Raw genomic sequence first — 72,089 nt, forward strand, 5'->3', positions numbered from 1 at the left:
GAGAGCCACTTATGGATTGCCTACCAAAGATGGCAATACCTAGATCTATCCTTGCTTTTTATGCCTAGCTAGGGGCGTTAAACGATAGTGCTTGTTGGGAGGCAACCCAATTTTATTTGTATTCCTTGATTTTTTTCTCCTGTTTAGTAATAAATAATTTACCTAGCCTATGTTTTGGTTGTGTTTTTTGTGTTTAATTAGTGTTTGTGCCAAGTAGAACCGTTGGGAAGACTTGGGGAAAGTCGTGATATCTTGCTGTAAAAAACAGAAACTTTAGCGCTCACGAGAACTGCTGCCATTTTTATTTGGAAAGTTCTATTTAGTTAATTATTTTCTCAGATGATTAATAGATAAATTCCTCACTTCCAGAAATTTATTTTAGAATTTTTGGGGTTCCAGATCTTGCGCTAGCTACAGATTACTACAGACTGTTCTGTTTTTGACAGATTCTGTTTTTTCGTGTGTTGTTTGCTTATTTTGATGAATCTATGGCTAGTAAAATAGTTTATAAACCATAGAGAAGTTGGAATACAGTAGGTTTAACACCAATATAAATAAAAAATGAGTTCATTACAGTACCTTGAAGTGGTCTTTTGTTTTCTTTCGCTAACGGAGCTCACGAGATTTTCTACTTTAAGTTTTGTGTTGTGAAGTTTTCAAGTTTTGGGTAAAGATTTGATGGATTATGAAATGAGGAGTGGCAAGAGCCTAAGCTTGGGGATGCCCATGGCACCCCCAAGATAATCAAAGGACACCTAAAAGCCAAAGCTTGGGGATGCCCCGGAAGGCATCCCCTCTTTCGTCTACTTCTATAGGTAACTTTACTTGGAGCTATATTTTTATTCACCACAAGATATGTGTTTTGTTTGGAGCGTCTTGTATGATTTGAGTCTTTGATTTTTAGTTTACCACAACCATTCTTGTTGTACACACCTTTTGAGAGATCCATACATGATTTGGAATTTGTTAGAATACTCTATGTACTTCACTTATATCTTTTGAGTTATATAGTTTTTCTCTAGTACTTCACTTATATCTTTTAGAGCACGGTGGTGGATTTGTTTTATAGAAACTATTGATCTCTCATGTTTCACTTAGATTATTTTGAGAGTCTTAAATAGCATGGTAATTTTCTTAAATAATCCTAATATGCTAGGTATTCAAGAGTAAAAAATTTCTTATGAGTGTTTTGAATACTAAGAGAAGTTTGATGCTTGATGATTGTTTTGAGATATGAAGGTAATAATATCAAAGTCGTGCTAGTTGAGTAGTTGTGAATTTTAGAAATGCTTGTGTTGAAGTTTGCAAGTCCCGTAGCATGCACGTATGGTAAACGTTATGTAACAAATTTGAAACATGAGGTGTTCTTTAATTGTCCTCCTTATGAGTGGCGGTCGGGGATGAGCGATGGTCTTTTCCTACCAATCTATCCCCCTAGGAGCATGCGCATAGAGCTTGGTTTTTGATTACTTGTAGATTGTTGCAATAAGTATGTGAGTTCTTTATGACTAATGTTGAGTCCATGGATTATACGCACTCTCACCCTTCCATCATTGCTAGCCTCTTCGGTACCGTGCATTGCCCTTTCTCACATTGAGAGATGGTGCAAACTTCGCCGGTGCATCCAAACCCCGTGATATGATACGCTCTTTCACACATAAACCTCCTTATATCTTCCTCAAAATAGCCACCATACCTACCTATTATGGCATTTCCATAGCCATTCCGAGATTTATTGCCATGTAACTTTCCATCATTCCGTTTATCATGACACATTCATCATTTTCATATTGCTTAGCATGATCATGTAGTTGACATAGTATTTGTGGCAAAGCCACCATTCATAATTCTTTCATACATGTCACTCTTGGTTCATTGCATATCCCGGTACACCGCCGGAGGCATTCATATAGAGTCATCTTTTGTTCTAGCATCGAGTTGTAATCATTGATTTGTAAATAAATAGAAGTGTGATAATCATCATTTTCTGAGCATTGTCCCAAGTGAGGAATTAAAAAAAGGGGGGGAGAGAAAGGCCAAAAAAAGAGAAGGCCCAAAAAAGAGAGAGAAAGAGAGAAGGGGCAATGCTACTATCCTTTGCCACACTTGTGCTTCAAAGTAGCACCATAATCTTCATGATAGAGAGTCTCTTGTTTTGTAACTTTCATATACTAGTGGGAATTTTTCATTATAGAACTTGGCTTGTATATTCCAACAATGGGCCTCCTCAAGTGCCCTAGGTCTTCGTGAGCAAGCAAGTTGGATGCACACCCACTTAGTTTCTTTTGTTGAGCTTTCATACATTTATAGCTCTAGTGCATCCGTTGCATGGAAATCCCTACTCCTTGCATTAACATCAATCGATGGGCATCTCCATAGCCCATTGATTAGCCTCGTTGATGTGAGACTTTTCTTTTTTTGTCTTCTCCACATAACCCCCATCATCATATTCTATTCCACCCATAGTGCTATGTCCATGCCTCGTGCTCATATATTGCGTAAAAGTTTATAGGTTTGAGATTACTAAAGTATGAAACAATTGCTTGGCTTGTCATCGGGGTTGTGCATGATGAGAGCATTCTTGTGTGATGAAAATGGAGCATGACTAAACTATATGATTTTGTAGGGACGAACTTTCTTTGGCCATGTTATTTTGAGAAGACATAATTGCTTAGTTAGTATGCTTGAAGTATTATTACTTTTATGTCAATATGAACTTTTATCTTGAATCTTTCAGATCTGAATATTCATACCACAATTAAGAAGAATTACATTAAAATTATGACAAGTAGCACTCCGCATCAAAATTATCTTTTTTATCATTTACCTACTCGAGGACGAGCAGGAATTAAGCTTGGGGATGCTCGATACGTCTCCAACGTATCTATAATTTTTGATTGCTCCATGCTATATTATCTACTGTTTTGGACATTATTGGGCTTTATTATCCACTTTTATATTATTTTTAGGACTAACCTATTAACCGGAGGCCCAGCCCAGAATTGCTGTTTTTTGCCTATTTCAGAATTTCGCAGAAAAGGAATATCAAACGGAGTCCAAACGGAATGAAACCTTCGGGAATGTGATTTTCGGAACGAACATGATCCAGGAGACTTGGACCCTACGTTAAGAAATAAAGGAGGAAGCCACGAGGTAGGGGGCGCGCCTACCCCCCCCCCCCCAGGCGCGCCCTCCACCCTCGTGGGCCCCCTGTTGCTCCACCGACGTTCTCCTTCCTCCTATATATACCTACGTACCCCCAAACGATCAAATACAGAGCCCAAACCCTAATTCCATCGCCGTAACTTTCTGTATCCACGAGATCCCATCTTGGGACCTGTTCCGGAGCTCCGCCGGAGGGGGCATCCATCACGGAGGGCTTCTACATCAAGTGTGAGTAGTTTACCTCAGACCTTCGGGTCCATAGTTATTAGCTAGATGGCTTCTTCTCTCTTTTTGGATCTCAATACAATATTCTCCCCCTCTCTTGTGGAGATCTATTCGATGTGATCTTCTTTTTGTGGTGTGTTTGTTGAGACCGATGAATTGTGGGTTTATGATCAAAGTTATCTATGAACAATATTTGAATCTTCTCTGAATTCTTTTATGTATGATTGGTTATCTTTGCAAGTCTATTCGAATTATCAGTTTGGTTTGGCCTACTAGATTGATCTTTCTTGCAATGGGAGAAGTGCTTAGCTTTGGGTTCAACCTTGCGGCGTCCTTTCCCAGTGACAGTAGGGGCAGCAAGGCACGTATTGTATTGTTGCCATCGAGGATAACAAGATGGGGTTTTTATCATATTGCATGAATTTATCCCTCTACATCATGTCATCTTGCTTAAGGCGTTAATCTGTTTTCATGAACTTAATACTCTAGATGCATGCTGGATAGCGGTCGATGAGTAGAGTAATAGTAGTAGATGCAGGCAGGAGTCGGTCTACTTGTCTCGGACGTGATGCCTATATACATGATCATACCTAGATATTCTCATAACTATGCTCAATTCTGTCAATTGCTCAACAGTAATTCATTCACCCACCGTAAAATATTTATGCTCTTGAGAGAAGCCACTAGTGAAACCTATGGCCCCCGGGTCTATCTTCATCATATTAATCTTCCAATACTTAGTTATTTCCTTTGCTTTTTACTTTGTTTTTATTTTACTTTGCATCTCTATCACAAAAATACCAAAAATATTATCCTATCATATCTATCAGATCTCACTCTCGTATGTGACCGTGAAGAGATTGACAACCCCTTATTGCGTTGGTTGTGAGGAGTTATTTGTTTTGTGCAGGTACGAGGGACTCGCGCGTAGCCTCCTACTGGATTGATACCTTGGTTCTCAAAAACTGAGGGAAATACTTACGCTACTTTGCTGCATCATCCTTTCCTCTTCAAGGAAATCCAACGCAGTGCTCAAGAGGTAGCACACGTCCATAGTTAGAATAACAAGGAAAAACTTCATATGAATTGTTTCCTGTGCATCAGTCCGGTGCCTTTTGGCCAGGCATCAGGAACCATGTAATTAAGAAACCTCTTGTGTAACTCAAGTACTCCATGCAACTAATTGTATCACGGACAATTTAAAACCTGGAACTAAACAGTACTCTATTAGACATGATTTGAGAAATCTTGAGAAATTTTCATCATGTTAAATGCCACATATATGGGGAACATATTAATAGTGCAGGCATTATTGTACCTTATCTGTATGGTGAAAGGAAGAACGGTTTGATATAATAAGAAATTTAGCATATTTTTTGAAAAGGAGGATTACCCCCTTCCAACTAAAGAAATTTAGCATATGTTCAAAGCAACAATGTAAGATACAACATTATGTCTGTGTACATAAAAATATAAACAAACTCGGCTTGTTTCCATGGTCAAAGTGGCTTGTCTCTCGCGTACAGAGTAGCGCTCATAGATTTACACATGTACACATCGGCTTTTTGTTCAAACAATAGGGATTGATCATTGGACCAAGCTGGTTGGGTGTTCATGAGAGAAATACGACGGCTAGAGAAAAGTCTTGCACCACTGCTCCAGTTTCTTTAGTTGGAAGTCTCAGCGGGCGGCTGATCCGCTTAAATCATGAGATTAATTTACTAATTGACATGAAAAAGGATGTTATATTGCAGCTTGCAGGGTGGTTGGAAATTAAAATCGGAAGATATTAAAAGATTGGGGAAGAGAGTGATTGATGAGAGGCAAGATTAAATCGTGGCCTTTTTCAGATTGATTGTAGTTTGAGTGAAACTTTGACGTACATGATGGCTACCTCTACAAAATCCACAAATGAACTGAGTCCCCAAATCAAACAAAAATGTTTCTCATCTGTTTAATAAATATCACACATTACATATAATATAATTAAGTGGAAATATCACAGTAAAAAAAGTTCTGGGAATTTGATCCGCAGCCCATATTGTAAGGAATGAATCACATCCTCCACTTTATATGTGAAGTCTTTGACGGATATTCAAAGGTTGTCTGACAATCATCACACACTTTTTAACAATATATGTAGTCCTATTTAAGACGTTATATGCTGAAGAAACAACAACCTGAATAAAATTTGGCTAGCGGGATTAACCAAACACCCGATCCTTCATTGAATTTATGGATCCCGTTCAGGGATAAAAAGAAAGCCCGGGGGGTGAAGGGATGGGTACCGGTGTCACTGGCGGTGGCGGGGACGGTGTAGCCGCGACAGAGGAGCTTCACGAGCCATGCCGTGATGTTGCCCGAGGCGCCAATGACGCGGACCACCTTCGCCACCCCGAGTGCGATGTGCAGCCTCGTCGCCCATGCCATCGGAACGAACGTGTAGATGAGCATGCGGACGATGCAGTGGCTGACGAGGGGCACGAGGTGGCGTGTCGAATGTGCCTGTTAGCAGCCCCCGTCGGTGCCATTCTGCCATTGCAGCTGCGACCGCACCGAATCCGCAGCAGCCTGGACATGGGAGCACGCATCCTCTTGCTGTCTAGGTAGGCCGCGGAGGGAGAGGGTTGGGGGCTTGGGGTGTTAGGCGGGGGAGAGGGAGGGGCAGCGACTGAGGAGGAGGAGAGAAATGAGTTGGAGGAAGGTGCGGCGCCGGCGTCGGGTGTCGTCGGTGGGGGCGGCGCACGGCGGAGGGGCGGAGCCTGCGGTGGCAGCGCGCGGCGGAGGGGCGGGGGCGGATGTTGCCAGAAGATTTGTTGGATGGGCTGAGGCCCATGCTAGCCGGTTGAGGCATATTGGGCTTCGTTGGGACAGCGATGGATGAATTTTTCTCCAACGACTTACGAAAACTTCCACAAGGATGTGCGGAAGTCAAATTAGTACCACCTTGTTTATATTACGATTTTGTCCATACAAATTATAAAAGCGTATTATTACATGAGAAGAAAGCATAGGTGACGGTAAACCCGATAAAGTCAATCCGTGCTTTATTATACGTAGGTGAAATCCTACGGGTTTAGCGGGTATGGGGCCATTGCCGTCACTACATGCCCTCGACACATGAGAAATCCAGTGTTTAAAGCGAAATAGAATCATGTCTAACTTTTTGTAATATAGTGTAACGAGAAAACTAATTTCCGACTGATCAGAATTTTGCAACATATCCGAACACCCTCATCACCGTCCATCTGACATCCTGCACTCGCGTGTGGTCCTCGCTGTCCTGTTTGACTTCACGATTTAATCGACGTGGAATCAACCATTGTAAGTTGCTGTCTAATTAATGGTAACATGATATTTCAATCTTCTTCACCACTGTAGCAGCAAAAGAAATATTTTTCTTGGAATTTCATGTTGTATCACGTGTTGTTGTTTTCATAAACACTCTCATGGTCATTGCTATTTACTCCCTCCGTTTTTATTTAATTTGCATATTAGAGTTGACTGAAGTCAAATTTCATAAAATTTGACCAAGTTTATAAAAAAATTATAAACATTTATCATAAGAAATCTATATGATGTGAAAGTACATTCAATAATAAATCTAATTGTGTTGATTTGTTATTGCTTATGTTAATATTTTTTATAAAATTGGTCAAAGTTTATAAAGATTGACTTTTAACAAAGCTAATACACGGACTAAATAGAAACGGAGGGAGTATGTGGTAGAGGAAGATCGGTGACCGTGAGGCATGACTCTTTGATGACGTTGCATTTCAAGTAGTGAAGGTGAACTCATGTCTTCGTACACGCTTTGATTTTTTGCGAGAATAATATTGATAACTTCTATGTAAATAACATGATATTTTACAGATTGTAGACCTAATAACTTTCATATAAACATTGTGGTAAGTCTGACCCAAGTAACTTTTTTGAAACATACCTCCAATAACTTATATGTAAAAGACAGATCATAGGAATCTTCTGATGGAGTCAATGAGATTAGGTTCTTTGTTGCCTCATCTGCTTTGCTTATAGAACTAGTAATAATGTATGTGCACGTTTATAGTAGGTAGGATATTAGTTGCACGTTATATTAGGTAAGATATATTTGTTGCACGTTGGTATTTGGTAAGATATCAATTACTTTTTCACGGGAATTGTAGGATATTAATTACATGGCAGATTTCAAGGGATAGCATTGAGTCAAAACATATTTATAACCAATGGCAGTGGTGGGTAATTAGAGTGTTAAACGTGTTTGGTGCTCAACATTGGAGCGATTTGAACCGCTAGATAACATGATTTGACGGTCGAGATGGTTTGGATATGTCCATTTGAATCTTTTTATATCTTTCCCTAATAATAATAATAATAATAATAATAATAATAATAATAATAATAATAATAATAATAATATAATAATCTATCCCTAATAATAAAGCACGGATTGACTCCGTGGGTTCACCGTCATAATACGCTTCTTCCCGTGATTTTACGCTTTCAGTTTGAATTTAAAACATATTCGAGGTGGTACTAAATTTTCGTTATATCTGTTTAGATGCGTCTGGTTTTTGTTTTCCCGTACTGGGCCTCGGCTGATTCGCTAAACTGGGCCTCGGCTGGGCCTGCATGCTGAATTGTGTCCGTCGTAGGCTGGTTCACCGTCGTTTTCTATATCTGGCTGTATGTGCGTGTGTTTGAATTAAAAGAAATTAGAGAAAAAATGGTGGCAGCGTTGGGATTTGATCCCTGGTCTCCCATGTTGGTTGCAGCGCAGCAGACGACTTAGGCTAGGCTCCTAAGCTTGCTAATTAGGGCGTCTGGAACCTTAAGAATAAAGACAGGCGTACTCGGGCCGAGATAAATGGGCACGGTCTTGACGGACAAGGGACCAGGCTGGAAGTTTTTTTCATATTTTTTTACTTATCAAATAGTCCCACCTTGCTATTTAACATTAATTTTTACCAGTTTATATACGTTTTTAGGTTGTCAGGCATCGAGAAGCTGCTTTGGAAATTAAGCAAAGAAATAAAGAAAGGAAATAGACATTCTTTGCATAAGAAATAAAGAAGGAAGATGGTAATTATGTAGAGCCGGCAAGAAAGGTAATATGTATTGAATAAGAAATAAAGAAGGAAGAAAATTGATGGTAATTATCTGGGCGCCATATTAATCGCAGGAGTAATTAGCAGGCCTAGCAAAAAAGGAAAAAAAATAATTGCATGACAAAGAAGGAAGAAAATTGATGGTAATTATCTGGGCGCCATATTAATCACACGAGTAATTAGTAGGCCTAGCAAAAAAGAAAAAAAAATAATTGCATGAGAAATAAAGAAGGAAGGAGAAAGAGAGAGGAAGGAAATGGACGATAATTATGTGGGCATCATGATATAAGAAAAGAAAGAGAAAGAAAAACTAATTAATAGGAGGTGCAGGGGAATCAATGGTAGGTTGCCATGCTTATGAGTAAAAATGATGTGGCATTTTTTAATCTTCACTAAATTCATGTCATTTTTTTCTTCCGTTATGTTTTCTTTGCTCTTATAATCTTTACTGAATTTGCGCCAAATTTGTAGCACATTGAACATGATGTTTGAACATACAATCCTCACTAAATTTATGTCAATTCTTTCTACCGTTCTAACACACAGGCATATATACTATTTTTAATATATAAATGGAGGTATAATATTATTGGTCCTCCCATTTCGTATGTCCATGGTGTTTCCTCATATTGAGCTAGGCTATTCTACCAATCGTCTGTCTTGGGCCACTTGGCCTCTACCACGTTCGCCCGCGTAACGTTCGCCCACGGTGCCCTCCTAACATGTCTGGCGATATCTCACGGAAATTGCCCCAAAAGTTACAAAATATTACCCACCAATACAACCTACTCCCCCGTTCCTATATATAATAAGTCTTTTTAGAAATTCCACCACAAACTACATACGGATGTATATATATGTATTTTAAAATGTAGATTAAATTATTTTACTTCATACGTAGTCTATATTGCAATCTCCAAAAAGACTTATATTTAGAAACGGATGGAGCATAAGTGATAAAAGAAGGTTTTACACAAGGGAATCCCCTGCCTATGCCGGCCCATGCAGTAAGGACCACGTATACTGCGCTCTGTGCGCTGGAAGAAGACGCCGCACGCCTGTATGGGCCGCCTATGTCCAGGCGGCCTGTTTTTTAAAGTTTGTTTTTATTTATTTATTTTATTTTATTGTTTTCAATTTTTCTACTTTTAATAATTTGGGATAGCAAAAAAATCTGGAAATTTTAGAAAACGAGAATTTAGCAATAATCTTTTAATAAATCATAAATTGTTTGTAGATTAAAAAATGTTTGTGATTTGGTAAAAAAAATGTTTGCTAAAAAGTTCGTGTATTAGAAAATGTTAATGAAATTGAACAAAAAACGTTCATGACTTCAAAAACAATTTATTCATTCATAAAATGTTCACTGATTCAAAAATGATCATGAATTTCAAAATATGTTCGTTAAATCAAAAAAATGTCCATGAATTTCGAAAAATATTTCACAAATTTCCTAAAAATGTTCTTCGATTATAGAAATGTTCGTCGATTAAAGAAAATTGTTTTAAAACATGCTCACAAATTATTATTATTTTGCAAATAGCATAAAATCTTCAAGAATTCAAAAAATGTTCTTTATTTTAGAAAAAGTACAAAAATTTGTATAATTGTCTAAAAATTTGAAAAATGTTCACGAGTTTAGAAAAAATGTTCATCATTTCATAAAACTGAGAGTGATAATGTATCTTGGTGATGCAGCAAAATGTGGTCATGGCCATTGAAGATTATAGTTTTTTTGCCGTTGCAACGCACGGGCCCTTTTGCTATAATAATAAAGCACGAATTGACTCCGTGGGTTCACTGTCACAATACGCTTCTTGCCGTGATTTTACACTTTCAATTTGAATTTAAAACATATTCAAAGTGGTACTAAATTTTCGTCTGTTCACCTCGCTCCTTAATTTTCGTCCGGTCGTACGTAATAATTCGCGAGCAAGTCTGGGCCTCAGCCCACTGTTATATGGGTCGGCTGCCGTGGCAGCTCAGGAAATACATGCGACCCGAGACAAAAAAAATACGCTGCCATAAAGGATGGAACTCCCGACCAACATCAAATTTTGAAGCTTATGGTGAACCAAGCCACCTAATGATTGTGTGTATAAGATAGGATTCATCCATCTATTAATTAGTCCCACCTCGCTTTCTTGCAACTAACCCCACCAATTTATATTCATCTATGAATTGAAATTAGTAAGCCTCCTCAAGAATCAAAGCATAGGTCCCGATTGCGCTCAAATATGAGAAGAAGGAAAAATCTGGCGGCCCGAAGGAAGGAAAGCAACAATTAAGGGAAATAAAAATTCGTGTGTCTGCCTAAGGAAGGAAAAGATGTGCCTAGGAAAGAAATATGAGAAGAGAGAAAAATCTAGCGGCCCGAAGGAAGGAAAGGAGCAATTAATGAAAATAAAAAATCTGAAAGGAAAGCAATTAACAGAAATAACAATCTGACGTGTGCCTAAGAAAGGAATGAAATTAAGAGGAATAATATCAGGCCTGCCTAAGGAAGGAAATGAATTAAGAAATAGAATAACACTCTTATGTCGGGAAGGAAAGAAATTAAGCGAAAGATTCTTGCTAGGATGGAAAGGAGTATACGATTAGAATTAATATTTTCATACGTTTTTGTGTTATGTGTTATTTAAAATGTTTTGCCTTTTGAAAAATGTTGTGTAATTTTTAGAAATCGTTCATGCATTTTAATTTATTTTGTGAATTGTAGCAGGCGGACGTCACGTCCAACTCACCGAGATTAGTTTTAAAACAATTAGAAATTCACTTGTGGTGGTGTGGTTCAGTCGCAAGTGTAAGTGGGTTTTATTTGCAAAAGAAAAGTGTGAGTGGGTTTATGGTTTAGGCAGTGGCGGAGATCGTCAGCTTGGGATTGGCCATATTCGGACGCAATGTGATCAGATGGACACCACGATCATGGTTGATGAAGGCATGAAAGAGAATAAGCAATAACATGGATGAGGCGCTATGTTAAAATAGATAACGTGCATTTATGAAGGGGTTTTGAGTCGTGTTTATTCTTCCGTAGCAACGCACGGACATGTTCACTAATTGGTATAGATATAGATATAGATAGATTACATGGTTTTTGGGTATTTACTGACGTATTCCTGAGCGACCGTTGCCGATAAGGCCCCAGCGGCCCTCGCCGTACGGGGCCACCCGCAAACAGCCCCCGATCACACACGCGGCGCAGCGTTCCCCGCCATGGCCGCCACCTCCCTCGCCGCCGCTTCGCACTGCCACCGCCACCACATCCTCCTCCCCGCTCGCCCCAGCCCCGGCTGCTTCAACCTCAGAACCCCCAACCGAGGACGCATCTGCCCCGCCTTCCCGTCCGTTCTCTGCTCCTCCTCCTCTGCTTCTCCCCAGCCCACCGCCGGCGGCGAGGAGGAGGCGGAGGATGGGGAGGAGGGGCGCGGGAGGAGGCTTTCGAAGCAGTCCTCGTGGGAGGCCACGGATGGTCAGGGCGACGACTACCTCTACCGCCTCGGGAAGGAGGCCGACAACATGAACATCGCCGTCGGCGCCCGCAGCGGCATCGTCGACGACCTCTTCGTCGGCAAATTCCTCGGAAGAGACTGTATGCTCCCCAGTGCCCCATTGCTCCACCATCCAGTCAAGCCATTTGAGAAAATGTACCACGTACTCCCTCCGTTCCAACAAATTACTCGTCGCAGAAATGGATGTATCTAAAACTAAAATATATCTAGATACATCCATACCTGCGACAAGTAATTCGGAATGGAGGGAGTACTAGTTATGCATCCGTTTAGATAGGCTCTCTGTGATCTGCTCACTTGTCATAATTCAGAACAGTACATTTCTGTGTAGTTCAGCAGTCAGCAAAATAACGACTGGAATTGAAGAGCCTGATAATTTCAGTTCTTTTTTTAACTGAAGAGCCAGATTTTCTAATTCTATGTTCTGACAAATTCCTCGTGGAATGTGGCTGCAGCCGATATCGTGTTCGATTACCGCCAGAAGGCGACGAGGAAATTTGAGTATCTGCAGGGAGATTACTACATCGCGCCTGCCTTCCTCGTGAGTTTGTTTTTAATTCATATACAGCTGCTCTGGTTTGCTTAATTCATCTTCGTCTGTGCTGTTATGTCAGTATCTGATTGGCGGAGATTTGACACTGCAGATTCGTTGTATTACAGGATAAAGTTGGTAAGCATTTAATGTACAAGGAAGTCAGCATTCTTATAATCAGGTATTACAACCTCAACATTTCACAGAATGCATTTCATTTGAATCTGAATCTACATATACATTGTGTATTGGAGTATCCTTATAGTAGACGTAAAACTCAACAGTTCAAAGCTGTCAATGGTCTGGTTACTAACTTCTTTTTCGGGGGAGAGAGGTTACCAACTTTACACAGCCTTTTCAGTATGCTCTTATGCAAGGGTGTGGCAATAACCGAATGTACCTTTATTGGTATCTATGAATGATCAACATACAGTAATCAACTCACTAGGCTGATGCGTTTTAGTTGAACTGTAAAATAATGGCATACAATGTGCACAGCGGATGAAATATCACCAAATCGTACATGCACAGTAGTAGTGACTCTGCTAACCTCATCCTACTTAATATCTAGGCTCCTGAGAGCTAAATGTTTAGAAGTCCCAAAACAATGAAACATCCATTTTTGACTTCTGCATGATATTTCAAGAGTCGAGCGACAGTATTTCGTACAACTTCAGAAGTGGCCGACATGTGCTTAACACTTCTTTTTTATCCTTTTCTCCAGGCACATGTTCTAAAGGAGTGTTTATTGTTTGCAGCGGTCCACATTGTAAAGAACTTCCTTGCAAATAATCTTAATATCAAGATTCCGCTTATACTTGGTAGAATACTCTACTTCTTTTGTTTCTGTGTGCGTGGGTGTAATATGAAAAAATAAACGTGTAGTGTGATTCAGTGTCATGCTTTACCATTTAATGATCTTGAGCAATATTGTGCCATGCAGGTGTCTGGGGTGGCAAGGGGCAAGGGAAAACATTCCAGACTGAACTTATATTTAAAGCAATGGGTGTTGAGCCTGTTATTATGTCTGCTGGAGAACTCGAATCTGAGAGAGCAGGTCAAGAAACAGCGGAACTATTTTATGCTTGTATGCTTTATTTACTCTGACATATGTTTATGTTTCCCAGATTGCTAGTGTTCAGATTAAAAACTGCGACCCACCTTAGTGCTTGGGGCACTTTTCTAGTGCTGAAAGCCAGCCTGGGACGAATTTGCAATCGAGTTTCTTGCTTATTTTCAGAAAAAAAAACTAGCATGTCTGTTCAGATTGGTTAAGTTTTACCTTGCTCAATGAAAGGTCTGCTTATATTAGTTATGAAAGGAATTATCAGTTCCTAAAGTCTGCTCCAAAGTCAAGTCGCTACTATGTTCTGCCAGATCTAGTCCATAGACAAAATAGGAATTGCTTGCTCTTTTGCAGTTATGATAGTTATGATAGGGGATGGTTAGTTGCTCAGATTTTTTTTCTGCTCGTATTGCAGGAGAACCTGGAAGGCTTATACGTGATCGATACAGAACGGCCTCTCAAGTAGTTCAAAACCAAGTAAGAAGGTGTATTCAGCTACTCAATTTCATAACCTGCTTTCAGATTCAGTTTTCTGAGAAGTGACTAGTGAGCATGCAAGAGAATAGTATTTTTAATAATTTGTAAACTTATGCATCAACATACAGTAGTTGATCATTTACATATGTTGACGTTTAGTCCAAACTAGAAAAAATAAGAGGCCCAGGGGCACTAGCACCCCCAATATATTCTTATGAGGAAGGTGGGATTCAGTCCTGGGTTGCTTGGTAGCACCATCATGTGTCCTACTATTGAGCTACCCAGTGATTCCCCGATTGAAATAATAAAAACTATTTAGATAAAAACTGCTAGCCCAAGATTGTTGTGATAGTGAGAAGGCCCTGAACTACCAAAGATGGTACTTGTTACTCTTTTATAATCTTAATAATAAAGTGTTCCATCGTCTACTTCAATGTGTTTATATCTTGCGATGATAAAAATGTTTCCATGGCTTGAGGCTTACTTCTGCTGAGAATCTCACGTGCTCCGTAGTGATTTACTCTTCTGTACCACTACTGAATTATTACGCTAATGTTGCCAATGATTCCTGTGATATTTTTTTCCTTACAAGATCATGTTTCACAAGTTTTTGATGGTATAGGGGAAAATGAGCTGTTTGATGATCAATGACCTAGATGCTGGTCTTGGAAGATTTGGTAAGCCATTTATTGAGCATACTTTGATGGGATTGTTGATTATGCCGAATCTGGATGTCTATTTTTATGATTATGATTTTTCATCAGGAGCTATGATACTTGATTTATTCTTTGTGTGCAAAGTTTTTTTTTGCAAAAAAAAACCTTATTTGTACGTGATTGATTAATATTAGAGTTTATCTTTCAAACATATCAACATATATAGTAGGAAAAACCTTACTTACTATATGTTACTGTTGTTGCCAGGACACACACAAATGACGGTCAATAATCAAATCGTGGTTGGAACATTGATGAACTTGGCAGATAATCCTAACAGGGTTAGTATCGGTCAGAAATGGAGAGAATCTGATATAACACATAGAATTCCAATAATAGCAACTGGAAATGATTTTTCAACACTATATGCTCCTTTGATTCGTGATGGGAGGATGGAAAAGTTCTACTGGTATGTTTGTCCCTGCGTCTGAAGCAATCTTGTTGACAAACTGAAAATTTTGAACTGCGCTATTTCATTTTCGTTATAACTTTGTGTACTATCGTCCACGTAGGCTATGTTCTTCTTGGCATTACTTAACACTACAAAAAGTAAATTGTTTCTTTATTCAACTCTCTATTTCAGAGATTGTCTTGGTTTGAAGATTACCACCGATTTGATATTCTTTCAGTCTTTTCTGTTAATTATATGTAGTTTCATGCTACTTCCATACACCAACTAGGGATATTTTGAACCTTGGTACTTGATGTGTGACCATTTATGCTTAACAGGCAGCCCACCCGTGAAGATATAATTAACATTGTTCACCGTATGTATACAAAGGATGGGTTATCTTTTGAAGAAGTTTCAAGCATTGTAGATACATTTCCAAATCAAGGTACTCGTTTCACCAAAACTGTAACTTCTAGTTTGCAGCATATGAGGCTTATCTGGTAGTGGAATATGCAGTGCTAAGGTCACCCACGTTATTTTGTGCTTCAAATATTTGCCTTGCTGTTTGCTAACATATAAGTTAGGGCTTGATAAACGATTTTTTTTTTCACATAGACATAAGAATGATCAGTCTTCGGTTCTTTAATGCATTAATAACCGTAGCAATATTTTTTGTTGTTTTAAAAAATTGGACGTCTTTGGGAAAAATGATTATTTTCGTATGTTCTCATAGCCATGGGATGTGAGCATACAAGGGAAGGAGAAAGATTTTGGTACTTATGAATCATGTAATTCGCTTATATCACAAAAAATAGGTTGCAGAGTGGCCCTGGTAGTCAGTCTAGAATCTGTACAGCGAGCAATTAGGTTTTGTTATGATGATCCACTAGTCTTTAGATTATAGCGGAACTATTATTGTGTGAAAAAATACCCCCTTCTCCTTTTTAAGTTCTGTTATGTTGTGTGAGTTGTGTAGTTATTGGTTGAAATTGCGTTTTACCTAGCTTCATTATTCTTTCTTTCTGTGGGAAGTTCATACATATTTTCGCTTCTACATTTGAAAAACTTATTCAAGTACGACTTAAACTTGTTGCAGCTCTCGACTTTTATGGAGCTTTGAGATCCAGGACATATGACCAGGCTATCTTGCAGGTACTTAATTTGATTTATGGCATCTGTTATGAGTTCTCATAATATGAAGAGATCCATTGTAATATTCTTATAGTCGATTTTAGAAAATGTTTCCACCTCCTGTTGTCTGTGTGCAAAAGGGTTGTCTTTATAAAGTTTCAGGCTGCAGAACATGCTCCCATTTATTAGAGTTGATGCACATACTTGTTTTTCATTGAAGTAGACGAGAGTCATGTTGGGTATGCAACAACTCAAGTGCTCCCTCCGTCTCATAATATAAGAGCGTTTTGTGTAGTGTCAAAAACGCTCTTATATTATGGGACAGAGGGAGTATTTCGAGATGGCATCTCCAAATGTGCCTTTGGTGTATCTTCTGAAAATATTCTTCAGAAACTACCTAATTAAATGATGTATCATGCTTTGAAACTGTTCTCTAGAAATGGCTAAATAATATTTTTCATTTTCCCCATTGTGTTGCAGTGGGTAAATGACATTGGTGGTTATGAGCAACTAGGTGAAAAGCTTCTCAAGCGGAAGAACAGAGAGAAGCTTCCAACATTTGTCCCTCCGAAGGTATTTACATTTCATTTCAAGCAATGCACCAACAGGATTTTTTTGTGCCATTCTCGTGTCAGTTCTTTCAATATCACCGTGGTTGGATTGGCTGTTCCTTCCTCCGTTAAGAAACCAATCTCTGTCTAACACCCTGATGCGATTTATGTTTTCATCAGCCAACACTGGATGCATTGATTCAGTCAGGGAACTCTCTGGTAGAAGAGCAAGCATTCGTAATGAATTCGAACTTGTCGAAAGAATATATGAAGAACTTAGATGACTAGTTCGAAGCGCAGAAGACAGTACAAAAAGCTACTCTAGTAGCCTACATCAGCCCAAGCCAAGTATTCTTGTTACTTTCAATTTTCTGTAAATTATGCTGGCCCTCCCACATTTTGCCCGTGTCTCTCTGCGGATGAGCTGCATGTGCAACTATATACTCCCTCCGTTAGTAAATGTCACCTCAGTTTCTTCTATTTGTTTCGCTTTGCTGCTAAAACCACGACACTTATTTTGAAAAGGAGGGAGTAACATATTGTAAAAAAGCATATGAAAATATAATACAGTTGCAAATGTCATCTCAGTTTTTTTTTTCTTTCCCTTTGCTGCTGTTGGTTGAACTGTGCCGAAGTCTATGCAGTGCTTCAGAGTTCAGATATGCGAGTACGACTGATGAAAGAAGGGATATCACCGACGTCATTGCTTGCGTCACTGCCCAAAGCCATCCAGTTTTTTTTTTTTTGAGGCAACCCAAAGTCATCCAGTTGACTTGGTAGGCTCGTGCGGGCTGACGCAGAAAACGAGCCCCACGTATTCAGAGCAAGCGTCCAAAGAACAATCATAAATGCCTCTAGGCTTTTGACCAAAATTTTAATCCCTGCGTCCCAAAATAAAGCTAACTCCACCGCCATGACTCCAAACAGACGTCCGTTTTGGCCGGATTCTGTCCGTTTAGATAAAGCAATGGGGTCGTGTCCGGGCCGTTTCTGGGATGTGGTGGCCGTGCGCCTAACGCGCGGACGTATCCTGGCCGCGTACTTTTTTCTTTGCAAGTCCTTAATATTTTTTCATCATCCATTTTTGATACATAGGAATACATTATCAAATTTTGACTAGAAAAGTAAGATCAAATAAAACAAGAACCACAAGAATACATTTTAGAAGATATCCAACTTCCATAACTACTCCTGTAAGTTGGATTAGTGCCTTCTCGATGCATTCATTGTTTATTTATCTGCGGAGGAGGCTCGATCTTGTGTGCTTCTTTTTTCTTCGAGTCTAAAGAAGTAGAAGTTGTTTCCTCGCATCTAGTCTCGTGTCTAGTCTCTGATCTAGCAACAAGTGCACTAGTCTCATCTCTAGCCTCTATACTAGCTAAAAGAGCATGAACATCTACTAAATTGCATTCTATCAATATATCGATGTACTCTTCTTCCCAATACCAAAACTTGCATCCATGCTACATAATAAAATTTGAAGTTAGCACAATTAGTCAAATCTAAGAGCACAAACCGAAGCTAAAAAGAGCACATACCCCATCGTTTAAGCACTTGATGAACACCCATCCGAAATGTTCCGACGTTGTAGATACGCGGCGCACGACCTTCTTTGGACAGTGGTCGCACTTAATGAGTGACAATGATGCGCCGACGAGCTTTTGGGCTAGCACTGAGCCTGGCCGACCGTCATTCGTGTATCTGTCGACGGACCACTGACGGTGTAGATCCGAGCGGCTAGAGGAGGAGCCACTGCCTGCATGTGGCCTTGCGGCCCTGGCAGGGCCTTCCGGCTCGGTGCGCGGCCAGTCCATGGCGCGGCACGGCCTCCCATAGCCGGGCGAGCTCAAGACCGACGGGATCCGCCTCAAATCCGCCCGGCGGGTGCGCAAATCAGGTGGCCGTGGTTGGGTAGCTCGGGAACGCCGAGGGGAAGGAGCTGGGCGAGCGCGCGTCCGAGCTACACAGCTGCAATGGCAGCGGCAGCGGCGGCGAGAGGAAGAGTGGAGAAGAGTGGAGGGGGTGCGGCCGGAGGGAGGGAGGGGCGGATAGAAAAAGGCGTCCATGTGCCACCGATGGGTGGACCAGGGGAGGACACGTGCAGACGGCCCGCCCGTCCGCGTGCTGTCCGTTCCACCCGAAAAGCAGCGCAAACTTGGGCCGGGGATGGGTCAAAAACGGACAATAAACGGACAAAAGTCCATTTGCGTCCGCGCACTAGGCCGTCTGGTTCGTCCGTTTTACCCCAAACGGACACACGCAGATAGAATGGGTTCGCGCGGTGGAGTTGGCCTAAGTGACTCAAAATTGCACTAACTTTGTAAGTACTAAACTTAGTATAAAGTTGAGTCATTTATTTTGGGACAGAGGGAGTATATGATATTGAAAACATGAGGGCCTTTTGAAACATATTACAGATGAATTTAATTATGTGGGAATGAAATACTGGGATAAAGTTGGTTCACATATATCCTCGTCAACTCCGTGCTTAGTAGTAATATGGTTTTTGTGCATAACTTTTTTTGTTCTTCAAATTCCACGAGAAGTCATGTGAGATGTGACATCATAGCTTGATAGAAATAATAGACTATTCATATTAACAAGGGGCACTATTCTTCATAAGCTAATCTTCAAAGAACCTTTAGATTAAGTGTAATTGGCCTGAGATAATTTGAGGATGGTGACCGGCGCACGACCTTCTTTGGACAGTGGTCGCACTTAATGAGTGACAACGATGCGCCGACGAGCTTTTGGGCTAGCACTGAGCCCGACCGACCGTCATTCGTGTATCTGTTGATGGACTACTGATGGTGTAGATCCGAGCGGCTAGAGGGGGAGTCACTGCCTGCATGTGGCCTTGCGACCCTGGCAGGGCCTTCCGGCTCGGTGCGCGGCCAGTCCATGGCGCGGCACGGCCTCCCACAGTCGGGCAAGCTCAAGACCGACGGGATCCGCCTCAAATCCGCCCGGCGGGTGCGCAAATCAGGTGGCCGTGGTTGGGTAGCTCGGGAGGGCCGAGGGGAAGGAGTTGGGCGAGCGCGCGTCCGAGCTACACAGCTGCAATGGCAGCGGCAGCAGCGGCGAGGGAAAGAGTGGAGAAGAGTGGAGGGGGTGCGGCCGGAGGGAGGGAGGGGCGGATAGAAAAAGGCGTCCATGTGCCACCGATGGGTGGACCAGGGGAGGACACGTGCAGACGGCCCGCCCGTCCGCGTGCTGTCCGTTTCACCCGAAAAGCAGCGCAAACTTGGACCGGGGATGGGTCGAAAGCGGACAGTAAACGGACAAAAGTCCGTTTGCGCCCGCGCACTGGGCCGTCTGGTTCGTCCGTTTTACCCCAAACGGACGCGCGCAGACAGAATGGGGTCGCGCGGTGGAGTTGGCCTAAGTGACTCAAAATTGCACTAACTTTGTAAGTCTTAGTATAAAGTTGAGTCACTTATTTTGGAACAGAGAGAGTATATGATATTGAAAACATGAGGGCCTTTTGAAACATATTACAGATGAATTTAATTATGTGGGAATGAAATATTGGGATAGAGTTGGTTCACATATATCCTCGTCAACTCCGTGCTTAGTAGTAATATGGTTTTTGTGCATAATTTTTTTTGTTCTTCAAATTCCATGAGAAGTCATGATAGAAATAATAGACTATTCATATTAACAAGGTGCACTATTCTTCATAAACTAATCTTCAAAGAACCTTTAAATTAAGTGTAATTGGCTTGAGATAATTTGAGGATGGTGATCGGTGCATCGAAGAAAAAGCTAATGTTGGGCTAGTCTAGAAAAAGCCCAATTTTTGTTAACTCGGACCGAAATTGGCGCCGGTGGACCCAACCCGAACCCGGCGCGTTGGGGGCGCTCGGGGGTGTCGGGCGAATTGTTTTTGGCGCGAAAGAGCCGCGAGCCCTCCTTGCCAGTGACTCGTCTCGCTTCTCGCCGCTTCGTCGTCCTCATTGCCTCGTTTCCCGCGGCGAATCAATGCCAAAGCTGCCGCGACGGTCAGCCTCCGTCATTGATGCCTCACGGGCGGCGCAGTGAAGACGTGACAACGCGCGTCCCCGCGCATGCCACGTGTAGACGAGGCGGCCACGCGTGCTCGCGTCGCCTCCGCCTATATAAGCCGACCCCAGCGCGCCGGTGGCACGCACAGAGTCTCCACCGCCGATGCGCCCTCTCTCCCCTTCCTCCCTTTCCCCTCGCCGTCCTAGTTCAAAGAAATGGCGGAAAGATTCCCAAGCGACGGCGCGGCGGCGAACGGCTTCGGCCGCCGCCACCTTCACGAGGACGAAACTCGGCTCCTCTTCGAGGTCGAGTATCCGGTTCCGCCGGACATGCGTGTGCCCGGGGCATGGAGAATCAGCGCCGGCGGGGTCCCGGTGCCACCACCGCCCACCGGGGCAGCGCGTCGTACGGAGATCGCGCGTATCCGCGCCTCTCTGCCGCGGGCGGCGAGGAAGGGGCCGCGCTACGTCCCCGACAGCCCGCTTTGGGAGCCGTACTTCCGTCGCCGTCACGCCGAGCAGCTCGAGGCCACCAACGGCGTCGTGCCCTCCGGCAGGCTCAACTCCGAGGGGCGGCGCTAATGGTGGGGCGTGCCTGGTCGCATGCTGGAGGCCGTCCTCGAGTACATCGAGGGCGCCTACACGCCGAGGCTGGAGTACCCCTCCCCCCCGTCCTTCTCTCGTCGTTGTGGGATCTCGTGGACGCCGAGGCGCATGGACCCCGGAGCGTCCTCCTCCTCGTCCGGTCGGTCGACCGGCTCTCCCTGCCTCCGCCCCGTCAAGCCGGAGCCCCAGGACACACCCGTCAAGCCGGAGCCCCAGGACACGCCTGTCAACCGGCGCACCCGCAGCTCCGGTATCCGCATCACCGACTCCACCCCCGCTTTCGGGCGCCTCGTCCTCGTCGCGCCCAAACCGGAGCCCAGTCTCCCCCCGGAGTACGAGGAGATAGCCCGGCGCGGCTTCTCCAACGCGGGCGCCCTGCGGTGGGCGCGCGACGACTACCTCCGGACTGAGATGACCCGACAGACCCGGGCCCTGGAGGAGATCGCTGCCCGCAAGCATGGGCGCGAGGACGAGCACGGCGTCGTGATCCTCGATAGCGATGACGACGAGGACGCCGCCGGACCGTCCAACCCGCCGCGCCAACCGGGGGAGGGTTGCAGCAGGGACGGCGGCCATGACGACGACGACGACGACTACACGCGGTTCTACAGCCTCCTCGGCATGTAGAACTGCAAGGGCGGCAGCCAGCGAGGAGCGGCGAGACGAGCGAGACGGCGGGCGGGCCTAGTACTGTGTTTTTTTTTTGTAAAATACTTTAAATATGTATGAGTGAGCGTGTTTGTGTCGTGTTTGGTTGAATTTGGTTTGAAGTCGTCGAAATATGCATGAACTCGTCATGTTTGTGCCGTTCAAAAAAATCCTGTGGCCGCTGTGACTGGGTGGCATCACGCCTCAGCGCGCGTTTTGCGCCGGTGTGTCCCAGGAGGCAATTTTTTAGCGCCTCCTGGAGGCAACGACTGGAGATGCTCTAAGAAGTTGGTTGTGCGGTGGCAATTTTGATATCGACGGTGACAGTGGTGAGACCGATAGTTGACATGCACAAAGCGTCCGCAAAGATATTCCGTGAACCGCCCCCTCCCTCTCTCCAACGACGGGGGTCGAAAAGGGGTGCCACTACCACAGATCAGATTGGAGCAGTGAGGTCATCAACCTTCTTCAGGCGCTTTATTTAGTAAAGTGCTTTTGATGGATTACCAACTGCTTTAAGTGTCATCGGCTGCCATCCGTGCACTATACAGTAAACTATTTGTGTGGTCGAAACATAGGATGTGATCTGGTGCTTCTTTTCACTTGCTCCTTTCGTTCAGGTTGCCAGGCATGATCGCACGCCAATTTTCTGCTGTTCATTTACAGGGTAAAATACACACATATCGATCAAGGTATTATGCAAGCGCGAACAATCTATTAGTATACGAGTTCCTTTTGTCGACTTGCTTAGGTTGTGCAAGAGTAGATTGATCGTCGTGATGTTCACTCAATCGTTTGGTTCGGTCTCATGTATCACCATTGTTACTTTCTTCGTCTCAAAATAAATATCTCAACTTTAATATAACATTTATTTTGAGAGTGTACTAAAGTTGAAATTTTGAGACGGAGGGGGTATTGTTTTTCTAGCTTATAAGACCATCTCCAATAGCCAAGCGTCGCGCTTGAAAATTTAGTTTTTTTTGCGCGCTGGAAAATTTGGAAGGATATAATCGATGCCGACAACAAATTGGTGAGGCGCTATTTTGTGGATAATCCCGTGTACCCCGAGTCGTACTTCCGGCGCCGGTTTAGGATGAGCACCGAGTTGTTCAGGCGCATTACAGAGAAACTAGCAAGCCATGAACGGTTTTTTCAGCAAAGGAGGAATACCGCTGGAAAGCTCGGGCATAGCACCTTTCAGAAGGTGACAGCCGCTTTGCGTATGTTGGCATACATTTCGACTGATCTAGTTGATGACCACTTGGCCATGGGTGAGAGTCAAGCCATCATGTGTGTCAAGCGCTTCGCAGTCGGAATTGTGCAAGTGTTTGGCCTGGAGTATTTAAGATCTCCCAATGTTGAAGACTGTGCAAGGCTTTTGGAGATGAACAAAGCTCGCGGGTTCCCAGGTGTGCTTGGCTCAATAGATTGCATGCCTTGGAGTTGGAAAAACTGTCCTAAGGCATGACGTGGGCAATTCCACGGCCAAAAAAATGGTTTCACTATAATCCTTGAAGCGGTGGCCGATTAAGAGACTTGGATTTGGTATGTTTTTTGGAATGCCTGGATCTTTGAATGACATCAACGTTGTTAATCGGTCACCACTGATGAATAAAATTGCAAGTGGTGAACTGCCCCCGGTGCAGTTTGTAGCAAATGACCATACATACAACTATAACTACTATCTTGTGGATGGTATCTATCCGAAGTGGCAAACATTTGTGAAGACGTTGAAAAAACTGGAAGGTAAAAAAAATCTTGATTTCCACAATGCTCAGGCGGCGGCTAGGAAAGATGTGGAGAGAGCTTTGGAGATTTTGCAAGCCCAATTTGTCATTGTGAGAGGACCGGTTAGATTTTGGGATCAAAAGATGCTTTGGTATATCATGCACGCTTGTGTGATCATGCACAATATGATCATCGAGAATGAGCGTGGCCAAGATTTAGACTACTCTCCGTATGAGCTCTTGGGACATCCTGTGTGAGTGCGGCGGAGGGCTGCCAAGGTGGTTCGTTTTGTTGCCTCCTATCATTTCATTCGACGTGCCAAAACGCATGATGATCTTCAGAAGGATCTCATCGAGGAGTGGTGGGCATGAAATGACCGACAAAGAGCATCATGATTTTTTTGTTTGATTTTGTATTGTTGAACTATTTGTTGTATTGCAAGATAAACTATTTGTTTAAGTTGTAATAATAAAATTGAACTATTTATTGTTAATTTATTTTATTTGTGTTTGATCCTTTTGGTTGTGTTTGCATATGTTGTTTGTGTGAGAGCGCGCACGTGATTTTTTTGCAGCAGCTGCTGGAACGGCTCGCGCGCGCTAAACTTTACAGCAGCCGCCGGAGCAAGCGCTTCTCGCCGCGCAAAAACTCATGATCCACGCGCTGTAAACGCTTTTTTAGGGCGTCGCGCGTTGCGCGGCTGTTAGACATGCTTTAAGTGTCAACTTTTTGCGTGTTTAGAAAGGACACATACAGTGACAATTCCCTTGGAGATGATGCATCATCGCCCTTGCGAGATTCGAGATATCGGCCGGCACAACCTATCCATTCTGATGCTTCATCTTGGCAGTGCCCTACAGCTTCCGGCGAGAACGCGCTAGCTCCTGCTCACTCCCAGTGCCAGTGCCAGCCAACCACGCCGTGGCCGTGGAGACAGCATAGACCGGGAAAGGTTGGAAACGGTCAGCTCTCCTTCTACTCTTTCAAGCCGGCCGGCCGGCCGGCCACATGCGTGCTGCAGCCACGTGTCGATCCCTCCACCTTTTGCTCCGGCCGCCTCAACTCACAGCTAGACCACACAAACGTTCGTCGTCCATTTAATACGACCCCGTCCATTGCCCGCTGCCCGCTGCCCGGTCAGCGACCGGGTCAAACCTGCATCACAGCAGCAACCAAACGTTCGTTGGATCTTTCTTTGGTCCGTTGGATCTATTGCCGAGGAGTGGGTAGAAGTTGTACTGCCACTATTTTTATTTATTCTGTATATTAGTGTATATTAGGTTTGACTGAAGTCAACTTTCGGAAAGTTTGATCAAGTTTATAAAAAAACATAAACATTTACCATAACAAATCTATATGATGTGAAAGTACATTCAGTAATAAATCTAATGGTATTGATTTGTTATTGTATATGTTAATATTTTTGTTTATAAACTTTGTTAAAGTTTATAAACCTTGACTTTGACCAAAGCAAATACGCGGACTAAATAAAAACAGAGAAAATATTTGCTGAGAAGTGGGTATGGGCATCTCCACCATTGACCCGTAAATTGCTCAGGCATCCGTCCACGGACATGGATGCCGGAGCCAGCCATCCAACACCACCCGCATAAATTTTAAACACTTTTTAAACAAATCAGATAAAATTCATGCAAACACAGCGGATTTCATAGTCCCTCCGTCCGAAAATACTTGTCATCAAAATTGATAAAAAGTGATGTATCTAGAACTAAAATACGTCTAAATACATCCCCTTTTATTTATTTTGATGACAAGTATTTCCGGACGGAGGGAGTACAAACCAAATGAAAACATATACATTTTGGACATATTTTAACAAAATGGCAATATTGTGTGCACGCCCCGCCGCGCGGAGCTCCATTTCCGCGACACGGATACACTATACTAGTCTACAACCGGCCGCGGCGGTTCCCTTTGTCTTCAACCGGTGGTGAAGGGGTGCTCCTCCGTTCCCGTGAAGCCAAGGCAGGGGTCAACGATGGTCTATGCTAAACCGGGCAAGTCACCGACTGTGCAAGCCGGCAACGCGCCGGCAGTGGCTCTCCTAGGACCCAAGCGGCGGCGGCATCCCATGTTCTACTTTTCCTCAATGTTGACGGCGAACGTGGATGCACTAGCCATTGACTTGTCGATCTCCACGTAGCCGACTTCGTTCTCCACCAACCGGGCGCAGTTCCGCCAACGTTGACGATGGATGGCACGACGTCTGACCTCGTTCATGGAAGCCACGATGCCCGTTCCGCCGTGCTCCTCTGCGTGCCTGCCTGGAGAAACTCGCTACTCCTCCACGAGCTGGCTTGGAGCAGTGAGTTGCTGAACCACGCGCTGGCTTGTGGTGACAACTTGCTCCGTCAGGCAAGGCGAGGGAGGTGGAGCAGCGAGTTGCCTGGCTCTTATCCGGCGGGCTCGGCGGACCACCCAACCGTTTTTTATGCCGAAGAACTGCTCTTCCTGCTAGCGGGATGGCATAGACAGTGTAGAGAAAATGGTGCAACTAGGAGATGGGGGCAGAGTTGTGGCACGATTCTTGCCTGACGTCTGGCCTCGTTTAAATAGCGGGCTGACAGGAAGAGCTTGCCCGGCGTTGTGTTTAATGTCGACCCGCTCGTGAACGAATGTGTGGCCGGAGTAGGTTTCTCGGCACACGTGCGGGTGTACTGGAGGCGTTCGAATGCGGCGAGAAGACGTGTTCAGCCGGGTGTGCAGCGGGCAACGCCCTCTGCCGACACGCCACTTCATTGGCGGAGCCAGTCAGAGGTCGCATCCACTCTGGGCCATCTTCAATGTGGAGCAGCCGCTCTACGATGTATGAATGCGGGAAGCTGGCGTCGGGCGGGAACGCGCGCGGACGAAGGAGGTTTTGGGTGGGGCAGGATGGTCATAAATGGGCGTGACTGCTGTGTGGACGTCTGCAAAGCCCCCTTAGTTTGTCTCCCGTTTGCGAGAGAAAGTAAGTCCGGGCCGTCGAGCGGATCGATATAGGCCCGCCTTGGATGGGACAACACGTCTGCACCACGCGGTTCGGACGGTTACGGCCTTACGGGCGATTTGATGGTCATCGTTGGAGATGCAAAGTTGTATTTAGGGCCCCATCCAATGCCTGCTACCTGCCAATGTCGTTGAAGCCAATGGTGTTGCTATGATCCAACTCCATCATGAATTCCAACAATCCGATTCATTTTGCATGCTACGGTGGTAAAAATCATCACCATATATGAATATCACGTGATTCTTGTGAAGGAAATATGTCCTAGAGGCAATAATAAAGTTGTTATTTATATTTTCTTATATCATGATAAATGTTTATTATTCATGCTAGAATTGTATTAACCGGAAACTTAGTACATGTGTGAATACATAGACAAACAGAGTGTCACTAATATGCCTCTACTTGACTAGCTCGTTAATCAAAGATGGTTAAGTTTTCTAATCATAGACATGAGTTGTCATTTGATGAACGGGATCACATCATTAGAGAATGATGTGATTGACTTGACCCATCCGATAGCTTAGCACTATGGTCGTTTAATTTATTGCTATTGCTTTCTCCATAGCTTATACATGTTCCTATGACTATGAGATTATGCAACTCCCGAATACTGGAGGAACACTTAGTGGCTATCAAACGTCACAACGTAACTGGGTGACTATAAAGATGCTCTACAGGTGTCTCCGATGGTGTTTGTTGAGTTGGCATAGATCAAGATTAGGATTTTTCACTCCGATTGTCGGAGAGGTATCTCTGGGCCCTCTCGGTAATGCACATCACTATAAGCCTTGCAAGCAATGTGACTAATAAGTTAGTTGCAGGATGTTGCATTACGAAACGAGTGAAGAGACTTGCCGGTAACGAGATTGAACTAGGTATTGAGATACAGGCGATCGAATCTTGGGCAAGTAACATACCGAGGACAAAGGGAACAACGTATGTTGTTATGCGGTTTGACCGATAAAGATCTTCGTAGAATATGTAGGAACCAATATGAGCATCCAGGTTCCGGTATTGGTTATTGACCGGAAGTGAGTCTCGGTCATGTCTACATAGTTCTCGAACCCGTAGGGTCCACACGCTCAACGTTCGATGACGATCGGTATTATGAGTTTATGTGTTTTGATGTACCGAAGGTAGTTCGGAGTTCCAGATGTGATCACGGACATGACGAGGAGTCTCGAAATGATCGAGACATAAAAATCGATATATTGGAAGGCTATGTTTGGACATCAAAATGGTTCCGTATGAGTTCGTGCATTTACCGGAGTACCGGGGGGTTACTGGATCCCCCCGAGGAGTCAATGGGCCAATGGGTCTTATTGGGCCTTAGGGGGAGAGAGGAGGCGGCGGCCAGGGGAAGGGCGCTCCCCCAAGCCCAATCCGAATTGGGTGGGGAGCCGCCCCCCTTCCTTTCCTCTCTCTCTCCCTTTTCCTTCTTCTCCTACTCCTACTAGTAAAGGGGGAAACCTACTCCTACAGGGAGTAGGACTCCCTCCCTTGGGCGCGCCCTATGAGGGCCGGCCCTCGCCTCCTCCATTCCTTTATATACGGGGGATGGGGCACCCCAGAGACACACAAGTTGATTGTTTAGCCGTGTGCGGTGCCCCCCTCCACAGAGTTCCACCTCAGTCATATCGATGTAGTGCTTAGGCGAAGCCCTACGTCGGTAACTTCATCATCACCGTCATCACGCCGTCATGCTGACGAAACTCTTCCTCTGCCTCAGCTGGATCAAGAGTACGAGGGACGTCACCGAGCTGAACGTGTGCAGATCACAGAGGTGTCGTGCGTTTGGTACTTGATCGGTTGGATTGCGAAGACGTTCGACTACATCAACCGTGTTTCATAACGCTTCCGCTTTCGGTCTACAAGGGTACGTAGACATACTCTCCCCCTCTCGTTGCTATGCATCTCCTAGATAGACCTTGCGTGATCGTAGGAATTTTTTTGAAATATTGCGTTCCCAACATCTTGAACTAGTTTTGAATTGCAACACTAATAATTAGAAGAAAATAAAAAATTGTTACCTCTCCGGTGTTGTGTATGTCAACTCACAAGCATGAACGTCGTCGCCGACATCGGTCTTCTTAGGGGATGGTAGAGGAGGCGTGGGGGTAGCTTAAGGTGGATGAGATGGGGTAGGATCGATGGAAGGGGTAATATGGCGTTGGAGTGGTTGTGGTCTTCTTCTTCGTCTCCTCAACCTCCATTTCCTTGATCGTTGGGCAAGCGCTGCCTCTACGTACCCATTGGTTGCCTAGTGCGGAGGAAGGTTGAGCATGGTTGCGGTCGTGTGCCTCCCTTTTCGGACACCACTGCGAGCCATGCCACCATGGTGCCCTACCATCGCTTTTCTGGGGCCAACGGCGGATCTAGCATCACCGTCAATGGGGGCAAGGGATGGCAGGGGTGGGGAGGACTCGGGCGTCCATTCTAGCGGTGACCGGGGCGTCAGAGGGCGGCGGCGGCATTTGTGGCGTCGGGAGAAGGAAGAAATGCACGCGTGAGAAAGAGACAAAATGAGGAAACTTGCCCGCTACCGCTCAAATTTGGGTAGGAGCGAGCCGGTTTGACTGATAACTCTTCGAATTTTAAATGGATAAAGTTTTTGAGAAAAATACTACTTATGGATTAACTCTCCAATCCAGGGGAAAAAAATGTTGAGATGCTCCTAGGAGCGTGTCAACCGTAGAATTACGATCAATCTCTTTTGCTGCCTTGTAGTCGGAGGGGAGCGGATCGATTTGGTTTGTACCCAATGCGTGAGGTTTTTGCTTGCCAGCCAAACTTACTTTTCATTATTTCCTTTGCTGCCTAGCGATTTATTACTCCGCACTAGTATCCTTCTCCTTAAAGCTTAAGCAATTCTGAAATGGCATGATTGCACTGTACAACAACATAACATCCAAACCGAAGAAGTCGCTGGCTGCTTCAACGGCTCCGCTCGAGCTCCGCCACTGCAGGCATGTACTACTGTAAAAACGAGTGAGCGCGGACGCACCCAAGGTGCAGCTTCGGCGAACTTTTGAATCACGTCGGGACTCGCCTTCCTTTTTCCTGAGAAAATCGCGTCGAAACTTGCCTGACGGGGCAGACCAGAAATGCTAATGCCGTGTCCTCCACTCGCTCGCTCCCGGAAGACTGATTGATTGGTGGCCATTTTCACTTCTTGATGATGACAAATTCGACAAAAGCCACGCTCTACTTTGCATCTTGATAGGATCGCTCTAGGCTTCCAGTGGGATGTTTCTCATGAACCCAACCAAATCTGGACGAGAGAGGTGCGGGCACCAACTGTGAATTTGGGAGTGGTTGAGTGGAAGAAATGTACTGTACTATTTCGCCCCAACGCCAACCCACACGGCAAGATAAAAAGCGTTACTAGTACTAGTAGCAAAACTGGAGCACACACAGTCCACGCGCTCCAGGTGGTGGAGCTGGTCACTCGTTGTCGTTGTCTCGTAGCAGGCGTCGCTCACCCGGCGGAGTAGTATTTAGCAGGAGCGGGGGTGGGGCGGAGGGTGGAGAGGAGAGAAAGCAGCGGCTGCCGTCCCCTGCCTGCAACTGCAACCCAACTCAACCAGCCAGTCGCCATTACTCTTGTTTCTCATCCGACCAGTGACCACCGACCGCGAGCGCGAAGCAGGAGGAGCGGAGGAGCGGCACCATGCTGGGGCATCTGGCCGGGCTGGTGAAGGTGCGGGTGACGCGCGGGGTGAACCTCGCCATCCGCGACCTCCGCTCCAGCGACCCCTACGTCGTCGTCCGCATGGGCAAGCAGGTTCGTCTCGTCTCTTTTCCCCTTCTCTCGCTGTGTAGATGCAAGGCACCGTCGATCTGCCTGTCGATTCCGCGGATTTAGCCCTCTTTTGGAAAGAATTAATCGCCTCTCCGCGGTCCCCGTTCTGGAGTGTTCTCCTCCTGATTGTTCTCCTCCGCTCTGATTTTTTCGCAGAAGCTCAAGACGCGAGTGGTGAGGAAGAGCATCAATCCGGAGTGGAACGACGAGCTGACCCTCTCCGTCGAAGATCCCACCATTCCTGTCAAACTGGTATGTGTTCCTTTCTCTTTCCCCCTTTTCTCTCTCGCATGGCACGAAAATTTTGATCGATTTTTGGGAAATCTCCTAAACCGAATCGTGAAACGCAATCAATTTTCTCCCTGCAAAAAAGAGAAAGAAAGGAAAATAATAACAATGCCTTTGCACAAAAGGAAAGGAAGGTGAACATTCTGGAAACGCGGGGTACAGTACAGACAAGCAGCCGAAATGGTGACTGGATGAGAGACAGCTGCCTGAGAACCAGCTCATTGCTTCTTGTTCCTGTGCAGGACGTGTTCGACAAGGACACATTCTTCGACGACCCGATGGGCAACGCGGAGCTGGACATCGGCCCGCTGGTGGAGGCCGCGACGATGAGGATCCAGCTGCAGGGCGTCGCCGACGGCACCGTGGTGAAGAAGCTGGTGCCCAACCGGCAGAACTGCCTCGCCGAGGAGAGCGCCGTCTACCTGTCCGAGGGCACGGTGAAGCAGGACGTGGTGCTCAGGCTGAGGAACGTCGAGTGCGGGGAGGTCGAGCTCCAGCTCCAGTGGATCGACATCCCAGGCTCCAAGGGCGCATCAGGCTTTTAATTAACTCTCTGTGCACTCTCTGCTTTTTGCAGAGTTCTTTGTCAAGTGAAAAGCTGGGGTAAATTATGTTTAGAATCGAAGCTTAAGCTAGGATTTAGATGTTGCGATAGTATGACCGCCGTCAGTGTGGTCGAACTTCCTAAGACGGACCGAAGAAACAAAGAGGTGATGGCAGGGGCGTAAAGTGTCTCAGGCTTCCAATCCATCCTCCTTGCTTGCTTGATGTGTTCTGCATCTGCGATCGCGAGAGGAAAGGCTACAATGTGCTGAACAGTCTTGGCTTTTCCGAACCTTGGTTGCCGATGCTAGTCAGTCGGTGACGGGTGATTAATTGCAGTTGCAGATCGAAGAGTAGGTCTGGTTTCTGAAGGAGAATTTTCTTTTGTTTCAGGGAAATTTCTGCGGTGATCTTGATTTGCAACGCGTAACGATATGCAACTTCTGTGTATAGACGCGTAATGCTCAGAGACTTGAACACCCTCTTGACTTGATCGTCAAACCATGCTTGTATATTACTTCCTCTGTGAACTAATATAAGATCATTTATAGATCACTAAAGTAGTGATCTGGACGATCTTATAGAGAGTTTTTACGGTACATCATACTACCGGAAATAGTGGGTAGTATATAATTGATCCGACAAGTGATGTCGACACCGATGACTTCCCGATTAAGATAGGACTGCATCAGGAGTCAGCTTTGAGCCCTTATCTTTTTGCATTGGTGATGGATGAGGTCACAAGGGGTATACAAGGAGATATCCCATGGTGTATGCTCTTTGCGGATGATGTGGTGCTAGTTGACGATAGTCGGACGGGGGTAAATAGGAAGTTAGAGTTATGGAGACAAACCTTGGAATCGAAAGGGTTTAGGCTTAGTAGAACTAAAACCGAGTACATGATGTGCGGTTTCAGTACTACTAGCTGTGAGGAGGAGGAGGTTAGCCTTGATGGCCAGGTGGTACCTCGGAAGGACACCTTTCGGTATTTGGGGTCAATGTTGCAGGAGGATGGGGGTATTGATGAAGATGTGAACCATCGAATCAAAGCCGGATGGATGAAGTGGCGCCAAGCTTCTGGCATTCTCTGTGACAAGAGAGTGCCACAAAAGCTAAAAGGCAAGTTCTACAGGACGGCGGTTCGACCCGCAATGTTGTATGGCACGGAGTGTTGGCCGACTAAAAGGCGACATGTTCAACAGTTAGGTGTGGCGGTGATGCGTATGTTGAGATGGATGTGTGGCCACACGAGGAAGGATCGAGTCCGGAATGATGATATACGAGATAGAGTTGGGGTAGCACCAATTGAGGAGAAGCTTGTCCAACATCGTTTGAGATGGTTTGGGCATATTCAGCGCAGGCCTCCAGAAGCTCCAGTGCATAGCGGACGGCTAAAGCGTGCGGAGAATGTCAAGAGAGGACGGGGTCGACCGATTTTGACATGGAAGGAGTCCGTTAAGAGAGACCTGAAGGATTGGAGTATCGACAAAGAGCTAGCTATGGACAGGGGTGCGTGGAAGCTTGCTATCCATGTGCCAGAGCCATGAGTTGGTCGCGAGATCTTATGGGTTTCACCTCTAGCCTACCCCAACTTGTTTGGGACTAAAGGCTTTGTTGTTGTTGTTTATATAATTGATCCGACAGTTATTATTAATTCCTCATTTTTTTGCTCCAGGACATTTCGGTAATTAACAATTAGAGTTCGGGACTAGTAATTAATGACAATAGTTCGTCAGACGCACCGCCCGGCGGAAGCCTCCTCGGCCGCACAGGGCCGGCCGCTCTGCGTCGAACGGCCTCCCGCCACCGACCCGAGATCTTCCTCCCATGCGTCCCCAGCGTCGACGCAGCCGCCCAGCCCCGCCCGGTGGCCCTCTCCTTGTCTGCATGTACTTCGGCCGGCGCCCTGAGATCGCTTCCTCTCTTGCCCTCTCTCCGTCGAACGTACGTCGGCCGGCACCCACTAATCTAAGATATTACACAAAGGCACATGGTATAGCACTAGCAGGAGTAGTAGACACAAGAACATATCACAGAACAGCACCACACACGAACGGGCATCGCACACAAAGCACACACAGCACGCTGGACAAGCGCGCGCACACACACAGACAGAGAGAGTACGCACGCCAGGCACGCTGCACGCACGCGTAGCAGCAGGACACAACAGACGCTTGCAGATAACAGAGGAAAGGGCAGAGGGAGAGGTAGGGAAGGAGAGGGCAGAGGAGGATAGAGGCGGAGGGCGTTTCCTCGGCATCGGTGCGGGGCTCGAGATGGCGTCCGTGCAGTCGTGGTGCAGTGGGCCGGCGCGGGGCAGGCTGGACGTGGGCAATGGCGACTCCGTGAAATTCCAGCTCTGTCGTCCCCTTATTCTGAAAGGGATCTGCCTACAGGATTTGGTTAACAGTAAACTACCCAAAACGCCCCTAATTACTTAATATACTACCGAAAATTTGATGTAGTATTGCCTCGTCTGAACCGTTAAACCATAGAAATAAATGGCTCCAGTTTAATTTACAGAGGAAGTATTTACCTCTTATAATTATGCATACGAAATTACTGTCCACAGACGCTTTGCAGGGCGATTTTCACACGACCCTGTGATCGATCGGTGCGACCCAGGTGAACCGAGGTGAAATCAGGCACATCCCATCGTTTGTGTAGCAGTTCTCTTATGCATATGTGATTCACAACTCAGACCATTACGAAAAGAAGGCATGAAGATTGAAGACTACATTTCTTAAAGAGGATTCAGGGTTCATAGATCAACGCATATACTGTATTCTCGTGGTATACGACTGTTGGTGCTTCTTCTCATCATGCATTAAACCAGAATAGTGCAATGATGGCAAAACCCGCCGAGGTCGTCGAATCTTGAACTTCGCGCCATGGCCAATCCGGCCTCCCCTGCCATGGCCAATGTTGGTGCTTCTTCTCATCATGCATTAAACATGTAGCCTTTCACATACAACAAGTACAATTGTAGCCTTATACACATATCAACAATAATTTTAACATACTCCACCTTGGCAGTTTGAACTTGGGTCTTCTATTGAGTCTTGATGCTCACTCACATGAGACCGCCAAGTTTGCCCCCTCAGTCTTGGTCGTCTCGACTGAACAAATCACCACGCTCCGAAATTTTGTAGCGCCCCAGCATAACAGGTGAATGCCACATCCGCCTCCTCCTATGGAGTTGATACCAACTGGTATGTAGATATTGGTGCTACTGATCACATCATGGGTGAACTTGACAAACTTACTCTACGTGATCGCTACATCGGTGATGAACAAGTGCATACGACAAGTGGTCAAGGTATGGAAATGCATATTGATCATATGTATTTTCATATGGAAATACATATTGACCGTCCAATTCATCTTGGTAATATCTTGCATGTTCCAAAGGCTTCTAAAAGTCATGTTTCTGCTTCTAAACGTACTGATGATAATCATGCCTATTTGGAGATTCGTCCTAATTTCCTTTTATGTTAAGGATCAGGGCACGGGAAGAATTCTTCTTCAATAACGAGTAGGTGGCCTCTATCCCCTCCAAAATGTGCTTTTAGAGGAGTCAAAGCAGGTGCTTAGCGCAAGCAAACCTGCATCTCCCCGATGGCATAGGCGTCTTTGGCATCCATCATTTATAGTGGTTTGACAGATTCTTAGAAATAATAAATTGTCTTTCTCAAGTAAAGGCGATGATTCGATTTGTGATGCTTGTCAAAAGGGAAAATCTCATCAGTTGTGCTATCATTGCTCAAGTAGTGTGTCTATTGCTCCTTTAGAGCTTATACTTTCTCTCATGTATGAGGATCGGGTCTTGCCTTTGTTGGCCGTTATAACTACTATGTATGCTTATTGACGATTTTAGCAAATTTTCATGGATTTATCTGCTTAAAAATAAATATGATGTTTTTTCAGAATTTCCATGGCTTTCAACACCAAGTTGAATGCATGTTTGTTGTTGTTCAATTGGACTTGGGTGGTGAATATCTCAAGTGCGTGTGTGGGTTGTAGTTGTTCTATATGCGGCAATTTCTGGTTGTTTCCTTGTATAGACTTCTTATAAATAAAGGAATAATCTCATATCAATCCCCGCAATTTCATATTACCCATATAAACACGTAGGCATCCCTATCGTGAGACGGACGCTTCCACTCAGACTTCTACAAATATAGATGCATGAATTCTATGGGAGTGCGTCCGCGATGATCTTGCATCAACACAATCGGTAGACCCGGAGTCTTCCCTAGGGCGGGTCACATATAGTCGATGCATCGTCGCCTTGTCCTCTTATTAGCAACTCCTTAACATCGAGCGCCAATCTCACCAAATCCTAGAAACTCATGGTGGGCTATTCTTACACTATGTCGCTTTATTCCGCATAATAGCCCACCACGAGTGTCAAGCTCACCGGCACTCTTCATCCTGGTATCCTTCTCTAAACAATGCATGTTGCTCGATGTAGTGCAAGTCTGAGGTCCAGAGGCATGACCAAACAAGTAGTTGTTACTTGAGGCGATACTAACTTTGTGTCGGTTTGCTAGAGTCTCTAAATTGGACTCGTACCATGTATTGTAGCATAAGCTTTTGTATTCTAAGGTTTAAACATTCCGCTACCTCCTGTTGAAGAAGCCTCATCATTTACTTACTACCAGTGACCGCCTCCTTGCCTCCTGACTTTGTATCCACACCCTTAGTAAACCAGACCAACGCGAACCTGCAACTCTTGGAGATCCATCATTGCATGCTTTGTGGCTGGGGCTCTCAGAAAATTTTACCAAAGGATCATAGCCAATCAATTGGCCCATCTAGAAGATTATGTTGGGTTTGTTTAGACCCATGCAACCATTAGGGAGCATGGGGAATGGACCCAATGTAGGTACCAGTGTCTTCGACACAAACCAAAGAGAAAGTAAAATTGCATAAGAGAAAAATGTTTTCACCATTGCAAGCTATTTACTCATGCACACAATGGTCAAGTACATGTTCTTTACTCCAATAACCAGAGCACTAACAGTTGGTTATGTTGGCATGTACACAAGTGGAGCGGGTGACTAGTGCAATGACGTGTTCACTCAACTTGGGTGAAGCTTAAGTCTTCAAAACGATGCTCCATCACCTTAAGATGTTCTTGTAGCCTTTATTTGAGGTTGTCATCATTTTTCAATATGTTCCGCAGTTTTTTTGTGAGTTGTGTGCATCTTGTTATCTAGACACTAGATGTGAACTCTTTTTTTATCTAGCAAAAACAGTGAGGAAGGCCCTACTATGTCGTTTCTATAATAAGGATGGATATGTACATGTGGAGAAAACTAAGAGATTTTTTTACAAAATATCAACCCATGATTGTTCCTTGTCAAACTAGGTTTAGCTCTTTTGATGATCATGGATAGCGCTTTATGGAAGTTTGGAAGCAGTGTCAACACTCTTTTGAGGCCATAGTCGGTTTCACAACGATGCCATCAACATAAGCATGGGCGCTGCTATTGCGAGCATGCGTGCAAACACTCGATTTTTGACAAGCTGGCATGCCCCGATTTGGAAAGCAGGCAGTAGGTTACGTAGAGGATTAGGGATGGGTTATGCGCTAATTAGGGTCCCCCCCTAAAAATCGAGGGGGGGGGTGCATGTAGATTAATGGGTGGTCCTGAAGCCTTTGTACGCCTTCACTGGACTTTGAGTGCATGTGGTGGGCCCCAACACGATATGTGGGAAGCTGTCGGAGGATGCGAGGCTTTGGATTGACTCGATCGCTCCAACGAGTGAACGTGAAGGAGCTTTTCCGGCCTGAACATTGTGGGGAATCTTCTTGTGTAGGCAAGTCTGGATGGTATGCTGGTAAGTGGCTCCAATATTCTTCAGACCGAAAGGCATTGTAACATAGCAAAATACTCTGAATGGAGTGATGAATGTAGTCTTCAGTTGATTTGTCTCCTTCAACTTGATCTGATAATAGTCGGAATAAGCATCCAGAAAGCATAATCTCCCGTAGTCAGTCGTGGAGTCCACAATCTGATCAATATGAGGCAAAGGGAAATGGTCCTTGGGACACATTCGATTGACATCCCTGTAGTCCACGCAGGTATGCCAAGTTCCATCCTTTTGGGGGACGACAACTGGGTTTACCACCCACTCTGAGTGCTCTACTTCTGTGATGAATCCCACGTTCTCGCTCTTAGGATCAACAAACCGACGAGGAGTCTGCTTGAAGGGTTTTTCTCCTAGATACATGTTCAGTCGGTGCTTAGCCGGCTCCCTTGGGATTCGAGGCGTGTCAAATGGATGCCACGCAAAAATATCCCAATTCTCACGGAGGAAGCTGACGAGCTCGCTTTCCTATTTTGGGTCCAGGTCATCATCAACCTTAGCCATCTTGGAGGGATCGCAGGGATGCACTTGAATATTTTTTGTGCCTGTTACTGAATGGAAGGACGGCTCAGGAGTCGGTTTCTTTTCCATATGCATCTCAGTCGGATCAACGGCAAGCTTGTATGAGACACACTCCACTTCTGCACCACTTGCTTCCGCCATGCTGGCGTTTAGGTTCGCAATCTCTTCTGCATGCCTCGAGTCACCCAAGACCGTAATCACACCCTTGAGGCCCGACATTTTAAGCTTCAAGTATGCGTAGCTAGGACGGGCCATGAACTTCGCGTATGCCGACCGCCCGAAGATGGTGTCAGACTCACTCTTGAGGTCGACCACCTCGAAGGACATGGACCCCCATCGAAAGTTCTTATCGTCACTGGATACAAGTAACAAGGTAATTTACACGAGTTGTTTGGCACAGATGCAAGGGACCACCCCTATGGAAGGTAATCCCGGTCGGATTAAGCCTCGACTGGGAAATTCTCATTTTCTCCAATGTACTTGTGATACTCTCCAACGTATCTATAATTTTTGATTGTTCCATGCTATTATATTATCTGTTTTGGATGTTTTATATGCATTAATATGCTATTTTATATGATTTCTGGGACTAACCTATTGACCTAGAGCCCAGTGCCAGTTTCTATTTTTCCTTGTTTTAGAGTTTCGCAGAAAAGGTATACCAAACGGAGTTCAAACGGAATAAAACTTTTGCGATGATTTTTCTTGGACCAGAAGACACCCAGGAGACTTGGAGTGCAAGTAAGAGGAGCCTCGAGGCGGCCACAAGGGCGGAGGGTGCGCCCCCGACCTTGTGGGCCCCTCGTAGCTCCCCTGGCCTAATTCTTTCGCCGCAACATCCAGGGGAGCCATGAAACCACTTTTCCATCGCCGCAACCTTTTGTACCCGTGAGATCCCATCTTGCGGCCTTTTTTGGCGTCCCGTCGAAGGGGTAATCGATCACGGAGGGCTTCTACATCAACACCATTGCCTCTCCGATGAAGCGTGAGTAGTTTACTTTAGACCTATGGGTCCATAGCTAGTAGCTAGATGGCTTCTTCTCTCTCTTTGATTCTCAATACAAAGTTCTCCTCGATGTTCTTGGAGATCTATTCGATGTAATACTCCTTTGCGGTGTGTTTGCCGAGATCCGATGAATTGTGGGTTTATGATCAGCTTATCTATGAATATTATTTGAATCTCCTCTGAATTCTTATATGCATGATTTGATATCTTTGCATGTCTCTTCGAACTATCGGTTTGGTTTGGCCAACTAGATTGGTTTTTCTTGCAATGGGAGAAGTGCTTAGCTTTGGGTTCAATCTTGTGGTGTCCTTTCCAGTGATAGTAGGGGCAACAAGGCACGTATTGTATTGTTGTCATCGAGGATAACAAGATGGGGTTTTCATCATATTGCTTTAGTTAATCCCACTACATCATGTCATCTTGCTTAATGCGTTACTCTGTTCTTATGAACTTAATACTCTAGATGCAGGCAGGAGTCGGTCGACGTGTGGAGTAATAGTAGTAGATGCAGAATTGTTTCAGTCTACTTGACACAGACGTGATGCCTATATTCATGATCATTGCCTTAGATATCGTCATAACTTTGCGCTTTTCTATCAATTGCTTGGCAGTAATTTGTTCACACACCGTAATATTTTCTATCTTGAGAGAAGCCACTAGTGAAACCTACGGCCCCCGGGTCTACTTTACATCATATTGGTTTTCCGTCAACTTGCCAATTTTTGTCGTTGTTTCCTTACTTTGCAATCTTTTACTTACCGTTCCATAAACCAAAAATACCAAAAATATTACTTTACCATTTTCCAGATCTCACTTTGCAAATAACCGTGAAGGGATTGACAACCCCTTTGTCGCGTTGGTTGCAAGTTGGTGTTTGTTTGTGCAGGTATTCAGTGGCTTGTTGCGTAGTCTCCTACTAGATTGATACCTTGATTCTCAAAACCGAGGGAAATACTTACGCTCCTTTGCTGCATCACCCTTTCCTCTTCAAGGAAAAAACCAACGCAAGCTCAAGAGATAGCAACTTGCGTACAAGATATTCTACCCGGCTCCTCCATCCATCAGCACATTTCGCAATCAAAACACATTGACAAGTGGATCGACTATGAGAGCTGAGCGTTCCAGGCAAGGCACATGCGCGGGGTGATCTGACCGGTCAAAGGTAATGGACGTCTCTGACCTGTGCAGACAGTTTGGGATAATAGGGGCTGCCATGTTAACCATGTCATAAACCCAAAGCGAGTTGCAGTTAAGTCACAAAACCTCACCCGCGCCACCGCAATTCCTCCTTTTTCCCTCTCTCCTCGAACCCTAAATCTCGGTTGGACAAAGGCGCCTCACACCCAGCCATCGCCACACCTCCTCGACGACGCTTGTCTCCGACGCGTTTGAGGTCTTCCTCCTCCTCTCTCTCTCGCCACACTTCATCGACACGCGTTCCCACTCGTCGAGGCGTGTTCATATTCTTCCTCCTCGCCTCCTAGTGTTGTTTGCACGGAGAGGATCTGGACGGGGTGCCGCTGGCCCTGATCTTGACAGAGCGTCATAGCGTGGATTTGGGCGGGTCATCGGGGGGCAGATCGATGCCAGCATGTCTGCTCTCTATCACCGGTGATGTGGGTAAGCACATACTTCGCCAAATCATCTGAGTATTTTGGAATTAGATTAAGAACATGGCTAGTTTTATGAGCTAGTTTATCAGTCACTACTGCCCACTACACACTGAGTTGGTTCATGCGTTTGTTTACGACAACTGACATTTATGTTTAATTTTGTAAGTTTGCATAAAGCTAGGACATGTCTAGTTCTAGCATCGACGCTGGATGGCGCAGCGACGACAAGTACTCGTTCTGCTATCCGATATCGTACGGAGAGAAGCTACTGCAATATTCTCTGCTACCTCAATGTTGGTCCAAAGAGAAGGCTTCTAGGTGGATTGCTTGGAGTGATGCAATCCAGGTGGAGATATTTCAACTACACAAGAGTTTGGGTGATTTCCTTTTTCTTCTCATTTTTCGACGTCTCGGGGCCAAAAAGAAAAACATATTCTTGACTCTGATGTGTGTTATGCAAGTTCTTAAAATGGTTCAACCCAGAAGTTCCCAACTTCTTGAATCAATGCTTGGTTGATTTGCGTGACATGGTGTGTCGGCTCAAAAGAGAAAGAAAATGCACTTCGTAGTGAATTAGAAGCCTGCAAAGCATGGAATCAGGAATTGCTGCAGGAGAAGGCTTGGAATGAAGATTTTCTCAAGAAGAAGGATATGCAAATTGAGTTGTTACTAAAGAAAGATGCTGAAAATTTTGCTGCTATTAACCAGTTTAGTGTTGAGCAAAAGAAATTAGAGGCAGAGAAATTTGTGCTGAAATGTGTTCTAATAGTAGCATTATTTGTTATGTTTATCAAGTTAGTGCCTTGAACATGTTGGTGTAAGAAACATGTAGATGTAAGGAAAATTTGAAGTGGACTAGTTCACAGTCCAAGATGTTTTTAATTCCTGAAATTTCTAATTTGTAGACACCAAATAGCATATGATCTGTCCTGATATAGGAAATTTCATCAAATGCCCTAATAAAAAGATAGTCGGGGCATAAAATGTCTACTCAATTCTAGGCCTTTTACACACCAAATATCCTAATAACAAGGGGTTAACAAGATGTCACATCTTGCCTATGTTCTGAGACTACAAACTTACTCAACAATCCATCTAATTTGGAGATCTCTTACATATTTCAATTTAACTAAGTTGCATAATATAAAGCTTGTACAGAGATGAAAACTATGATAAATGCCACCATGTATCTGTTTTTCTCCTCTCCCTTCACTTCAAGTCCTTGTATGACTCTAGCTTTCTCCTCTCCATCCATTTGTAGATCCTCTACCACATGACCAAATACGGCCAGATTAGTTTATAGTTTCAACGTATCCTTGCAAAGAAGCTTTGCAATTCTCTTTTCTTCCTCCTCAACAATACGCTTCAGCTCAATAATCAATCCGTTGTTGCTGCCTAATTCAAGACCCAAATTAGCCACCGCCTCCTCCAATGCCATCTTCTCTATACCCCACTGGATTGACTCATCTTGGTATGCAATATACCAAGGATCATCAGCTTGCTTGTTAAACAGTAATAATCCCCCAAAATACAATTAACACTTCAAATCAACCAAGGGGTCATTCAGATAAGTCATGAACGCTACCTACTTGAACATCCTCTAAACCTAGTGTAGGTTTCTACTTCTTGAGCTTGCGTTGGTTTTCCCCTTGAAGAGGAAAGGGTGATGCAACAAAGTAGAGTAAGTATTTCCCTCAGTTTTGAGAACCAAGGTATCAATCCAGTAGAAGACAACAAACAAGTCACCGAATACCTGCACAAACAACCAAACAACTTGCACCCAACGCGATAAAGGGGTTGTCAATCCCTTCACGGTTACTTGCAAAGGTGAGATCTGATAGAGATAGATAAATGGTAGAGTAAATATATTTTTTATTTTTGGTTTATAGATCGGAAAGTAAAAGATTGCAAAATAGTAGATCGGAAACTAATATGATGGAAACTAGAACTTGTATGATGAAAATAGAAGATTATATGATGGAAAATAGACCCCGGGGCCATAGGTTTCACTAGAGGCTTCTCTCATGATAGCAAATAAGACGGCGGGTGAACAAATTATGAGTTATGTGATTTGATGTACCGAAGGTTGTTCGGAGTCCCGGATGAGATCACGGACATGACAAGGAGTCTCAAAATGGTCGAGACGTAAAGATCGATATATTGGAAGGCTATATTCGGACATCGGAAAGGTTTTGAGTGATTCGGGTATTTTTCGGAGTACCGGAGAGTTACGGGAATTCGCCGGGGGAAGAAGTGGGCCTTAATGGGCCATACGGGAAAGGAGAGAAGGGCCTCAAGGGTTAGCCGCGCACCCCCCATGGCAAGTCCGAATTGGACTAGGGAGGGGGCGGCGCCCCCCTCTCTTTCCTTCTCCCTCTCCTACTCGTTCCCTCTCTCCCCTCTTGGAAAAGGAAGGGGACTCCAACTAGGATTGGGAATCCTAGTTGGACTCCCCCTATAGGCGCGCCCCTCCTAGGACGGCCTCCTCCTCCTGCCTCCTTTATATACGTGGGCAGGGGCACCCCAAAAGCACTCCAAGATTTGTCTTAGCCGTGTGCGGTGCCCCCTCCACAGTTACACACCTCGGTCATATCGTTGTAGTGCTTAGGCGAAGCCCTGCGCCGGTAACTTCATCATCACCGTCGCCATGCCGTTGTGCTGACGAAACTCTCCTTCGGGCTCAACTGGATCAAGAGCCTGAGGGACGTCATCGAGCTGAACGTGTACTGAACACGAAGGTGCCGTACGTTCGGTACTTGGATCGTTGGATCGCGAAGACCTTCGACTACATCAACCGCGTTACTAAACACTTTCGCTTTCGGTCTACGAGGGTAAGTAGACACACTCTCCCCTCTCGTTGCTATGCATCTCGTAGATAGATCTTGCGTGATTGTAGGTAAATTTTTCGAAATACTGCATTCCCCAACAGTGGCATCCCGATCCAGGTCTATGCGTAGATGTTATATGCATGAGTAGAACATAAAGGAGTTGTGGGCGTGGGTATATACATATTGCTTGCCGTCACTAGTTGTTTCTTGATTCGGTGGTATTGTTGGATGAAGCGGCCCGGACCAACATTATATGACCACGTTCATGAGACTGTTTCTACCGACATGCTTTGCACACAGGTGGCTGGCGGGTGTCTGTTTCTCCAACTTTAGTTGAATCGGGTTCAATGAACAGGGTTCTTTCTGAAGATCAAAAAGCAATCACTATACCATGTTGTGGTTTTTATGCCGTAGGTAAGAACGGTTTTTGCTAAGCCCGTAGCAGCCACGTAAAACTTGCAACAACAAAGTAGAGGACGTCTAACTTGTTTTTGCAGGGCATGTCGTGATGTGATATGGTCAAGACATGATGAGATATAAATTGTTGTATAAGATGATCATATTTTGTTAAAGTTATCGGCAACTGGTAGGAGCCTTATGGTTGTCGCTTTATTGCATAAGATGCAAGCACCATATAATTGCTTTACTTTATCGCTATGCGATAGCAATAGTTGCAAAAGCAATAGTTGGCGAGACAACCATGTGACAACACGTTGATAAAGATCAAGATGATGGAGATCATGGTGTCATGCCAGTGATGATGGGGATCATGACGGTACTTTGGAGATGGAGATCAAAGGCACAAGATGATGATGGCCATATCATGTCACATATTTTGATTGCATGTGATGTTTATCTTTTATGCATCCTATATTGCTTAGTACGACGGTAGCATTATGAGATGATCCCTTACAAAAATTTCAAGGTATAAGTGTTCTCCCTAAGTATGCACCGTTGTGACAGTTTGTCGTGCCGAGACACCACGTGATGATCGGGTGTGATAAGCTCTATGTTCACATACAATGGGTGCAAGCCAGTTTTGCACATGCAGAATACTCGGTTAAACTCGACGAGCCTAGCATATGCAGATATGGCCTCGGAACACTGAGACCGAAAGGTCGAGCGTGAATCATATAGTAGATATGATCAACATAGTGATGTTCACCATTGAAAGCTACTCCATCTCACGGGATGATCGGACATGGCTTAGTTGATATGGATCACGTGATCACTTAGATGATTAGAGGGATGTCTATCTAAGTGGGAGTTCTTAAGTAATATTATTAATTTAACTTAAATTTATTATGAACTTAGTCCTGATAGTATTTGCATATCTATGTTGTAGATCAATTTCTCGCGTATAGCTTCCCCGTTTTATTTATGATATGTTCCTAGAGAAAAACTATGTTGAAAGATGTTAGTAGTAATGATGCGGACTAGCTCCGTGATCTGAGGATTATCCTCATTGCTGCACAGAAGTATTATGTCCTTGATGCACCGCTAGGTGACGGACCTATTACAGGAACAGATGCAGACGTTATGAACGTTTGGCAAGCTCGGTATGATGACTACTTGATAGTTTAGTGCACCATGCTTTACGGCTTAGAACCGGGACTTCAAAAACGTTTTGAACAACACAGAGCATATAAGATGTTTCAAGAGCTAAAACTTGTATTTCAGACTCATGCCCGAGTCGAGAGGTATGAGACCTCTGACAAGTATTTTTCCTACAAGATGGAGGAGAATAGCTCAACCAGTGAGCATGTGCTCAGAATGTCTGAGTACTACACTCGCTTAAATCAAGTGGGAGTTAATCTTCCAGATAAGATAGTGATTGTCAAAGTTCTCTAGTCACTATCACCAAGTTACTAGAACTTCATGATGAACTTTAATATGCAAGGGATGAACAAGACAATTCCCGAGCTCTTCGCGATGCTAAAATCAGCGAAGGTAGAAATCAAGAAAAGCATCAAGTGTTGATGGTTGACAAGACCGCTAGTTTCAAGTAAAAGGGCAAGGGAAAGAAAGGGAACTTCAAGAAGAATGGCAAGTAAGTTGCCACTCACATGAAGAAGCCCAAAGCTAGACTCAAGCTTGAAACTGAATGCTTCTACTACAAAGGAAATGGTCACTGGAAGTGGAACTACCCTAGATACTTGGCGGATAAGAAGGATGGAAAAGTGAACAAAAGTATATATGATGTACATGTTATTGATGTGTACTTTACTAGTGTTCATTGTAGCCCCTAGGTATTTGATACCGGTTCAGTTGCTATGATTAGTAACTCGAAACAGGAGTTACAAAATAAACAGAGACTAGTTGAGGGCGAGGTGACGATGTGTGTTGGAAATGATTCCAAGCTTGATAAGATCACAATCGCATACTCCCTCTACCTTCAGGATTAGTATTGGAACTAAATAAATGTTATTTGGTGTTTGCGTTGAGCATGAATATGATTGGATCATGTTTATTGCAACATGTTATTCATTTAAGTCAAAGAATAATTGTTGTTCTATTTACATGAATAAAACCTTCTATGGTCTTACATCCAATGTAAATGGTTTACTGAATCTCGATCGAGTGATACACATAGTATTGAAGCCAAAAGATGCAAAGTTAATAATGATAGTGTAACTTATTTGTGGCACTACCGTTTAGGTCATATTGGTGTAAATAGCATGAAGAAACTCCATACTAATGGACTTTTGGAATCACTTGATTATGAATCACATGATGCTTGCGAACCATGCCTCATGGGCAAGATGACTAAGACTCCATTCTCTGGAACAATGGAGCGAGTAACTGACTTATTGGAAATAATACATACTGATGTATGCGGATGAGTGTTGATGCTCGCGGCGGGTATCGTTATTTTCTGACCTTCACCGATGATTTGAGAAGATATGGGTATATCTACTTGATGAAACATAAGTTTGAAACATTTGAAAAGTTCAAAGAATTTCAGAGTGAACTGGAAAATCATCGTAACAAGAAAATAAAGTTTCTACGATCTGATCGTGGAGGAGAATATTTGAATTACGAGTTTGGACTTCAATTAAAACAATGTGGAATAGTTTCACAAACTCATGCCACCTGGAACACCATGGCATAATTATGTGTCTGAACATCGTAACCATACTTTATTAGATATGGTGCGGTTTATGATGTCTCTTACCGATTTACCACTATCGTTTTGGGGTTATGCATTAGAGACAGCTGCATTCATGTTAAATAGGGCACCGTCTAAAAATCCGTTGAGATGACACTGTATAAACTGTGGTTTAGCAAGAAACCTAAGCCGTCGTTTCTTGAAGTTTGGGGTTGCGATGCTTATGTGAAAAAGTTTCAGCCTGATAAGCTCAAACCCAAATCGGAGAAGTGCGTCTTCATAGGATACCCAAAAGAAACTATTGGGTACACCTCCTATCATAGATCCGAAGGCAAGATCTTTTTTGCTAAGAGTGTATCCTTTCTAGAGAAGGAGTTTCTCTCGAAAGAAGTGAGTGGGAGGAAAGTAGAACTTGATGAGGTAACAGTACCTTCTCTCAAATTGGAAAGTAGTTCATCAAAGAAATCTGTTCTTGTGATGCCTACACCAACTAGAGAGGAAGTTAATGATGATGATCATGAAACTTCACATCAAGTTACTACCGAACCTCATAGGTCAACCAGAGTAAGATCCTGATATGTCCATTTTGCATCATGCTTTTATATCGATATTTATTGCATTATGGGCTGTTATTACACATTATGTCACAATACTTATGCCTATTCTCTCTTATTTTACAAGGTTTACATAAAGAGGGAGAATGCCGGCAGCTGGAATTCTGGGCTGGAAAAGGAGCAAATATTAGAGACCTATTCTGCACAGCTCCAAAAGTCCTGAAACTTCACAGAAGTTATTTCTAGAATATATAAAAAATACTGAGCGCAAGAAGTACCAGAGGGGGGCACCCACCAGCCACGAGGGTGGGGGGCGCGCCCTACCACCTGGGCGCGCCCCCTGCCTCGTGGCCCCCTGGTGGCCCTCCGATGCCCATCTTCTACTATATGGAGTCTTTTGTCGAGGAAAAAATCATAAGCAAGCTTACGAGATGAAACTCCGCCGCCACGAGGCGGAACCTTGGCGGAACCAATCTAGGGCTCCGGCGGAGCTGTTCTGCCGAGGAAACTTCCCTCCGGGAGGGGGAAATCATCACCATCGTCATCACCAACGATCCTCTCATCGGGAGGGGGTAAATCTCCATCAACATCTTCACCAGCACCATCTCATCTCAAACCCTAGTTCATCTCTTGTATCCAATCTTTGTACCCAAGCCTCAGATTGGTACTTGCGAGTTGCTAGTAGTGTTGATTACTCCTTGTAGTTGATGCTAGTTGGTTTACTTGGTGGAAGATCATATGTTCAGATCCATTATGCATATTAATACCCCTCTGATTATGAACATGGATATGCTTTGTGAGTACTTATGTTTGTTCCTGAGGACATGAGAGAAGTCTTGCTCTTAGTAGTCATGTGAATTTGGTATTCGTTCGATATTTTGATGAGATGTATGTTGTCATCCCTCTAGTGGCGTCATGTGAACGTAGACTACATGACACTTAACCATTGTTTGGGCCTAGAGGGAGGCATTGGGAAGTAATAAGTAGATGATGGGTTGCTAGAGTGACAGAAGCTTAAACCCTAGTTTATGTGTTGCTTCGTAAGGGGCTAATTTGGATCCATATGTTTCATGCTATGGTTAGGTTTACCTTAATACTTATGTTGTAGTTGTGGATGCTTGCAATGGGGGTTAATCATAAGTGGGATGCTTGTCCAAGTAAGGACAACAGCCAACCACCCGTCCACCCACATATCAAATTATCAAAGTACCGAACGCGAATCATATGAACGTGATGAAAACTAGCTTGACGATAATTCCCATGTGTCCTCGGGAGCGCTTTTCTCTATATAAGAAATTGTCCAGGCTTGTCCTTTGCTACAAAAAGGATTGGGTCATCTTGCTGCACTTTATTTACACTTGTTACTTGTTACTCGTTACCAATTACCTTATCAAAAAACTATCTGTTACCGATAATTTCAGTGCTTGCAGAGAATACCTTGCTGAAAACCGCTTATCATTTCCTTCTGCTCCTCGTCGGGTTCGACACTCTTACTTATCGAAAGGACTACGATAGATCCCCTATACTTGTGGGTCATCAGATACGCACCAGAGTGGTACGGTAATCCTGTTCTGGAGGTGATGTTACTTGACCATGATGAGCCTACGAACTATGAGGAAGCGATGATGAGCCCAGATTCCGCAAAATGGCTTGAGGCCATGAAATCTGAGATAGAATCCATGTATGAGAAGAAAGTGTGGACTTTGGTGGACTTGCCCGTTGATCAACAATCCATTGAGAATAAATGGATCTTCAAGAGAAAGACGGACGCTAATAGTAGTGTTACTATCTACGAAGCTCGAATTGTCGGAAAAAAGTTTTCGACAAGTTCAAGGTGTTGACTACAATGAGATTTTCTCACTCGTAGGATGCTTAAGTCTGTCCAAATCATGTTACCAATTGCCACATTTTATGAAATCTGGAAAATGGATGTCAAAACCGCATTCCTTAATGGATTTCTTAAAGAAGAGTTGTATATGATACAACAAGAAAGTTTTGTCAATCCTAAAGGTGCTAACAAAGTGTGCAAGCTCCAGCAATCCATCTATGGACTGGTGCAAGCATCTTGGAGTTGGAATATACGCTTTTGATGAGTTGATCAAAGCATATAGTTTTATACAGACTTTTGGAGAAGCCTGCATTTACAAGAAAGTGATTGGGAGCTCTGTGGCATGTCTGATATTATATGTGGATGACATATTGTTGATCGGAAATGATACTGAATTTCTGGATAGCATAAAACGATACTTGAATAAGAATTTTTCAACGAAAGACCTCGGTGAAGCTGCTTACATATTGGGCATTGATACGTCTCCAACGTGTCTATAATTTTTTATTGTTCCATGCTATTATATTATCTGTTTTGGATGTTTAATGGGCTTTAATATGCACTTTTATATTATTTTTGGGACTAACCTATTAACCGAAGGCCTAGTGCAAATTGTTGTTTTTTTGCCTATTTCACCGTTTCACAGAAAAGGAATATCAAACGGAATCCAAACGGAACAAAACCTTCGCGAGGATCTTTATTGGAACAAATGTCACCCAGGAGACTTGGAGTACAAGTCTGGAAGTCCGCCAAGCTTCCACGAGGCAGGGGCACGCCCCCACCCTTGTGGGCTGCACGGAGCTCCACCGACCTACTTCTTTCTTCTATATATATACTCTCATACCCTGAAAACATCCAAGAGAGCCACGAAACCACTTTTCCACCACCGCAACCTTCTGTACCCATGAGATCCCATGTGGGGGCCTTTTCCGGTGATATGCTGGACGGGGAATCGATCACGGAGGGCTTCTACATCAACACCATAGCCTCTCCGATGATGTGTGAGTAGTTTACCATAGACCTTCGGGTCCATAGTTATTATCTAGATGGCTTCTTCTCTCTCTTTGGTTCTCAATACAAAGTTCTGAAGGAAATATGCCCTAGAGGCAATAATAAATTAGTTATTTATATTTCCTTATATCATGATAAATGTTTATTATTCATGCTAGAATTGTATTAACCGGAAACTTAGTACATGTGTGAATACGTAGACAAACTGAGTGTCACTAGTATGCCTCTACTTGACTAGCTCGTTAATCAAAGATAGTTAAGTTTCCTAGCCATGGAAAAAGAGTTGTCATTTGATTAACGAGATCACATCATTAGATAATGATGTGATTGACTTGACCCATCCGTTAGCTTAGCATGATGATCGTTTAGTTTGTTGCTATTGCTTTCTTCATAACTTATACATGTTCCTATGACTATGAGATTATGCAACTCTCGAATACCGGAGGAACACTTAGTGTGCTATCAAACGTCACAACGTAACTAGGTGACTATAAAGATGCTCTACAGGTGTCTCCGATGGTGTTTGTTGAGTTGGCATAGATTGAGATTAGGATTTGTCACTCCGTGTATCGGAGAGGTATCTCTGGGCCCTCTCGATAATGCACATCACTGTAAGCCTTGCAAGCAATGTGATTAATGAGTTAGTTACGGGATGTAGCATTACAAAATGAGTAAAGAGACTTGCCGGTAACAAGATTGAACTTGGTATTGAGATACCGACGATTGAATCTCGGGCAAGTAACATACCGATGCCAAAGGGAACAACGTATATCGTTATGCGGTTTGACCGATAAATATCTTCGTAGAATATGTGGGAGCCAATATGAACATCCAGGTTCCGCTATTGATTATTGACCGGAGACGTGTCTCGGTCATGTCTACATAGTTCTTGAACCCGTTGGGTCCACATGCTTAACGTTCAGTGACGATCGATATTATGAGTTTATGTGTTTTGATGTACCGAAGGTAGTTCAGAGTCCCGGATATGATCACGGACATGACGAGGAGTCTCGAAATGGTTGAGACATAAAGTTTGATATATTGGATGACTATATTTGGACACCGGATAATTATCGGAGTGCCGGGGGTTTATCAGAACCCCCGGGGGGACTAATGGGCCAAACATGGGCCTTAGTGGAGAGAGAGAGGGCCGGCCAAGGCAGGGATGCACACCCCTCCCCCTCTAGTCCTAATTGGACTAGGGAAGGGGGGTGGCGCCCCCCTTTCCTGTTGGGGAACGCAGTAATTTCAAAAAACTTCCTACACACACGCAAGATCATGGTGATGCATAGCAACGAGAGGGAGAGTGTTGTCCACGTACCCTCGTAGACCGTAAGCGGAACCGTTATGACAACGCGGTTGATGTAGTCGTACGTCTTCATGATCGATCGATCCTAGTACCGAAAGTATGACACCTCTGCGATCTGCACATGTTTGGCTCGGTGACCTCCCACGAACTCATGATCCAGCAGAATGTCCAGGAAGAGCTTCGTCAGGACGACGGTGTGATGACAGTGATGATGATGCTACCGGAACATGGCTTCGCCTAAGCACCACTGCGATATGACCGAGGTGGATTATGGTGGAGGGGGGCACCGCACACGGCTAAGAGATCAATGATCAACTTGTGTGTCTATGGGATGCCCCCCTCCCCGTATATAAAGGAGTGGAGTAGGGGAGGGCCGACCCTCTACTATGGTGCGCCCTGGGGAGTCCTACTCCCACCGGGAGTAGGATTCCCCCCTTTCCATGTAGTAGGAGTAGGAGAGTAGGAAAGGGAAGAGAGAAGAGAAGGAAGGAGGGGGCGCCGCCCCTCCCCCTAGTCCAATTCGAACTAGGCCTTGGGGGGCACGCGGCCTTACCTAGGCAGCCCCTCCCTCTATCCCTTAAAGCCCATTAGGGCCCATATACTCCCCAGGGGGTTCCGGTAACCCCCCGATACTCCGGTTAATGTCTGAACTCACTCGAGACCATTCGGATGTCCAAACATAGTCATCCAATATATTGATCTTTATGTCTCGGCCATTTCGAGACTCCTCGTCATGCCCGTGATCACATCCGGGACTCCGAACAACCTTCGGTTCATCAAAACACATAAACTCATAATACCGATCGTCACCGAACGTTAAGCGTGCGGACCCTACGGGTTCGAGAACTATGTAGACATGACCGAGACATGTCTCCGGTCAATAACAAATAGCGGAACCTGGATGTTCATATTGGCTCCCACATATTTCTATGAAGATCTTTATCGGTCAAACCGCATAATGATATACGTTGTTCCCTTTGCTATCGGTATGTTACTTGCCCGAGATTCGATCGTCGGTATCTCAATACCTAGTTCAATCTCGTTACTGGCAAGTCTATTTACTCGTTCTGTAATGCTACATCCCATAACTAAGTTATTAGCTACATTGCTTGCAAGGCTTATATTGATGTGCATTACCAAGAGGGCCCAGAGATACCTCTCCGACAATCGGTGTGACAAATCCTAATCTCGATCTATGCCAACTCAACAAACACCATCAGAGACACCTGTAGAGCACCTTTATAATCACCCAGTTACGTTGTGACGTTTGGTTGCACACAAAGTGTTCCTCCGGCATTCGGGAGTTGCATGATCTCATAGTCATAGGAACATGTATACTTATGGAGAAAGCAATAGCGACAAACTAAACGATCATTGTGCTAAGCTAACGGATGGGTCAAGTCAATCACATCATTCTCTAATGATGTGATCCCGTTAATCAAATGACAACTCATGTCTATTGTTAGGAAACATAACCATCATTGATTCAACGAGATAGTCAAGTAGAGGCAAACTAGTGACACTCTGTTTGTCTATGTATTCACACATGTACTAAGTTTCCGGTTAATACAATTCTAGCATGAATAATAAACATTTATCATGATATAAGGAAATATAAATAACAACTTTATTATTGCCTCTAGGGCATATTTCCTTCAGTCTCCCACTTGCACTAGACTCAATAATCTAGATTACACTGTAATGATTCTAACACCCATGGAGTCTTGGTGTTGATCATGTTTTTCTCATGAGAGAGGCTTAGTCAATGGGTCTGCAACATTCAGATCCGTATGTATCTTGCAAATCTCTATGTCTCCCTCCTTCACTTGAACGCAGATGGTATTGAAGCGTCTCTTGATGTGCTTGGTTCTCTTGTGAAATCGGGATTCCTTTTCCAAGGCAATTGCACCAGTATTGTCACAAAAGATTTTCATTGGATCCGATGCACTAGGTATGACTCCTAGATCGGATATGAACTCCTTCATCCAGACTCCTTCATTTGCTGCTTCCGAAGCAGCTATGTATTCTGCTTCACACGTAGATCCCGCCACGACGCTCTGCTTGGAACTGCACCAACTGACAGCTCCACCATTTAATAAAAACACATATCCGGTTTGTGACTTAGAGTCATCCGGATCAGTGTCAAAGCTTGCATCGATGTAACCTTTTATGACGAGCTCTTTGTCACCTCCATATAAAAGAAACACATCCTTAGTCCTTTTCAGGTATTTCAGGATATTCTTGACCGTTGTCCAATGATCCACTCCTGGATCACACTATCAAAGTGTATATTCCAACTCTGAGAGGCTTGCACCAGTCCATAAATGGACCGCTGGAGCTTGCACACTTTGTTAGCACCTTTTGGATCGACAAAACCTTCTGGTTGCATCATATACAACTCTTCTTTAAGATACCCATTAAGGAATGCGGTTTTGACATCCATTTGCCAAATTTCATAATCATAAAATGCGGCAATTTCTAACATGATTCAGACGGACTTGAGCATCGCTACGGGTGAGAAGGTCTCATCATAGTTAAGTCCTTGAACTTGTCGAAAACCTTTTGCAACAAGTTGAGCATTGTAGACAGTAATATTACCGTCAGCATCTGTCTTCTTCTTGAAGATCCATTTATTCTCTATGTCCTGCCGATCATCCGGCAAGTCAACCAAAGTCCATACTTTGTTTTCATACATGGATCCCATCTCAGATTTCATGGCCTCAAGCCATTTTGCGGAATCTAGGCTCATCATCGCTTCCTGATAGTTCGTAGGTTCATCATGGTCAAGTAACATGACTTCCAGAACATGATTACCGTACCACTCTGGTGAGATCTTACTCTGGTTGACCTACGAGGTTCGTAGTAACTTGATCAGAAGTTTCATGATCATCATCATTAGCTTCCTCACTTACTGGTGTAGGAATCACTGGAACTGATTTCAGTGATGAACTACTTTCGAATAAGGGAGAAGGTACAGTTACCTCGTCAAGTTCTACTTTCCTCCCACTCACTTCTTTCGAGAGAAACTCCTTCTCTAGAAATGTAACGCCCCGAGACCGATGTGCCACGTGTCCTCCAGTTATTCATTGTTGTTGCCGTGTCATTGCTTGCGTATCATGCATTGCATATCATGTCATCATGTGCATTTCATTTGCATACACGTTTGTCTCATGCATCCGAGCATTTTCCTGTTGTCCGTTTTGCAATCCGGCGCTTCGTTCTCCTCTGGTGGTCATTTCTAGCTTTCTTTCGTGTGTGGGGATTAAACATTTCCGGATTGGGCCGAGACTTGTCAAGCGGCCTTGGTTTACTACCGGTAGACCGCCTGTCAAGTTTCGTATCATTAGGACTTCGTTTGATACTCCAACGGTTAACCGAGGGACCGAAAAGGCCTCGTGTGTGTTGCAGCCCAACACCCCTCCAAAGTGGCCCAAAACCCACCTAAACCCTCTCCATCATCTAGAGCGTTCGATCATGATCGCGTGGCCGAAAACCGCACCTCATTTGGACTCTCCTAGCTCCCTCTACCTATTAATATGTTCAACCCTCCGAGATTCGCGGTCTAACCCTAGCCTTCCCCTACCTTGCGCACTGGACAAAGATCCCCACCACCCCGGACATGTCCGACCGCCGCATCCGACGAATCAGACGCCGCCACCTCATCCCGCGCGCCCTCTCTCTCCTTCCCACCGCCACGGCCCGCCGCAGCCCACGGCCGGCACGCCCGAGCCGCGCCGGGCCCGAGCGCGCCCCGCCTCCATCGCGCGCCCCGCGCCGCCTAGAATCGCCATCGCCGGCGCGCCTCCGCCGCCGTGCGCCGATCGCCTCGCCGTGCCTCCGCCTCCGCCCGCCGGAACACCGCCGCCTCGCCGCGCCTTCGCCCCGGCCGCCGCACTCCTCCGCCGGGCCCCTCGTCGCTGGCGCACCTCACCCTGCCGCGCGCCGCCACCCGGACTTCGCCACCTTCGCCGGAGTCGCCGCTCGCCTCGCCGGAGCTCCAGCCGGATCTGATCCGGATCGGGACCAGATCCACCGGTCCCCGATCCGAACGCCCTCGCCCGTCCCCGCACCGCTCCGTGCTGGATATCCCCGTCCGCCGTTGACTTTTCCGGAGGTATAAATTCGTCTAAGTCCCAAAAATCCTAGATCCAAGTGGTCCTGTTCATAGCATCGTAACTTTGCATCCGTAGCTCCGATTCATGCATATAGCATGTCAAAATGTTCATCTCAGAGAGTACATCATTTCATTCCATTGCATCATTTTCATTTGAGCTCATCTTGATGCACGAAATGCTGTTAGAAGAGGGCTACTTGAGATAATTGTCAGATCTGCTACTCCGTTTAGGTTTTTGTCATTTTTACCACGATTAATGTGTGCATGATATGCCCTGATGCTCTACATATGTTTTGTTAAGGGTTTTGTCATCTCTCCAGAGGTGCAACCCATGCATTTTTGTGATGTGTGTGGTGACTAGTGCAAGCTTGCAAAATGGTGCACTTGCTAATTATGTTTTCAGGGACTTAGCATTTCCACTAAGTCCTTGAGCTGTTCATCTCATGATGCCATATGTTCATGTTGTTTCCTAGATATCTGTGCCTCTTTTGAGGATGATTAGTAAGGATGTTTTGTTAATCTTGTAGTGCTCGATCCATCCATGTCTTTGTTTGCAATTATGGAGCACCCTAGCTTAAGTCAATCGAGCTCTACTTTTGCTACTTTGTGAATCTGGGCAGATTGTCAACTTGTTTGCAATTTTGCCGGTGTTGTTGTAGTTGACCCGTGCATGCTATGTTATTGTTCTTGCCATGTCTAGCTTGAATTTTGTGCCTTCTTGATGGTTGTATTCTTGTCTTGCCATGACTTGCACCGTAGTGAGTGCATCGAGCTCGTAAACATGCCTACTTGAGTTATATTTCAGCATGTGTCAGTTTTTCACCAAGTCTGAAAACTGATTATATTTTTGCTATGTTCATATGCTTGCAATTGTATTTTCTGATCCCTTTTGGCTCAAGGTCACTAAGGGACTTTTGTTAAGCTCTTTGAGTAGCTCCATGCCATGCTTTACTTTGCCATGTTCAGGTCCTGTAGCATATAGTTTTGTTGCTCCGAAGAGAGCTACTTGATCTGAAATTCCAGACAAGTGTTAATTTCACTAAGTCTGAGATCTGTTTGTCATATGCATTTTTGACATGCTTGTTTGAACCTGTTAATGGATGATATGGCCGTAGCTCAGTGCTAGACTTTTGTTAAGCATCTTGAATGCATCCCTGCCATGGATTTTGTTGTCATGTTTGGGTGCTGTAGAATATTCATTTCATTGCATTTAGATGCCTACTTGCTGTAAATCGCGGACCGGTGTCATATTTGAATCACTTGCCATTTCCAAACCGTAACTTCGTTTCCGGCGTTCTTTATATATTTTTCAAGCGATTTCATCATCTTTCCAGTGGCACACTTGGATTTCCATGTTGAGGCCAGGTTCATGCTTCCTTGTCCAATCATGCATATGCATCGCATACTGCATCCCGCATATCATACCATGTTCATGTGTTGGTTGTTTACTATGTTGTGTGCTTCTTTCCGGTGTCGCTTTTTCGGGTTGGTTCCGATAACATCGTGTTTGTGAGGACCCGTTCGACTACGTCCATTTGTCTTCTTCATGGACTCGTTCTTCTTCCTTGCGAGATCTCAGGCAAGATGACCATACCCTCAAAATCACTTCTATCTTTGCTTGCTTAGTTGCTCGCTCTTTCGCTATGCCTATGCTGCGATACCTACCACTTGCTTATCACGCCTCCCATATTATTGAACCAAGCCTCTAACCCACCTTGTCCTAGCAAACCGTTGATTGGCTATGTTACCGCTTTGCTCAGCCCCTCTTATAGCGTTGTTAGTTGCAGGTGAAGATTGAAGTTTGTTCCTTGTTGGAACATGGAGATGTTGTTCCTTGTTGGAACATATTTACTTGTTGGGATATCACTATATATCTTATTTAATTAATGCATCTATATACTTGGTAAAGGGTGGAAGGCTCGGCCTTATGCCTGGTGTTTTGTTCCACTCTTGCCGCCCTAGTTTCCGTCATATCGGTGTTGTGTTCCCGGATTTTGCGTTCCTTACGCGGTTGGGCTATAATGGGAACCCCTTGACAGTTCGCCTTAAGTAAAGCTCTTCTAGCAATGCCCAACATTGGTTTTACCATTCGCCACCTAGCCTGTTTTTCCCTTGGGTTTCGTGGACTCAAGGGTCATCATTATTTTACCCCCCCCGGGCCAGTGCTCCTCTGAGTGTTGGTCCAACCTGTCAGCTGCCGGTGACCACCAGGGGCAACTCTGGGCTGGCCTACCCGTACCTAAGACAATCTGAGTGTGCCCTGAGAAAGAGATATGTGCAGCTCCTATCGGGATTTGTCGGCACATTCGGGCGGTGTTGCTGGTTTAGTTTTACCCTGTCGAAATGTCTTGTTGTACCGGGATACCGAGTCTGATCGGAATGTCTCGGGAGGAGGTCTATTCCTTCGTTGACCGTGAGAGCTTGTCATGGGCTAAGTTGGGACACCCCTGTAGGGATTTGAACTTCCGAAAGCCGTGCCCGCAGTTATGGGCAGATGGGAATTTGTTAAGGTCCGGTTGTAGATAACTTGAACCTTAACTTAACTAAAATGCATCAACCGCGTGTGTAACCGTGATGGTCTCTTTCCGGCGGAGTCCGGGAAGTGAACACGGTGTTGGAGTTATGCTTGACGTAGGTTGTTCTAGGATCACTTCTTGATCATACTTTATCGACCGTGCTTTGCCTTCTCTTCTCGCTCTCATTTGCGTATGTTAGCCACCATATAGGCTAGTCGCTTGCTGTAGCTCCACCTCATACCTTTACCTTACCCATAAGCTTAAATAGTCTTGATCGCGAGGGTGCGAGATTGCTGAGTCCCCGTGGTTCACAGATACTTCCAAACTAGCTTGCAGGTGCCGATGAGTCCATGCAGATGACGCAACCAAGCTCAGGAGGAGCTCGATGAAGATCTTGTCCTTTGTGTTGTTTCGTTCTAGTTGATCAGTAGTGGACCCCAGTTGGGGTCGATTGGGGACCTTGTCGCATTTGGGGTTCTTCTTTTATTTTGGTTCCGTAGTCGGACCTTGATTGTATTTGGATGTTGTAAGGCTTTATTCATGTAATTGTGTGAAGTGGCGATTGTAAGCCAACTATGTATATCTTTCCCTTATGTATTACATGGGTTGTGTGAAGATTACCTCACTTGCGACATTGCTTTCAATGCGGTTATGCCTCTAAGTCGTGCTTCGACATGTGGGAGATATAGCCGCATCGAGGGCGTTACAAGTTGGTATCAGAGCCTTCCCCGACCTTAGGAGCCCTATTGCTTGATCGTTTTTAGCGGCCGATTTGTGTCTAGAAAAATGTTTTGAGTCATTTAGGAATTATATATCGGAGAGTTTAGGAATTCTTTTTACTTCCCAGTCTCCTCATCACTCTGGTAAGGCATCCTGACGTAGAGTTTTGACTCTTCTTTTCTCAAATTTCACTAAATTTTTTTAGGATCACGCGGGTATCTTGGAATCATTTCGATGGTTTTGTGACGAGAATATTGTCTTGGTGCCTCCTGTCAGGGGTTTAGTGGAAGTGTCCCGGGGAGTTGAGCTCCGAGGTGTTGTCGTCATAATTTTATCGTTGCAGTTCTGGAATACCTGAGTTTAGTACACCGACATCGAAAATCTCTTTTATGCAGTTCATTGGTGAGATAACCTCGACGCCACCCAGTACTGGGGCAGGAGTTCGGGAGTATTGCCATAACTTGTATAACGGATGCTTTTCGAAGGTTGAGGTAGATGATTTCCGAAGGTTTCTTGGTTATGTGTTGAAGGATGGATACAGCTGGATGTAGGATTTGCTAGTTTGGGTGAGATATTATGCTTCCCCTGTATCCCCAACACCTGATTGCATAACCGGAAAGGTTCGGGAGTTTCATAAGTGGGAATTCAAGTAGCTCTTAGGATATCTTTCCGACAGATGTATGATATGAAATTGGGGTTCGACGACTAGTGGTCCGCCTATTCACGGTCGGTTTTACAGTGGTCTCGTTGTGTCTTAAAGAGTCCTTGGCTATGCCGACTCGGGGATGCTTCGTATATCATGTGCACTGCCTTGTACATGATGGTGCTGTACGATCGAGCCCGTGTAGGCCCCACCACGAAAACTTCAGACGAAATCTCTATCATATGTTTGTTCCGGCTTATTCTGCAAGCCAATCCTTTATTTTGTTTTGAGTTGTGGTATTCGAGTTGCTTCAATGTCAAGTGTTGATTCCATACCTTTTCCGAAATGGTGTTCTCATACTCCAATGTGGATACCAATCCTTCTTGATAATCAAGTTTGTCTCGTCAATCATTTTCACCGGCGTGTTTCTCTTCAAGTGGATCCGATCATTCCAATATCAGCAAGATCTATTACTAGTTCTCAACGGTGTTGTTTTCATCCATCTCCTAGTTGCTTTTGTTTTTTCCCGCCCACCCACCCCTTTTTCTTCAATGATTCAGATTTTTATTCAAGTATCCTTTTTATTGATGTGAGGTCTCTCCATTCTTTTCTATCAATATTCTTATCCGGTGATTCTCATGAAGATACTAATGGAGCTTCAAGTGTTGTATTCTTCGATCTTTTCTTCTGCGGTGGATTCAATTCAAGCTTTGTTGATCATATTCCTTTCCTCATTTCAAGGCTTTCTCATGCTGGCGCAATTCTTAATCGTTCACCTCTCGCTATTCTATTGTCCCGGAGTGCTCAAGATATCTCAGAAGGCTCGTTTTTTCATTCAAGTTCAGTTCAAACTATTCCGAGGTTGTTATCTCATTCAAGCCATTTAACTCAACCGGTGCATTCTCTCTTTTAAATCGTTCTACGGTGTATCTTTTGAGTGGGCCCTAACCCACAGGTCTTTTCCCAGGGTCTTACCTGACTCTTCTAATTCTCCCGGAGCTATCCTCAAAAAAATTCTTTTCGAAGTTTGATGTAAGAATGAATTGTCATCAGTCAAATGTCTTTCTCCAAGATCGGTTAAATTCTTTTCATCGTTGGCTCAACCTTTCCATTCTTCATTCCGGAGTGTCTAAATAATTCATGGTGGTGTTTCTCGTCGTCATTCTCGGATTTTGAAGACCGAAGAAGAGTTTCTCTTTAATCTTGCTCCATTCTCTTCAAGATTCGTGATTCTAACTTGTTGCCATCCTCTCGTAATTGTTTTGATCGTGAGAATTCTTTTCACCTATCCGGAGCAATTCAAGAGTCTTTTCAGGTTGATTATCCGGAGTCCATCAATTCAGGTTTATTCATTCTCAGTTATCATTCCTCAATCTTACCGGTGCATCGTTCAAGTGATCTCTAATCGGTCTGTGATCTATTCATTTCACTTACATCTAAATCCTCTCAAGTATCTTCGTTCTTCTTATAATTATTCCCGGTGTTTCTTTATCTTACTTCGTTCACTTCCAATTCTTACGGTGGTTCGTTCAAGATTTCTCTTCCTTGTTTATCATATCAATTAATTCGTTGTTCCAAATCCCACCGGCGGTTCCATCAAGTCTTTATCAAGTTATCGATATCTCTCTTAATCCTTGCTACGAGAATAAGTAGTGTGCCAAATCCGTTGCTTGGCATCAATTTAATTGATGAAGGATAAGCATAATGTAATTCTTATTCTTGTTTCATCCAAGTGATTAATTCCTTACTCCGGAGCCTCATCAAATTCTTGATTTCATTTGTTCATCTTTCTTTTCTGGAGTTCCAAGCTTTTCCGCATTATCTCGTTGCGAAGCTCCATCTAAATCATTGCAAGGCTTCACCTTGTGTTTTCAACTACCCTTTCTTTCCGTTTGATCATTCTTTTGTTTAACGGAGTTCTTCATGGAGGTTCTACATGATGGTTCATCAAGGATTTATTTCCTTCTCGAAGTTTTCATCGAGATTCTTTTAAGGAGCTCAAGCTTTCTTCATCTTGTAATTCGGAGTGCAATTCTTTCTTCCGTACCATTGGAGGTGGTATTATGTCATTCTTGATAATTTTCCTTCGTGCTTCATGTTTCTCAAGCTATCAAGAATGAGGTATTTTAAATTCATCAACCTCTTCGTTGGAGTTATCTTGTGTCATGTTTTCACCTAAAGCCTTCCCTAAGGATTGTTGCTATTTACGGTGCTTATAAAGGACCCAAGTTCTTCTTTACCCTCCCGGTGGAAATATTTTTCTCGTCTCCTTGTTCTTATAAATCCAATTCTTTTCCCATGAGTGGCAGGGTGTCACCTCATATTTTGAGCTGTATTCCATAAGACTATATCAAGCTTATCTTTTCGTTGTTGATTTTTCAACAACTCCGTTCTAGCATTTGCTGTAACCGTGCTCTCTCAAGATATTGTTTCCCTTCGTTCCGGAGGCATTGTGATGTTGCTATCTTCAACCTTTCTTTTTGTTCTTGTCAGGACCTTGTTCCTTTTCTTGCTTATCCATCTAACCGGAGTGTGGTGTCATCTCTTCTAGTTCTTTTCGCCTTATCAAGCCTTGCATATCTTCTAAACCGAAGTGCTGTCGGAGATCTTTCTTACCCCTTGTTCCACGCTCTCAATACTTCCGGAGGATGTATGTTGTGAATTCATCAAGTATCCTCTCACCTTATCAAGTTCTTATTCAATTACTTTCTTTTCAACCGGAGTGCTACCCGAATTTGGTCTTCCTTGATCCCCTTCCTTAACCGGAGTGTTTTCAATATATATCTTCCCTTCAACCTCAAGGCTTTCGCAAGGTTCGTTGTTCCACTTTTCTAACGGATTGTTTTCAACTTTGTTCATCTCTGTTGTATTCTTTTTCTCGAAATGGCTTAACCTCTCAAGGTTCTTTGGTCTCACTCGTTTGTCAAAGAAGCAACTTAGCTTTACCTCTTCTCTTTCTCTTTCGTTGTCCCTCCGGTGCCATTCTAGATCTCGGGACGAGATCCTCTCGTAGTGGTGGAGTGTTGTAACGCCCCGAGACCGATGTGCCACGTGTCCTCCAGTTATTCATTGTTGTTGCCGTGTCATTGCTTGCGTATCATGCATTGCATATCATGTCATCATGTGCATTTCATTTGCATACATGTTCGTCTCATGCATCCGAGCATTTTCCCGTTGTCCGTTTTGCAATCCGGCGCTTCGTTCTCCTCTGGTAGTCATTTCTAGCTTTCTTTCATGTGTGGGGATTAAACATTTCCGGATTGGGCCGAGACTTGCCAAGCGGCCTTGGTTTACTACCGGTAGACCGCCTGTCAAGTTTCGTATCATTTGGACTTCGTTTGATACTCCAACGGTTAACCGAGGGACCGAAAAGGCCTCGTGTGTGTTGCAGCCCAACACCCGTCAAAGTGGCCCAAAACCCACCTAAACCCTCTCCATCATCTAGAGCGTTCGATCACGATCGCGTGGCCAAAAACCGCACCTCATTTGGACTCTCCTAGCTCCCTCTACCTATAAATATGTGCAACCCTCCGAGATTCGCGGTCTAACCCTAGCCTTCCCCTACCTCGCGCACCGGACAAAGATCCCCACCACCCCGGACATGTCCGACCGCCGCCTCCGATGAATCAGACGCCGCCACCTCATCCCACGCGCCCTCTCTCTCCTCCCCACCGCCGCGGCCCGCCACAGCCCACGGCCGGCCCCGAGCGCGCCCCGCCTCCATCGCACGCCCCGCGCCGCCCCGAATCACCATCGCCGGCGCGCCTCCGCCGCCGTGCGCCGATCGCCTCGCCGCGCCTCCGCCTCCGCCCGCCGGAACACCGCCGCCTCGCCGCGCCTTCGCCCCGACCGCCGCACTCCTCCGCCGGGCCCCTCATCGCCGGCGCACCTCACCCTGCCGCGCGCCGCCGCCCAGACTTCGCCACCGTCGCCGGAGTCGCCGCTCGCCTCGCCGGAGGTCCGGCCGGATCCGATCCGGATCGGGACCAGATCCACCGGTCCCCGATCCAAACGCCCTCGCCCGTCCCCGCACCGCTCCGTCCTGGATATCCCCGTCCGCCGTTGACTTTTCCGGAGGTATAAATTCGTCCAAGTCCCGAAAATCCTAGATCCAAGTGCTCCTGTTCATCGCATCGTAACTTTGCATCGTACTTGAGTTATATTTCAGCATGTGTCAGTTTTTCACTAAGTCTGAAAACTGATTATGTTTTTGCTATGTTCACATGCTTGCAATTGTATTTTCTGATCCCTTTTGGCTCAAGGTCACTAAGGGACTTTTGTTAAGCTCTTTGAGTAGCTCCATGCCATGCTTTACTTTGCCATGTTCAGGTTCTGTAGCATGTAGTTTTGTTGCTCCGAAGAGAGCTACTTGATCTGAAATTCTAGACAATTGTTAATTTCACTAAGTCTGAGATCTGTTTGTCATATGCATTTTTGCCATGCTTGTTTGAACCTGTTAATGGATGATATGGCCATAGCTTAGTGCTAGACTTTTGTTAAGCATCTTGAATGAATCCCTGCCATGTATTTTGTTGTCATGTTTGGGTGCTGTAGCATGTTCATTTCATTGCATTTAGATGCCTACTTGCTGTAAATCGCGGACCGGTGTCATATTTGAATCGCTTGCCATTTCCAAACCGTAACTCCGATTCCAGCATTCTTTATATCGTTTTCAAGCGATTTCATCTCATCTTTCCAATGGCACACTTGGATTTCCATGTTGAGGCCAGGTTCATGCATTCCTCGTCCAATCATGCATATGCATCGCATACCGCATCCCGCATATCATACCATGTTCATGTGTTGGTTGTTTACTATGTTGTGTGCTTCTTTCCGGTGTCGCTTCTTCGGGTTGGTTCCGATAACGACGTTTGTGAGGACCCGTTCGACTACGTCCGTTTATCTTCTTCATGGACTCATTCTTCTTCCTTGTGGGATCTCAGGCAAGATGACCATACCCTCGAAATCACTTCTATCTTTGCTTGCTTAGTTGCTCGCTCTTTTGCTATGCCTATGCTGCGATACCTACCACTTGCTTATCATGCCTCCCATATTGTTGAACCAAGCCTCTAACCCACCTTGTCCTAGCAAACCGTTGATTGGCTATGTTACCGCTTTGCTCAGCCCCTCTTATAGCGTTGTTAGTTGTAGGTGAAGATTGAAGTTTGTTCCTTGTTGGAACATGGAGATGTTGTTCCTTGTTGGAACATATTTACTTGTTGGGATATCACTATATATCTTATTTAATTAATGCATCTATATACTTGGTAAAGGGTGGAAGGCTCGGCCTTATGCCTGGTGTTTTGTTCCACTCTTGCTGCCCTAGTTTCCGTCATATCGGTGTTATGTTCCCGGATTTTGCGTTCCTTACGCGGTTGGGCTATAATGGGAACCCCTTGAAAGTTCGCCTTAAGTAAAGCTCTTCCAGCAATACCCAACATTGGTTTTACCATTCGCCACCTAGCCTCTTTTTCCCTTGGGTTTCGCGGACTCAAGGGTCATCATTATTTTACCCCCCCCCCCCGGGCCAGTGCTCCTCTGAGTGTTGGTCCAACCTGTCAGCTGCCGGTGACCACCAGGGGCAACTCTGGACTGGCCTACCCGTACCTAAGACAATCTGAGTGTGCCCTGAGAAAGAGATATGTGCAGCTCCTATCGGGATTTGTCGGCACATTCGGGCGGTGTTGCTGGTTTAGTTTTACCCTGTCGAAATGTCTTGTTGTACCGGGATACCGAGTCTGATCGGAATGTCTCGGGAGGAGGTCTATTCCTTCGTTGACCGTGAGAGCTTGTCATGGGCTAAGTTGGGACACCCCTGTAGGGATTTGAACTTTCGAAAGCCGTGCCCGCGGTTATGGGCAGATGGGAATTTGTTAATGTCCGTTTGTAGATAACTTGAACCTTAACTTAACTAAAATGCATCAACCGCGTGTGTAACCGTGATGGTCTCTTTCCGGCGGAGTCCGGGAAGTGAACACGATGTTGGAGTTATGCTTGACGTAGGTTGTTCTAGGATCACTTCTTGATCATACTTTATCGACCGTGCTTTGCCTTCTCTTCTCGCTCTCATTTGCGTATGTTAGCCACCATATAGGCTAGTCGCTTGCTGCAGCTCCACCTCATACCTTTACCTTACCCATAAGCTTAAATAGTCTTGATAGCGAGGGTGCGAGATTTCTGAGTCCCCGTGGCTCAAAGATACTTCCAAACCAGCTCGCAGGTGCCAATGAGTCCATGCAGATGACGCAACCAAGCTCAGGAGGAGCTCGATGAAGATCTTGTCCTTTGTGTTGTTTCGTTCTAGTTGATCAGTAGTGGACCCCAGTTGGGGTCGATCGGGGACCTTGTCGCATTTGGGGTTCTTCTTTTATTTTGGTTCCGTAGTCGGACCTTGATTGTATTTGGATGTTGTAATGCTTTATTCATGTAATTGTGTGAAGTGGCGATTGTAAGACAACTATGTATATCTTTCCCTTATGTATTACATGGGTTGTGTGAAGATTACCTCACTTGCGACATTGCTTTCAATGCGGTTATGCCTCTAAGTCGTGCTTCGACACGTGGGAGATATAGCCGCATCGAGGGCGTTACAAGAAAGGATCCATTCTTAGCAACGAATATCTTGCCTTCGGATCTGTGATAGAAGGTGTACCCAACAGTCTCCTTTGGGTATCCTATGAAGACACATTTCTCCGATTTGGGTTCGAGCTTATCAGGTTGACGCTTTTTCACATAAGCATCGCAGCCCCAAACTTTAAGAAACGACAACTTGGGTTTCTTGCGAAACCACAGTTCATAAGGTGTTGTCTCAACGGATTTAGATGGTGCCCTATTTAATGTGAATGCAGCCGTATCTAAAGCATAACCCCAAAACGATAGCGGTAAATCAGTAAGAGACATCATAGATCACACCATATCTACTAAAGTATGATTATGACGTTCGAACACACCATTACGCTGTGGTGTTCCGGGTGGTGTGAGTTGTGAAACTATTCTGCATTGTTTTAGATGAAGACCAAACTCGTAACTCAAATATTCTCCTCCACGATCAGATCGTAGAAACTTTATTTTCTTGTTACGATGATTTTCCACTTCACTCTGAAATTCTTTGAACTTTTCAAATGTTTCAGACTTATGTTTCATTAAGTAGATATACCCATATCTGCTCAAATCATCTGTGAAGGTGAGAAAATAATGATATCTGTTGCGAGCTTCAATGATCATTCGACCACATACATCAGTATGTATGATTTCCAATAACTCTGTTGCTCGCTCCATTGTTCCGGAGAACGGAGTTTTAGTCATCTTGCCCATGAGGCATGGTTCGCAAGTATCAAGTGATTCCAGAAGTCCATCAGAATGGAGTTTCTTACCCATAGGATTTTTATATGCAGTTCTATAGGCCCATAATGCATGATCGAGTTTCTTGGACCAATTCTTTCTAGATCTATTAACAGTCTTTTGCAAAATTAATTTGATCTCTCTATTACTCAATTCTACTTGACCACTGGACTGTGGGTGATAAGGAGATGCAATTCTATGATTAACATCATATTTAGCAAGCATTTTACGGAAAGCACCATGAATAAAATGTGAACCACCATCAGTCATTAAATATCTAGGGACTCCAAACCTTGGAAAAATAACTTCTTTAAGCATCTTAATAGAGGTGTTATGATCAGCACTACTAGTTGGAATAGCTTCTACCCACTTAGTAACGTAATCAATAGCAACTAAAATATGTGTGTATCCATTGGAGGCAGGAAAAGGTCCCATATAATCAAAGCCTCAAACATCAAATGGTTCAATAACAAGTGAATAATTCATAGGCATTTCTTGACGTCTACTAATATTACCAATTCTTTGACATTCATCACAAGATACAACAAACTTATGGGCATCCTTGAAGAGAGTAGGCCAATAAAAACTGGACTGCAATACCTTATGTGCAGTTCTATCTCCAGCGTGGTGTCCTCCATAAGCTTCGGAGTGACACTTGCATAGGATCTGTTCCTGTTCATGCTCAGGTACACAACGTCTAATAACACCATCTACTCCTTCTTTATAAATATGTGGGTCATCCCAAAAGTAATGTATCAAATCATAGAAAAACTTTTTCGTTTGCTGGTATGTGAAACTAGGTGGTATAAATTTAGCAACAATATAATTAGCATAATCAGCATACCATGGAGCAGTACGAGAAGCATTTATGACATTTAGTTGTTCATCAGGAAAGCTATCATCAATATGTAGTGGGTCATCAAGAACATTCCCTAGCCTAGACAAGTTGTCGGCAACGGGGTTCTCGGCTCCCTTTCTATCAATAATATGCAAATCAAAATTTTGTAGCAAGAGAACCCATCTAATGAGTCTAGGTTTAGCATCTTTCTTTTCCATAAGATATTTAATAGCAGCATGCTCCGTGTGAATAGTTACTTTAGAATCAACAATATAAGCTCTGAACTCATCACAAGAAAATACAACTCCTAAGAATTCTTTTTCAGTAGTAGCATAATTTCTCTGGGAATTGTCTAGAGTTTTACTAGCATATTGAATAACATTTAATTTCTAATCAACTCTTTGCCCTAGAACAACACCTACAGCATAATCACTAGCATCACACATAATTTCAAAAGGTAAATTCCAATCAGGTGGCTGAACAATAGGTGCAGAGATCAATGCTTTCTTAAGTATTTCAAATGCTTCTACACAATCATCATCAAAGGCAAATGGTAATAAATTAGTCAGAGGCCGAGAAATTTTTGAGAAGTCCTTAATGAACCTCCTATAAAAACCGGCGTGACCAAGGAAACTTCTTATACCTTTGATGTCCTTGGGACATGGCATCTTTTCAATAGCATCAACCTTAGCTTTATCAACTTCAATACCTCTTTCAGAAACTTTATGCCCCAAGACAATACCTTCAATAACCATAAAGTGGCACTTCTCCCAATTCAAGACAAGGTTAGTTTCTTCACATCTCTGCAAAACTCGATCAAGGTTGCTTAAGCAATCATCAAAAGAGGATCCATAGACGGAGAAATCGTCCATGAAAACCTCACAAATCTTTTCACAAAAGTCAGAGAATATAGGCATCATGCATCTTTGGAAGGTAGCAGGTGCATTACATAAACCAAAAGGTATACGTCTATAAGCAAAAGTACCGAACGGGCAAGTAAAAGTGGTCTTAGATTGATCATCAGCTGACACAGGTATTTGAGAGAAACCATAATAACCATCTAGAAAGCAAAAATGTGTATGTTTGGATAACCTTTCTAGCATTTGATCAATAAAAGGTAAGGGGTAATGATCTTTTTTTAGTAGCCTTATTTAATTTGCGGAAATCAATTACCATCCTATAACCTGTAATAACTCTGTGCGGAATCAATTCATCTTTATCATTAGGAACGACAGTAATACCTCCCTTTTTAGGGACACAATGGACAAGACTTACCCACTGACTATCAACAACGGGATAAATTATACCTGCCTCAAGGAGCTTTAGTATTTCCTTTCTTACCACTTCTTTCATCTTAGGAATCAGCCATCGTTGGTGATCACGAACTGGTTTGGCATCTTTCTCCAAATTTATTTTGTGTTGACATAGTGTGGGACTAATGCCCTTAAGATCATCGAGAGTATATCCAATAGCAGCACGGTGCTTCTTCAGAGTTTTCAATAATCTCTCTTTTTCATGCTCTGAAAGGTTAGCACTAATAATAACAGGATATATCGTTTTCTCCTCAAGATAAGCATATTTAAGAGTATCAGGTAACGGTTTGAGCTCAAACACGGGATCACCCTTGGGTGGAGGAGGATCCCCTAGGATTTCGACAGGCAAATTGTGTTTTGGGATGGGTTTCTGTTTAAAGAATACTTCATCTATTTCCCTTCTTTCATTCATAAACATATCATTATCATGGTCTAGCAAGTATTATTCTAAAGGATCACTAGGAGGCACGGCAATAGAAGCAAGACCAATAATCTCATCTTTACTAGGCATTTCCTCTTCATGGTGTTGTCTATGAAATTTAGAGAAATTAAGTTCATGAGACATATCACCTAAACCAATAGTAACAACATCCTTTTCGCAATCTATCTTAGCATTAACAGTGTTTAAGAAGGGTCTACCAAATATAATGGGACAAAATCTATCTTGTGGGGAACCAAGAACAAGAAGATCAGCAGGATATTTAGTTTTCCCACACAAGACTTCAACATCTCTAACAATTCCGATTGGTGAAATAGTATCTCTATTGGCAAGCTTAATGGTAACATCAATATCTTCTATCTTAGCAGATGCAATATCATGCATAATTTCTTTGTATAAGTCATGAGGTATAGCACTAGCACTGGCACCCATATCACATAAGCCATGATAACAATGATCTCCTATTTTAACAAAAATAACAGGCATGCCTACCACAGGTCTATGTTTATCTTTAGCACAAGGTTTAGCAATTCTAGCAGTCTCATCACATAAATGAATAGCATGCCCATCAATATTATCAGACAAGATATCTTTAACAATAGCAATATTAGGTTCAACTTTAACTTGCTCAGGAGGTGTATAGGTTCTAATATTGCTTTTACGAACCACAGTTGAAGCTTTAGCATGATCTTTTATCCTAACAGGAAAATGTGGTTTCTCAACATAAGCAGTAGGAACAATAGGATCATTATAAGTGACAGTCTTTTCTTCAACTTTAATAGGTGAAGCTACTTTTACTTCTATGGGAGGATGATATTTAAACCACCACTACTAGGGAAAACCCTAGTAGTAGCGCCGGTTTTGGGGCTATTAGCAGCGCGGGCAGCCGCGCTACCAATAAGGCACTAGAGTAAACTGTTAGTAGTAGCGTGGTCTATACACGCGCTACTACTCTGGACTGTATCAGCAGCGCGTTTTCGGAATGCGCTGCTATTAATTAGCTGTAGCGATTTCCTTGCCCCGCGCTACTGCTATATCTTTCATCATTTCCCCCCGGCTTCCTACCCCGTTTTAGCTTCAATAAACATCAATTTCCAGATACTAGGTACTACTAGATATCAATTTCATAAAGCATTATAGGTACTAGGTAGTACTCCCTCGGTTCCAAATTACTCGTCGTGGTTTTAGTTCAATTTCAACTAAAACCACGACGAGTAATTTGGAACCGAGGGAGTACTAGATAATAATTTCATATATACTCAACATGCATCCTCAAGCAGTACAAGGTGATATCGACGACGATCATCATATGTAGTTCTAGATAATATTGACGACGATCATCATATGTAGTTCTACATGATATAGACGACGATCATCATATGTAGTTCTATATGATATAGCCACACACACACATGTAGTTCTAGATGATATCGACGACTATCATCATCCTCAAGCCTGGGCGGTGGGTGTTCCTGATAGTAATTAGGATGGCCTGTCCAACATGAAGATTCTTGCCAACGAGGAATCTCTTCCACCCAACCGAGTTTAAGTGTGTGCGGCCATCTGTGTCCATGTGGTAAGTACAGGTGGTGACGGAGCCCCTTGCGGTAAGGCGTAGTCCAGCTGAGCCTTCTTCCTCAGGCTCGATACCACAACTCACAGATAGGTTCTTTGGCAATTTCTGAATAAGAAAAACATATCAATTAATAAATAGCCTCGCACATACTCTTGCAAATATATTTCTATTAAGTCTAGATTTCTACACTATCAAAAGACTCAGTACTACGCATTTGTACTAACTAATCATGAATTCTACTAATAAGTATATATGGATTATCTACACTATTAATATTTCATTGGATTCTACACTAATAAGAGCATGTGATCAGACTCTACACTAAAGCATATCATCGACTAGATTCCACAAAGCATATCATTAGACTCTACACTAAGCATATCATCGGATTCACTAAGCATATCATCGAATAATTTGCATTTGTAAGTATAACAATAAAGCATATATATATCATCAAATTACTACAGGCAGTACGTATAACATACCATTTCATGCCGATCAACCATGGTACTTGTCAGGCGGGTCACGAATGGCACCCCGACAAAGTCATCACGTGGCGGAATTATGTCCCATAGGTTGCACACCTCCTCCTCGCTCAGCCTCATTCTTTGAGCTATGATGGCTTCATGAAGTGGGTTCTCATCATCTTCATCGAGTGGGTCCTCATTATCTTCATCATCTTCATCATCTTCCACCAGGTTGAGATAAATGACAGCCAGCTTAGGTCTTTCTGCTCTGAAGGAGAAGCTGATCAACTCACCACCAGTAAGACGCATGTGGGCAAGGAAACGGGCCCATCCATCTCCTCCAATCTGCAACATATTGCATCCTTTCTCGACCTCCATAGTGTACGACCCCCCAGGAGCCTCAAATGTCATAGTGTCTCCTGTCAGCTTGTTGAATTTCAACCTCACACTGCATGGGACGATCTGTGTAAAAAAAGCAAAATGACACAATGCAGTAATGCCAATACTAAAAAAAATAGTTGTTACATTTCATCTAATTTCTTACCGCCGCATGACGAAAACTCGGCTGGAAGTAGATGCCGAACAACTTGCCAGTTGCAAGGCTGCTGATGCACCTTGACTTGCACAGACGACATAGTGGTGGTGGCGGGTGTGCCATTTTCCTAAAGCAATATGAGCAAAGGATTAACGATTCACTTCACAGGAAAGAAAAATAGTAGCATGTGATATTTTTGGTTCTTCCGCGAGAAGCAATTTTATGGACAAAGCATTTCGGTGGCACCTATTGCCGAAAAAACTTTTCACAAATATCTACCAAATAAGGGTACCAACTACCAAGACATTTCATCTCATCTAGCCCCTATTGCCTAAGATAATTGATTAAAAATACAAGTGGCAAATTTAACTAAATTGGGACCTACATTTTGCCAAAAAAAATAACTTATTACAAAAAAACAAAAGCA

The 72,089-nt window shown here is 44.1% G+C and overlaps 2 protein-coding genes across 2 annotated transcripts; both read left to right on the plus strand.

Annotated features, from left to right (window-relative positions):
- The first annotated feature begins 11,645 nt into the window (after positions 1-11,645).
- Positions 11,646-17,456, plus strand: LOC123190689 (ribulose bisphosphate carboxylase/oxygenase activase, chloroplastic). The gene is made up of 12 exons (XM_044603386.1): positions 11,646-12,090; positions 12,466-12,551; positions 12,671-12,680; positions 13,301-13,363; positions 13,486-13,599; positions 14,024-14,085; positions 14,708-14,762; positions 15,009-15,210; positions 15,531-15,637; positions 16,289-16,344; positions 16,804-16,896; positions 17,055-17,456. Exons 1-12 carry the CDS (start codon positions 11,715-11,717, stop codon positions 17,160-17,162), a joined length of 1,332 nt encoding a protein of 443 aa, XP_044459321.1. The 5' UTR covers positions 11,646-11,714; the 3' UTR covers positions 17,163-17,456.
- A 12,852-nt stretch (positions 17,457-30,308) lies between these two features.
- On the plus strand, positions 30,309-31,895 carry LOC123190690 (GTPase activating protein 1). Its single transcript, XM_044603387.1, has 3 exons — positions 30,309-30,654; positions 30,829-30,924; positions 31,203-31,895. The coding sequence occupies exons 1-3, from the start codon at positions 30,541-30,543 to the stop codon at positions 31,503-31,505; spliced, it is 513 nt and encodes a 170-aa protein (XP_044459322.1). The 5' UTR covers positions 30,309-30,540; the 3' UTR covers positions 31,506-31,895.
- The last annotated feature ends 40,194 nt before the right edge of the window (positions 31,896-72,089 follow it).

The sequence above is a fragment of the Triticum aestivum genome, chromosome 2A (genome assembly GCF_018294505.1).
Source record: "Triticum aestivum cultivar Chinese Spring chromosome 2A, IWGSC CS RefSeq v2.1, whole genome shotgun sequence".
Taxonomy (NCBI): domain Eukaryota; kingdom Viridiplantae; phylum Streptophyta; class Magnoliopsida; order Poales; family Poaceae; genus Triticum; species Triticum aestivum.

Bases quoted from the DNA above. Each gene is read 5' to 3' on its own strand.
- LOC123190689 (XM_044603386.1), top strand. From the start codon at position 11,715: ATGGCCGCCACCTCCCTCGCCGCCGCTTCGCACTGCCACCGCCACCAC. The intron at 12,091-12,465 runs GTATGCTCCCCA...ATGTGGCTGCAG, and splicing joins CAAATTCCTCGGAAGAGACT to CCGATATCGTGTTCGATTAC. The intron at 14,763-15,008 runs GTAAGCCATTTA...TGTTGTTGCCAG, and splicing joins TGCTGGTCTTGGAAGATTTG to GACACACACAAATGACGGTC.
- LOC123190690 (XM_044603387.1), top strand. From the start codon at position 30,541: ATGCTGGGGCATCTGGCCGGGCTGGTGAAGGTGCGGGTGACGCGCGGG. The intron at 30,655-30,828 runs GTTCGTCTCGTC...ATTTTTTCGCAG, and splicing joins TCGTCCGCATGGGCAAGCAG to AAGCTCAAGACGCGAGTGGT. The intron at 30,925-31,202 runs GTATGTGTTCCT...GTTCCTGTGCAG, and splicing joins CCACCATTCCTGTCAAACTG to GACGTGTTCGACAAGGACAC.